The 72,089-nt window shown below is 37.6% G+C and overlaps 3 protein-coding genes across 3 annotated transcripts; all 3 read right to left on the reverse strand.

Moving 5' to 3' along the window:
• Positions 1–25,269: 25,269 nt before the first annotated feature.
• LOC122742701 (olfactory receptor 11H6-like) lies at positions 25,270–28,753 on the reverse strand. Its single transcript, XM_043987126.1, has 2 exons — positions 28,729–28,753; positions 25,270–26,222 (listed from the first exon to the last, which is right to left on the reverse strand). The coding sequence occupies exons 1-2, from the start codon at positions 28,751–28,753 to the stop codon at positions 25,270–25,272; spliced, it is 978 nt and encodes a 325-aa protein (XP_043843061.1).
• Positions 28,754–43,065: 14,312 nt separating this feature from the next.
• LOC122738502 (olfactory receptor 11H4-like) lies at positions 43,066–44,019 on the reverse strand. The gene has a single exon (XM_043980518.1). The coding sequence runs from the start codon at positions 43,996–43,998 to the stop codon at positions 43,066–43,068; it is 933 nt and encodes a 310-aa protein (XP_043836453.1). The 5' UTR covers positions 43,999–44,019.
• A 27,012-nt stretch (positions 44,020–71,031) lies between these two features.
• LOC122742686 (olfactory receptor 11G2-like) lies at positions 71,032–71,967 on the reverse strand. The gene has a single exon (XM_043987103.1). The coding sequence runs from the start codon at positions 71,962–71,964 to the stop codon at positions 71,032–71,034; it is 933 nt and encodes a 310-aa protein (XP_043843038.1). The 5' UTR covers positions 71,965–71,967.
• Positions 71,968–72,089: the final 122 nt, after the last annotated feature.

A 72,089-nucleotide genomic window follows, 5' to 3' on the forward strand; every position in this document is an offset into this window, starting at 1 on the left:
GGATTTATTTTTCTTGAAAAGTTAGAAAGCATTCTTTGAGAACTTTGAAAACTAGAAAAAGTATTTTATTTCATGGTAACTCTTTGTTATTACTAGAATTTATTAAGACACAATAGTGGAGGAGGGGGTTAGTATTTGTCACTCATTCTACCATTTTCACTGACTGTCCCCAAAACCTGGAATCCCCTTCTTCATCTATTACCGCTGATTTCCCTGCCTTCCTTTAGGTCTAAGCCAAACTCCCATCTTCTGCAAGAAGTCTTTCCCAGTCCTCTTCAATCTTAGTCGTTTCCCTCTGAAATGACAAATTTATCACATGCATACATACATATATATGTATATATATATAATACGCACATGCATATGTATATATGTAGGTGATAAATTGGTCATGCATATGCATGTACACATACAATCATCTGTGTGTTGTTTGCACTTATCTCCATACCACCCTCCCTCCCTCTCTTGCTTTCCTCCTCCATCCCTCTCTCCCTCTCTGTTTTTCTCTTGCTCCTCCTTTCTTCACCACCACCCTTGATCTGGACCTAGGATTTCATCAGTTTAGGAAACTCCCAAATGAGGAATCTGAGGAAAATCCTTCTACAAATAATTATTTTTATTGTTGTTTACTCATTGTTCAGCCATGTCTGACTCTTCCTGATCCCTTTTGGGGTCTTCTTAGGAGAGATATTATAAGGGTTTGCCATTTCCCTCTCCAGCTCATTTTACACATGAGGAACTAAGGCAAATACGGCTTTGTGATTTGACCAGAGTCACCTAGCTAGTAAGTGTCTGAGACCAGATTTAAACTCATGAAGATGAGTCTTCCTGACTACAGGCCTGACATTCTATCTACTGTGCCCTCCTAGCTAGCATTTATATAACCTTTTAAAGTTTGCAAAGCACTTAACAAATATGATCTAGTTTATCCTCACAACAACCCTGAGAGGTAAGTGCTATCATTCCCAATATTATAGATGAGGAAACTGAAGCAGACAGAGTACGAATGAATTGCCCAGGGTCACACCACTAGTGTGTCTGAGGTCTGATTTCAACTAAGGTCTTTCTAACTCCAGATTCAGTGCCCTATCCATTGGGTCACCTAGCTGTATGTAGTCTTAGAGAGTTGCCTGAGAGTAATGAAAAGTAAAGTGATATGCCTAGGGTAACAGAAAGAATGTGTCAGAGACAGAACTCAAACACTGGTCATCTTCACCCCAACACTATGCCAGTCTGCATGCATGGGCCAGTATTGCAATGGGTAGTGATTGACTATGGCTCAGAAGATATCTAAATAACAACAATGAAACAGGAAAAAAACCACAACTCATATTAACATTGTTTGACCAATTAATTCAGTCCAATAACCATTTTGTCCATTGCATTTGAAGTCCAGGGGGAGATCATCTGAAACTGAGGAGATAAGGGGAGGGATGGAAGAGAAGGGAATAAACATTTATATTACAATTACCATGTTCCAGGAACTGATATAAAAGCTTTTTATTTTTTACAAATATTCTCTCATTTCAACTTCATAAAAATACTTTGAGCTAGGTGTTATTATTATTCCCATTTTATTGATGAGGAAACTGAGAATGTTAAAAGGAAGATATTTAATTTAAGATTTTCATACCTACATTGCTCCCCATTTTGTGAGCTCCTTAAGGGCTGGCACTGTTTCTGCCTCCATTACTATCCCCAGGACTTAGCACAGTGGTAGGCACCTAGTAGTCACTTCATAAATGCTTGTTGATTTGTTCTTGACTAAACAAATAGCTTGCTACTTGGAAGGAAAGCTTTGGCAAATGTGTACAGCATACTAAAAGGCCTTGAGACATCACCTTGCTGACAAAGGTCCCTAAAATCAAAGCAATGGTTTTTCCAGTAGCAACATGTGGCTATAAGAGTGGACAATAAGGAAAGCTGAGAATGACAATGCTGCTTTTCAATTGTGGTACTGGAGAAGATTTTTGAGAGCCCCTTGGACATCAAGGAGACCAAATGAGTCAATACTTGAAGACATTAATTCAGACAATTCATTGGAAGGTCAAATACTAAAGCTGAAGTTTAAATACTTTGACCACATAATGAGAAGGCAGGATTCATTGGAAAAGACCCTGATGTTGGGAAAGATTGAAGGCAAAAGGAGAAGGGGATGGCAGAAGACTTTGGGAGATACTGGAGCATAGAAAGGCCTAGCATGTTATGGTGCATTGGGTCATGAAGAGTTAAAGAGTTGGACACAAATGAATGACTGAACAACTACAACTACAACAACTTTGCTTCTGTTTGCTTGAGTTTCTTCAACTACAAAATGGGGGTAATAAGAGCATCTACCTCCCAGAGTTGTTGTTAGAGGACAAAAAGGGAAATGGCATTTATAAAATAACAGCACAGTGCCTAGCACATAATAGGTATTATAAAAGAGCTATTATTTACTATTATTTATTAATTAATTATTAAATATAGATTAGAGAGATAGAGACAGAGATAGTAAATGTAGACAGTGATGGTGATATAAATAAAAGAGATACCAATACAGTGAGGGTGACTTCTAAGAAAAACACAATCACTTCATAGAGGGAAAGTCTCCTGAAATCTACCTGATATTTGCCCTGGCTTCTTTTCTCTTTTTCCATCATTCAAGCCAAACCCTAGGGGCCAATCTACACTAACTATGGGAAGACCCATGGGCATGAGAGAAGTCCTCTAGAGAAGGAAATGATAAAAATACTGAATCCACCAAGGAGAAGCCTGAGATTTCACAGTAATCACTGGAATTAAACATAGGTAGAGAGTTTTGCACAGTTCTAGAGACTAAAAAAACTCCTAGGAAGCAAGCCTTTTGGGCTATCCAAGTGTAGAGGGAATAAAATAAATTATGCACAAGGCTCTCCAACGGTGCTTTCTCTTTGGAGTCACCAAAGGTAGAGAACCTGTGACTGAGATTTCATTAAACACTCACTATCTCCATAGGCTGAATCTGTAACACCATCACTGTGTTTAAGAAAGGGATGCTAAGCTTCATTACTATGACTGATTCCATGTACCTGCTCCAATTGGTCACTATGAACTATCTGAAGAGAACTCAAAGAGGAACTGTAGTGATTTGGAAAGCCAGACAAACTGGAAGATAAAAGATCTGGTTTTAATTCTGGCTTTGCCACCAACTTTCTGTATGGTATTTTTTGCAAGTCATTTTCTTGTTTTCCTCATCTATGAAATAAGAAGTTAGATTGGATGATCTCTATAGTCTACTCTATCCCTAAAATGCTATGAGCTTATGAATATTGTACCCTATTCTCCTGAGAAATCAATCCACGTTTTGGCACTGATCATGAAGAATTCCCTCTCTTAAAGCCACATCATATACATCCAGTTCATGATATAATTGAAGAATATTGAAAGTTAGAATCAAACAATCACTCCTAGTTTATCTTGGCGTGAGATATTGTTCATTTGCTTGTAGTAAAAAGAAGGAATAGGTGGAGGACTTGGACTTTTCCCCTTACAGAAATGATTCATGGGCCATGAAAGCTTCAGAAATGATGTTGTTATGATCTTAAGGAGTGGGGAATACTACATTCTTAAACACCTAACCATATCCCCATAAAGTGTCAGCCCTTTCAACAATTCCTGCAGAATAGCAGACCTGGTCCCTCTTCTCTACAGCTGTGCATCATTTGTCCAGTTTATTGCCTCATTTTTACCTTCATTTGAAGTGGACAAGAGAGATGATAAAAGGGAAACTTAAACCAATCAACCTAAAGACTAACAAATATTTCACAGTGTTCAGTGGAGGAGGAGGAGGAGATTCATACTTGGTGATTTGAGATAGTAAGTACGGTTCATTTATGCTTCTTCTCCATGTTCCTATGGATAAGCAAATTTCTCCCATACTGGTATTCTTGTCAATAAAAAGCCCTTCATTGTTCACCCTTCAGGATTATGATTCCAGGTCAAAGTCATGAGACTAGACTCTTGGTCTCTGTTCCTGGAAGCATCCCTAGAAGTATCTTCTCTCTGTGTCACTGATTCTTACTCTGTAATCTACAAACTAATTTTTGCTTAGAAAACTAGATTATTGCTTAGACCTCAGATACTTGGAAATTCATTTCCTCTTCAATCACACTAACCACCAACATGGGACTAATAAAAGAGCCCCCATCTTCCCTTCTAAATGTCAGCATTCTCTTTTCAAATTCTTTCTTTTCTTCCTTGATTAACAAAGATTTAATTACTTGAACCACATGACACAAAGCAAGATCCATGTATCTGACAAACTCAACTTGACACCTTTTACATTTCAGCCTTAGTTTATAGGTTCTGAATTCTGATCTTTATAAATTGTATAACTTTTTTAAAATGACTAACTTTTTTTGTGAGAGTGTGAAGTATCTTGTCAGCCCAATCAACCCTTTAAATATCTAATGTCACTTTATTGTCAGGGAATAAACTTAGCCCTTCTGGTTTAAATTTTCATCCATCCGTTTTCTCAAAGCATATGTACCTGTAGACAAAGCTTGGGTTTATTTTTGTGTGTGTGTGGGGGTAATGAGGGTTAAGTGACTTGCCCAGGGTCATACAGTTAGTAAGTGTCAGACACTTGTCTGAGGCTGGATTTGAACTCAGGTCCTCCTGAATCCAGGGCTGGTGCTTTATCCACTGTGCCACCTAGCTGCCCCCACTTGGGTTTCTTTTCAATGCTCAAAAGGGGGCATTAAATGAATTATACTTTCTTATTGAAATTAACCTTATTGTGTGTTTCCTGTAGAGAAAATCTGAATCTGAAGAAACCTCCTTTCTGTAGATTTTGTAAACAACATAAAATTAATATGGCTAAGTAGCAGAACAGTGACACTTGAAACAATATTTCCAAATGCCCTCTTTTTATTTTTGGTTTTGTTTTTTCTGGAACATCAGTAAACATGCAGTAATTTTTCAAAATAGGAGGTTTAATTGAGCAAGTGAAATAGAGTAAGGTTTAAAAGGAAGCTTTCAAAAAAAAAGTCAATACTGTGTTAACTGTGGGTGGTTGACCAACTCAGTTGATTTGAGAGATTATGATACAGTGCAATTTGAGTACTAGATTTGCCAGAAGCCCTTTGCTCAAGTTTCATCCCTTTCATGAGCCTCAGTTTACTCATCTCTAAAATAGGACTAATAAGATCTGCTCAGCTTTTTTCACAAGGTTATATATAAAGTGTTATTATCATGACCCAAGGTCATGATATAGGTCCTATCTGAACAAGTTAATTAAATTCTATCTGTGACTATAAACTGATGCCTTATCCCATCAACTGTTCTCCAGAAACATTCACTTGCTTACTGAGAAGACTGGATAGGAGAGTAGATGGATCACCAAAATCCATCACCACTACTGATGAAAAAACTCAAAATATACCTTGTAGGGTGCTCTCTCTCTATCTAATCTATCTATCTGTCTATCTATCTATCTATCTACCAGCTCACACAGGATAAATTTTACACATATACATTATACAGAGTACACACACACATAATTATGTTAATATAGGACATATATATGTACATATAATTTATATCACAATATAATAGACTATATTCATATATCAGTATAGAGAATACATAATTATATTTGTATGTATGTATGTGTGTATATAGTATATTTATATATCACTATTAGTATATATGTATATGTATATATCAATAGATATGAGATAAATTTTATATACCAATGACATAGAGTATATATTTATACACATATATCAGTACAAACAAGATAAATTATATACAATATGTAAGCAAACCAGTACACAGATATGTTTATATAATCATCACACTCAAGATATAGAATAAATGACTTAACTATTCTCAGAAATACAATGATTCAGGATATTCCCAAAGGACTAATGATGAAGCAAACATACTATCAGTCTCCAAAGAAAGAATTGATATTGATTGAACACAGACGGAAGCATGCCATCTTTCACTTTCTTTCATTTTTGCTTTTATTCAAGTTTTCTTATACAAAATGAATAATATGGTAATGTTTTCATAATTGCACATGTAGAACCACTCTCTGATTGCTTACCATCTCAGGGAGGGGGAAAGGGAGGGAGGGAAGGAAGGATAGAATTTGTAACTCAAACCTTGCAATAAAAATGTTTATTATTAAAAAACAAACAAGATGAACCAATAAAAAAGATACAGAGTGAATGGAAGGTAGCTTGAGAGTCTGGTGGATCCTTCCTCAACAAATGCTATTCGTTGACTATATTCATAATTGAAGGTAATGGTAAATTTCAGTTGGAGGTTAATGAAGAGAAACATGAAATGGTTTTTCTCCATCTGAGTTTGTGGACTCCCTGAAATCTATCCATAGACTGCTTGGTCTATGGACACAGGATTAAAAACCCTTATCTTTAAGGGTAAAATACTATCAGCTTGGGGAGGGGGATATCCTGTGGGAGGGCCAGGAAAAGCCTCCAGGAGGAAGTGACTCTTGAGTAGAGTCTTAAAGGAAGGCATAGATTTTGAGAGATGGAAACTAGGAGGATGTGACTTCCAAGCACTGGGGATGGGGAAGGGGCGGGAGAAGACATGGAGTAGTGTGTCCAAGAAACAACAGTAAGTAGACCAGTATGGCTGGATGGTGCAGGGCCATAACACTCTGAGCTTCTGTTACCTCACATTCAATGGGGACGAGATACCTATAGTACCTATCTCACAAGCTTGTAGTGAGGCTGAAAAAGAGATAAGGTACTGAAGGCACTTAGCAAACTGTACACTAAGCATCAGTTATTATTTTGTTACTTAAGTGATAAAAGAGTGATTGGTCCATTGAGATGCTTTGCAGACACAAATGTGTAATTCCTAAGAAGCAGATTTACATATTATAGAATGGATACATGTATACAGTATTTGGCAGCTGAGATAAGTTGGCATATGTTTGGAAGAGAGAAAGTAAAAAATTAATTTAGTCTGAAAGAAGTGGGGCAGAGGCCAGGGATGAGTTTTTTGGTGAAGTTGTTTTGGGTAGATGGAGCCCAGGGGTTTGGGTTAAGTTGATGGATTTGATGTAGCTGCTGATATTTGGAGAGATTTTATTGGAAATAAAGTAGTGAGTGAATTCTGTAATTCACTAATTTCTTGTGAAAGTCTGAACAGGCAGATTTATAGGAGCATCTGACATAAGTTTCACGGTAGTTGTTTTTTTTCTGCTGGATGTAAGACTGAAATCTCTGTGGACAGAAAAATATGTATAGTAATACTCTAATAATTCTCTAGGCCCATGTCTACACTAGCATGTCAGGTTCCTAGAGCAAGTTTCTAATTTTTCTAATGCTATTAAATCATACCCCCACTCTATTTTCCCCCAACCTTAACTGCCAGTGATTTGTATCCTATTTTCATTTAACTAATTAACACTAATTAGCTTTTATAAAAGTAATTCAAAGAGAAGGTGAAGAAAAGAACAGAATTTACAATGCATTTCTGTACATTTTTTGATGGTACACTGTCCCCCATATCATTATTTATTTATTTTTTTTGCTGAGGCAATTGGGGTTAAGTGACTTGCCCAGGGTCACACAGCTAGTAAGTGTTAAGTGTCTGAGGCTGGATTTGAACTCAGGTCCTCCTGAATCCAGGGCCGGTGCTCTATCCACTGCGCCACCTAGCTCCCCCCCCCATATTATTTTAAACCTAGGGTGAGTTAGTTCAAACTTAAAGTAATTTCTACATTTAATTCACCCTACCCTAAGTTCCATTTTAAATTTGTCATGGTTCATGGATGAACTGCTGTAGCTCCTTCTTGCCTTCCTTTGATCTTTGTTGGGTCAAATTGATCTCTGGGACTTTAGCGAGAACAGTAATGGATTAGAAGTGCATGTAAAACATTTGTAGCACATGTTCTTTCCTTTTTTTTTTTTTGGTGAGGCAGTTGGGGTTAAGTGACTTGCCCAGGGTCACACAGCTAGTAAGTGTCAAGTTTCTGAGGCCGGATTTGAACTCAGGTCCTCCTGACTCCAGGGCCAGTGCTCTATCCACTACTCTACCTAGTTCAAATCTGGCCTCAGACACTTTACACTTACTAGCCGTGTGACCCTGGGCAAGTCACTTAACCCCTATGGCCCTGCCAAAAAAAAAATAGTCAAGAGGAAACTGAGAAGAAAAACCTTGAATTTGGACTTCCCCATTCAAACTATACAGTCTCTCATCTGTAATCTGAGCTCAGGAGTCTTTACATTGTGAGTCTTTCCTTTGATCCCAGGTCCACACTTAGTTTTTATCCAACATCTTACACAAAGCTCAATACTAACAATAGCACTAACCTTGCAATATTCCTTTTCCTTTATTCTCAGGCAGAGTACAAAATAGATTGTTTAGAAACAGAATATTCTGGATTATTTGTAGTAGTTACTGCATAGAGGAAAGCAGAACAGTGATGATCACCATTTGTGGCACTGTCTTTACTTGGAGGTAGGTATATCTAGCTCACATTGAACAAGAAGCCTCAAGGAAACCTGTGTCACCTTCCTGGATCATTTTCTTTACTAGTTGAGTAGATAAAGTTATTAGGTATATGGTATGGGAGTCTATTTACCAGTCAATAGCTAGAAACTCAGAATCTTATCCCTGATGAAGTGATTTTAAGAAAGATCAGGAAATGGTAAAGGGCATTAGATTATAATGGGACAGAATTTGTTTTTCACATAAATGATTTCCTTGATTTCCCAAGTATCTTTGCAAGAATCTTTGGTTGCTGCCTTTAGTATCTTTCTATTCCAGTACTGCCTCCCTTATTCATAGTAGATTGGCTCCTAGGCATAGCTGGGTACAATGAAGTAAATAAATGTTTGGGGATATGTCTAGATGGATCTCAGGAGATACCCATTAGTTTAAAAGGGTAGGAAACAGTCTTCTGGGAAATCATCTCTTAGAAATGAGGAAAAATTTCATGATTCATAGGTCTTTTTACCCCTGATGAAATATTTGCCTCACACACATCTTCCTTCCAGCAATCCTTGTCTGTAACAGAATTCTCTTATTTGGCTTATCAACTGAACATTTACATAATTAAATTCAAGCTATAAACATTTGATTTTTTAATGTTTTAATCCAATTTTATGATTTTCTTCATTTATGCTAAATCATGAAGAGCTTATACTTTATTAAAAACCTTTTCACGTGTATCGACATAAACCCAGTCTGTACCATGGTCATTACTTTAATTATATAGCCACTATCTCCTAACACACTCAGCATTTTTATTCTTATTCCATCCTTTTCTATTATTTTTTTGTTTTACTGTTTTTACAATTTAATTTCACAGATCTTATTAAGAGCATTCTGTAAAATGAAAGAGAGGAGGAATTATTAGGTAGCAATTTGTCTGGAAAACTTCCACAGGTTTCAAAATTTTGCAAAAGCTCTCTGTGAATCAGAACTGAGATTCAGCAGGAAAAGAAGGTAAAAGGGTCTTGGGCTGCATTAGGAAAGGCAAAGGTTCCTGGAATAAGGAAGTTCTGGTCATACTATATGATTCCATGGTCACTAGGGTTGTGAAAGATCTTGAGACCATGTTACATGGTGATGAAGAAATTGGGGATGTTTCACCCAGAAAATCATAGACTTAATAGATGTCTTCAAATACTTGAAAGGGGTGATGTGAATCCCTGGAGATTCAAGAAAAGTTTACTTCATTCTGAGTTGTTGATGAGTCATCTTTCCTACCTCTATAATCCCGGTACAATGATTCATGGCACAATCAAATGACTGCTCCATGTTTGCTCCTCATATCTTGGTTCTATGCCATGTTGTTCCTTGACTTTGTGTCCTCCAGTTGTTGTGATGACTCCTTTTTGGTATTCTGTTGTTGATTTTTACTTAGCCCTTTCCACCAGGGGCCATGCAGCATTAGCATTGGTGTTCCTCCACATTCATTATTTCTACCAAGTTTTGACAGTTCCCATACATTTCTCTTTCTCTGGCCTGCATTATCCTTCTCATGTTCAAATAATTGGGTAGGTGCCTTAGGAGCACACCATTTGTGAAAGGGGGAGAGTTAACCTAATTCCTTTTTGATGTATGCTTGCTCTATTACCAAAAATGGTGACAGAGTTGTTAACTCATATGCCTACTTTCTTATCTATATAAATTATGACACCATATTAAATGTGTCTTGAAGGCAGCTTTGATGAAAATGTAAAAAAAAGAATAATGAAGCATTTGAAAATATTTTTTCACAGAGATCACATTTTTAGCATAAAAAATTTGATGAAAATGTAGAATGAATACAATGAATGGTGCTAAAAGTTTTTGTTACTATTGTGATAAAATAATGGGATTTAGCAGATACTCAAAGGCCCACCTGGAGATTAATCTAAACTGATTGAATTAAGTGAGAGTGATTGAGTACTAATTAGCCTACTTCAAGTTAACTAGATTGTAATCACACCTGGCTAGCCCTTAAAAAGGTATTGTTCTCAGAAGCTAGACTTTGAACTTAACTCTAGGCCACTTTCAAGTTCAGTGACCAGTGGATTTGGATGACAGCTTGAAGCAGTGTGTAAGGACCGCCCATGCTCTGTACCTATAAAAAGCTTCCATCCACAATCAGTTTGCTGGAGAGTTTGTGATCGAAAGAGGCTCATGGTGGAGGACTTGAGGAAGAACGAGACCAGGCTGGAACTCTGGGCTAGAAAGGCCTTTTCTTAACTTTCTGAACTCTATGTGAATACCTGAATGCTCTAATAAATGTTTAATGCCCAAAGACTGGTGCTAAAGCCTCTAATTTAAGGCAATCACACAATTTAGATTTTAAACATCACACTGTCATGGAATATGTCTTTGCAGAGCTGAAATGGAAATCAGATCTTCTATGGATTATGAGGTCCTCCAAAATTCTTGTTTATAAATAATATTGTGCTGCTTATGTCAAGGCCCAGAATACTGGAGATTCATGGCCTCTTATGAAGAATAGAGCTAATAGTCCACAGTGTCTGAAACAGGTGGATTTAGAATGTATATTTCTCAGATTATGTTATGCAGTTCAATGGGTTGCTCATTTAATGTATCTCACTTTGTCTATCTGTCTCTCTGTCTGGCTTATATAAGCACTGAAGATGGACAATGATCTGGTCCACAAATTGAATAGGAGAATGGGTTGTATTTCTTCTTTTTTTTTTCTTTTTTTTTTTTAAGTGAGGCAATGGGGGTTAAGTGACTTGCCCAGGGTCACACAGCTAGTAAGTGTTAAGTGTCTGAGGTCAGATTTGAACTCAGGTCCTCCTGAATCCAGGGCCAATGCTTTAACCACTGCGCCATCTAGCTGCCCCATGGGTTGTATTTTACACGGACTATTATGTGCTGCTTTTAGCAATCGCAAGGTACTTCCTGACAGAAATACACATCCTTTTAAAATCAATAGCCTTCAAGAGATGGATACTTTCTCTCTGGAAATTAGGAAACTGTAGAACCTACAAGGATCACAATTGTGTGTGATCTAAAGGACAACACAGAGAGGCATGGTAAGTGCAAGTATACTGAAGAATATTACCAGGGATGAATCACCTACAAGAAGGGTCATAAAATACATCATCAAGAACATGTTTGATTAGAAAAGGAGGGCTCACCATTTAGTGAGAGAATAAGGGATAAGAGGGACTTGCACTCAGTTTTTGAGCTTGATGTTTCAGTTTTTGTTTATTATTTTTAAAAATTTCAGTTTTGGGGGCAGCTAGGTGGTACAGTGGATAAAGCGCTGGCCCTGGATTTAGGAGTACCTGAGTTCAAATCCAGCTTCAGACACTTGACACTAGCTGTGTGACCCTGGGCAAGTCACTTAACCCCCATTGCTCTGCAAAAAACCAAACAAATTCAGTTTTAAAAATTTCAGTTTTTTGAATTATGTACTCAGTAGCTTCAGTATTAATTTCTTGTATTTTTAATCTTTTAAAAATGAATGTTTATGACTTTTATTTTTCCATCAGAATAATTTCCAAAACTGTTATTTACCTCAATCCAATAAGCACTCATTTATCATGAAGAAGAAGGGGCAGCTAGGTGGCGCAGTGGATAGAGCATCGGCCCTCGAATCAGGAGTACCTGAGTTCAAATCTAGCCTCAGACACTTAATACTATATACTAGCTATGTGACCCTGGGCAAGTCACTTAACCCCAATTGCCTCACTAAAAAAACCCAAAAAACACAAAGAAGAGATGTGTCACCTATTAATATAGTAATTTTTTTTTTTTGGTGAGGCAATTGGGGTTAAGTGACTTGCCTAGGGTCACATAGTTAGTAAGTGTCAAGTGTCTGAGGCTGGATTTGAACTCAGGTCCTCCTGAATCCAGGGATAATGCTCTATCCACTGCGCCACCTAGCTTTCCCTAATATAGTAATTTTAAAACATTTTCCGGGGGCAGCTAGATGGCGCAGTGGATAGAGCACCGGCCCTGGAGTCAGGAGTACCTGAGTTCAAATCCGGCCTCAGACACTTAACACTTACTAGCTGTGTGACCCTGGGCAAGTCACTTAACCCCAATTGCCTCACTAAAAAAATACCAAACAAACAAACAAAAAAACATTTTCCATTTTCTATAGTCTCTCACTTCTCCATGGAAAGCAGGAAGGTTCATTTCCTCAATTATTCTATCTCATCTTTGTTATGGTGTGATTTCAGTTTATGCTATTGTTCCTATAGTATCGAGTACTTCATGTTACTGAAGTCTAACAGAATATATCCATTTAGAATTCAAAGGCAGAGAGGACAACCACCAGCATGTTCCATAGATTGTTTACGGAGAATTCATGGGATGACATGGACAAGAACTTCATAGAATGAGATGACATGAAAGGTCCTATGTGTTGGGATTCCTCATCAATGAAAATAAAAAGTCATTTCTTAGTTCCCAAAGCAGCTAAGGATAACTTTTATTTCCTAGGATTACTGTTGCTTAAATTCTGTGAATACAAGAATTATAAAAGAGAATGATTGGTATATTAGCAGGGATGTGCTGGTAAGTGTTTAGCCAAAAGACCTCTGAAGAAAAATTATTTAAGAAATACTTTTAAATTTAGCTTACATGATTCATATTTCTCCATTTCTTTTTAAAGTCTAGAAATTATCAAAACAACAAATCAATGCCTGAATTTATTTGTTGATTTTCTAAGGTATAAATGCTTACACTGAAAAAAATTTTTTTTTGGTGGGGCAATGAGGGTTAAGTGACTTGCCCAGGGTCACACAGCTAGTAAGTATCAAGTGTCTGAGGCTGTATTTGAACTCAGGTCTTCCTGAATACAGGTCTGGTGCTTTATTCATTGTGCTACCTAGCTGCCCCCTTACACTGAAAATTTAACAACCTCCAGCACACCCTGAAATGAAAAAGAGAGACTTAGCCTCTTACACCAAAATCTCTAGTGCCAGATGTACAGAGAGGGGCCACCAATGCAAAAGTGATCTTTTATATCTGGGACACACTATATTCTTATTTCTGCCTCCTGATAAGTCATAGCTTCAAGCCAGTGTTCTAGTGCCTTTTCTAATCCATCCAGTTGTTAAGGCTTTCTCTCTATTGAAATTACTTTGTGTAATTTTATGGATTATTTGTATTTAATTATCTGTTTACATGTTTGTTGCCTCAGTAGAATTTAAGGTCCTTGATGGAAGAGTCCATTTTATTTTTAATTTGCTTTCATAGCTAGGTGGCACAGTGAATATAGCTTTGGGTCTGAAGTCAGGAAGACTCATCTTCCTGAGTTCAAATCTGGTCTTAGACTCTTACTAGCTTTGTGACCCTGGGCAAGCCACTTAATCCTGTTTGCTTCAGTTTCCTCATGTGTAAAATAAGCTGGAGAAGGAAATAGCAAACTACTTCAGTGTTTTTGCCAAGAAAACCCCAACTATGTCACAGAAAAGTGGAACAGGACTGAAAGGACTTAACAACTCTTTTTTTTTTGCATTCAAATGAATTGTATGTATTGAAAATTTCCTTTCATGCTTCAGTTGAATCATATTCATTGAGAGTCACTGAAAAAAAACCCCAAACAAACCACTAAATTGTTCCCTAAAGAAATTCATAGTTTCCTAAACAATATCTTTGTTTTTTGTAAACTGAAATGTTCTCTTGTTGATGATGAAGTTTTTATTCACTAAGATAATATATAATAACACTTATAAATGAGTCAAAGGAGTTGACTTGTAGTTCTCTTACATCAAAGCCTTGATTTATCTATTTTTCTCAGTTACTTTTAAATTTTATTGTCTCAGTCACAAATAGAGTGAGTGAATTATCTAAAAATGTACCTATTTCCAGAAGCAAATAGCAAAACAGAATGGGGCCATCCCAATTGCACAGAAATAGCAACTCCTTTTTGAAACCTATATGATCATCAGTGTTTTCAGAGTAATGGTGTTATTTGATTCTTACTGTTATTTGAGGTTCCGCTGAATCCAGATAGTTAAGGGAATTCATAAAAAGGCAAGGGATCTTTCTTTCTTTTTTAAAATAACAATTATATATATACATATATATACATATATATTTAGATTTCAGCCTTCATTTTTGTAAGATTTTGAGTTCTAAATTTTTATCCCCTCCTCCCTTCCCTTTTCCATCTCCAAGAGAGCAAACAATCTGATATAGATTATATGTACAATTATGTTAAACATATTTCCACATTAGTCATGTTGTGAAAAAAGACTTAGAAGAAAAGTGAAAAACTACAAGAAAGGAAAAAAAAAACCCCAAATGACAAATAAAGCAAAAATAGTATGCTTCAATTTGCATTCAGACTCCATATTTCTTTTTTCTGCAGGTGGAGAACATTTTCCATCAAGAGTCTTTTGGAACTGTCTTGGATCATTGCATTGCTGAGAAGAGCATAGTGCATCACAATTGATCATCACATAATATTGCTGTTACCAATGTACAATGTTCTCCTTGTAGAAGCTGTGGAAAAATCGCAACACTAATGCATTGTTGGTGGAATTGTGAACTGATCCAACCATTCTGAAGAGCAATTTGGAACTATGCCCAAAGGGCCACAAAACTGTGCATACTCTTTGACCCAGAAATACTACTACTATGTTCCAAAGAGATCATAAAAAAGGGAAAAGGACCCACACGTACAAAAATATTTATAGCTGCTCTTTTTGTGGTGGCAAAGAATTGGAAATCGAGGGGATGCCCATAAATTGGGGAATGGCTAAACAAGTTGTGGTATATTATTGTAATGGAATATAATTGTGTTGTAAGAAAATAAGCAGGCAGATTTCAGAAAAACCTGGAAAGATTTACATGAAGTGATGCTGAGTGAAGTGAGAAGAACCAAGAGAATATTGTACACAGTATCAACAACCTTGTATGATGATCAACTGTGATAGACTTAACTCTTCTTGGAAATACAATGATTTGAAATAATTCCAGAGTACTCATAATGGAGAGTGCTCTCCACATCCAGAAAAAAGAACTGTGGAACCTGGATGCAGATTGGACCATGCTGTTTCCATTTTTTTTAGTTTTTTAAAATTTTTTGAGGTTTTTCCCTTTTGTTCTGATTCTTCTTTCATAACATGACTAATACAGTCATATGTTTAATGTGGGTACATATATAACCTATATTAGATTGCTTCCTGTCTTGGGGAGGGGGGAGTGAAGGGAGGGAGGGAGAAAAATTTGGAACTAGAAATCTTATAAAAAATGTTGAAAACTCTCTTTACATGTAACTGGAAAATAATAAAATACTTTTATGATGAAAAAATGTTCTGGTTCTGCTCACTTCACTCACCATCAGTTAATGTAAGTCTCTTCAGGTTTTCCTGAAATCAGCCTGCTCATCATTTTTTATAGCACAATAGTATTCCATTACATTCATATAGTGCAACTTGTTTAGCTATTCCACAATTGATGGGGAATCCCCTCAATTTCCACTCAGCCACCTACCTGCCTCCTGGTGCTATTATCCCCATTTAATATTGAGAGAACTGAGGCAAACAGAGGTTGTGACTTATCTAGGGTTACACAGCTAGTTAAATGTCTGAGGCTTGATTTGAGTTCATGTCTTTCTGACTCCAAGTCCAGCACTTTATCCTCTGTGCTATTCAATTGCCTCTGTTCAATGAAAGAAAGGAAGAATGAAAGGAAGAAAGAAAGAAGAAAAGGAAAAAAGCAAGCAAGCAAAGAAGAATATGTGAACTAGTATGGTCCCAAGAAATGAAGATTTGGACTCTGTCACTATTGGTTTTTATTGTAATGAAGAATCATGAAAAGAAAAGTAGTTTCTAAGCATCTCAGACCCAAATGCTATTATTCATCTTTCTTTCTTTCTTTTTTTTTTTGGTGAGACAGTTGGGGTTAAGTGACTTGCCCAGGGTCACACAGCTAGTGTTAAGTGTCTGAGGCTGGATTTGAACTCAGGTCATCCTGAATCCAGGGTCTGTGCTCTATCCACTGCGCCACCTAGCTACCCCTATTATTCATCTTTCTAAGCAAGAATTCCAGTTTGTACTTAGCAACAGTAGGAAAGGCAGGGAAACAGCCCATTCTCAGGGCTGTCAATTATGAAACCAGAAATAGAAACCAGGAGCCCAGACTCACCAACCTCAACTGGGAATCAGAATCCAGAAGCTTAGTATCCTCTTTCTTTTCCTTCTGGATAATGTACCACATTTAGTTGATATGATTAACGATTTTAGGAAATAATTATCCTTTGGGTAAAAGCAAAGGATAAAATGAAACCTCCTGTCATTTCTCTTTGTAAACCTTAAAAAGTTATTTAAATGTAAGCTATTGCTGTGAACATACAATGCAATGCCCTGGCTACAGGATATGTAGTAGTAGGAGGAAAGAGAGGTGACCTTAGGAAATCCAGTTGTTTGATATCAGTTTTGAAGGCTGAGGAGCATGTTTCATAACATTCTGTAGGAAACCTTGGCACCTCCATACACCTCTCCATTATTTAGCAGGTGATGAATCTGCATTTGGTGTGCTGAATGGCACCCAAGTATTCCGAGAGAGCTAATCCAGATTCCTCACTCCTCACAGGGAGTGTAATAGTTCCCAAATAAACAAGAACCCCAACATTGCTTTGGTTCTCTCTAAAGGAGCAAAGAATAAATATCTTTACAGAAGAACAGGTCCCTTTGAAATTCTGGCTAACAGCAGGTGTACAAAAGCAGTAATAATAATTAGCATGAGCTTCCTGTTCCCTCCTACTTCTCCCTCTTCCTTCCCTCCCTCCCCCACTAATGAGGAATTCCTTGACTGAGCCTGGAGAAAAAGTCAGGAGGCAAATGTCCACCACAAGATTCTCCCCTTTCATAGTTCCTGATAGGAAAATACCGTTGAAAAAATTTACATGTATGTAATTTCTCATACTCTGTTTTAAGGGCTTCTGGGTCCAGTTCTCTAGGAGTGTGTTACTTTGCATGAGATCCAATTTATGTTTCATATCAGTGAGTACTTTGAATTCCTATGTTTCTCTTCTGAAGGCTTAGTGGCTGTACTGTGTTTCCTCTGGCAGTGTTTTAGTTTTTTCTTTCTTTTTTTTATATTTTCAAATACTTAACTTATTTTAAGCATTCTTTCATTTAAAATTTTAGTTCCAAGTTTTCTCCTTCCCTCCCACTCCCCAACCTTTTGAGAAGGCTAGCAATATGATAACAATTATATATGTGAAATCATGCATAATTAGCTATATTACAAAAAAGCAAGAAAAACAAAGTGAGAAAATTATACTTCAATTTGTACTCAGAGTTCATCATCAGTTCATTCTCCAGAGGTGGATAGCATTTTTTGATCATGAGTCCTTTGGAGAACTGTCTTGGATCACTGTATTGATCAGAGTAGCCAAGTCTTTCACAGTTGATCATCATTAAACATTGCTGTTACAGTGCACAATGATCTCCTGGTTCTTCTCACTTCACTTTGGATCAGTTTAGATAGTTCCTTCCATGTTTTTCTGAAACCGGCCCCTCATAATTTTGTTTTTAGTTAACAGTGACATCATGAGAGGCAGCATGGTGCAGTGGATAGCAAGTCAACTTTTTGTAGCATTTAATTTTTAATCTTATTTTTATTGATTACATGTAAACAAAATTTTAACATTTAAAAAGTTTGAGTTCTATATTCTCTTCCTCCCTCTCCTCTACCCTCCTTGAGAAGGCAAGCAATTTGATATAGATAATACATGTACACTCAGGCAAAACATTTCCATATTGACTATGTTGCAAAAGAAAACACAGTCCCAAAATAGCGAGAGTAATAAAATAAAGCAAAAAAAAATTAGTGTGTATCAATCTGATTGCAGATCTCATCAGTTCTTTCTTTGGAGATGAATAACATTTTCCATCCTAAGTCCTTTGGAATTGTCTTGGATCTTTATATTGTTGAAAATAGCTAAGTCATTCACAGTTGATCATTGTACAATATTGCTGTTACTATACATGATGTTTTCTTGGTTCTATTCACTTCACTTTGTATCAGTCCATTTACATCTTCCCAGGTTTTTCTGAAAGCATCCAACTCATCATTTCTTATAACACAATTGTACTCCATTACAATTATATGTTACAACTTGTTCAGCCATCCCCCAATTAATGAGTATCCCCATAGTTTCTAACAATAAAAAGAATTGCTACAAATATTTTTGTTTCTCTAGGTCCTTTTTCTTTGATCTCTTTGTGATACAGACTTAGTAATGCCATTGCTAGATAACAGTTTTATAGCTCTTTGGGCCTTGTTCTTAACTGATCTCCAAAATGGTTGGATCAGTTCATTACTCCACCAACAATTTATTAGTGTACCCATTTTTTCCCTCATATCCTCCAGTATTTGTCATTTCTGATTGGTATGAAATGAGAAATCAGAGTTGTTTTAATTTTCATTTCTCTAATCAAAGTGATTTAGAGCATTTTTTCATATGACTACAGATAGTTTTGATTTCTTTATCTGAATTTCCGATTTATATAATTTATCCACTTACCAATAGGGAATGACTTATATTTTTAAAAAAATTTGACTTAGTTCAATATAGTATATATATATATATATATATATATATATTTTTTTTTTTGCGGGCAATGGGGATTAAGTGACTTGCCCAAGGTCACACAGCTAGTAAGTGTCTGAGGCCGGATTTGAACTCAGGTACTCCTGAATCCAAGGCCGGTGCTTTATCCACTGCGCCACCTAGCCGCCCCGATATAGTATATATTTGAAGAATGTGATCTTTATGAGAAAGACCTGTGGAAAAATTTTTTTGATATTACTTCATTGTCTATGGTACCTTTTAGTGAAATGTGGTCTCCCTGATTATCCCTTTTAAGCAGGCCTATTTTTGCTTTTGCTTTGTCTGAGATAATGATTGCTACCCCTGCCTTTTTCTTTTAGTTCAGCTGAAGCATATTAGTTTCTATTTCAGCTCTTTATCTTTGTGTATATTTCTGTTTCAAGTGGGTCTCTTGTAAACAACATATTGTTGGATTATGTTTTCTGCTATTTTCTTGGTTTGTCCCATTTACATTTACAGTTATGATTGCTGCATATTTCCTTTGACTCCATTTTCTTCTCTCTTTTTATTCTGTGCCCCCTCCAAAGTCTATTTTGCTTCTGACCACTGCCTGTCTTAATATGCCCTGCCTTTTATCATTTCCTTTGCTCCTTTCCTTTGTCCACTTCCCCTCCTATTTCCTTACTGGGCAGTTTACATTTCTATATGAAACTGAGTGTGTATATATTTTCTTTTTTTTTAGTGAGGCAATTGGGGTTAAGTGACTTGCCCAGGGTCACACAGCTAGTAAGTGTTAAGTGTCTGAGGCTGGATTTGAACTCAGGTACTCCTGACTCCAGGGCCGGTGCTCTATCCACTATGCCACCTAGCTGCCCCCACCTTTTTTTAAAGGAGTTTTTTCTTCAGTGAATTTTTGTGCCTCTTTTACTAAGCTGTTAATTCTCTTCAGTTTTTTTTTTTATCAGAGTATCATGAAAAAACAATAAACAGTTTGATAAGGAGAGCACAAAAAATGGAAAAAATGTATGAAAATTTACTGAAGAAAACAACTCCTTGGCCAAATGGAAAAGGAGGTATAAAAAGCTAACTGAGGAAAATAACTCCTTAAAAATTAGGATTGGGTAAATGCAAGCTGATGACTCCATGAGATATCAAGAAACAATGAAAGAAAATGAAAAGAATGAAAAAAATAGAAGAAAATGTTAAATATGTCATTTGAAAAACAACTGACCTGGAAAATATATCAAGGAGAGATAATTGAAGAATTATTGGACTATCTGAAAGCCATGATTGAAAAAGGACTTGGACATCATACTTCAAGAAATTATCAAAGAAAACTGCCCTAATATTTTAGAACCAGAAGGTAAAATAGACATTGAAAGAATCCACTGATCACTTCCTGAAAGAGATCACAAAATGAAAACTCCCAGAACATTTTAGCCAAATTCTAGAACTCCCAGGTCAAGGAGAAAATATTGTAAGCAGCCAGAAAGAAACAATTCGTATAGCATGGAATCACCATCAAGATTACACAAGATTTAGCAGCTTCTACATTAAAGGAGTGGAGGACTTGAAATATGATATTCTGAAAAGCAAAGAAGCTATGATTACAACTAAGATTCACCTACCCAGCGAAACTTAGTATAATCCTTTGGGGGGGGGGGAAACAGTTATCTCACATAACTCTCATTTCTTTTCCCCATTTCCCCTCTCTACCACTCTTAGCTCTTTCTTTAACTGTTCCAGGAATTCTTGGTGGGCTTGGGTCCAATTATAATTTTTTTCTTGAAGCTTTGTTTGTAGCTGTTTTCACATGTCTTCTGAGTTTGTGTCTTGGTCTTCCCTGCATCTGTAGTAGCTTTTTATGTTCAAAACTATCTTTTTGTTGCTGTTGTTTGCTTATTTTCCAGTATATTTCTTGGCTTTGAACTTTAAGGTAAATTGGGCTGTGCTCACATAGGGGTTGTGGAGATACTGTCCCAAGCTTCAGGCTTTTTTTTGCTGCTGTTTTCAGAGCTAGTTCTGGGGGTCTGTAAGTTTTTGGTTCTTTCATGGTGGTATGATTCTGTGAGAGGTATAGTCACTGCTCTCCTGGCCCACGTTCTGGTCTTTATCAAGGAAACACCCCAGTCCCATGCAGCCACAAATGCTACCATTCTGTTTTCCCTGTAACTACAATGAGGGCCCCTGCTCCATTGTGACTGCTTCCCAGTGCTCTTCTTGGGCTTGGAATTGTGACTCACAACTCTGTATGGGCAATATTGAGTTGCTACTCAGTACTACCTATATTCAGTTCCAGCAAAGGGCTCCTGTAATCTTTTTCTGACCAATTGTCTGACCCCTCACTCTCACCTTACCATTTCTGGGCTGAGAGCTCCCAAAGCTGCTGCTGCTGTTGGTGTGGCCACTTGGCTGTATTATTTCTTGTTCATTCATCTTATTCACTTTATGTAGATTGGTTTCTGAGGGCTACTTGAAATACAATAACATCAGATTCTGGGGGAAATCTTTGTATTAGGATCCTCCAGAGAGCCTTCTGCCACCTGGCACCAGGTCAGATTCCCTCCACACATTCCTCTGTTGTTTAGAGTATGTTCATAACCAAAAGCTAACTCCTCCATTTTGGATGTGCTGGCCTCATAGTGGATGACCTGACCTGCAAGTGTTAATTATTTAGCCCCAGTCTGCTTTTGGTATTTATACTTTGTATAATGTTCTCTGGAATTTCCCATTGACATACACCATAGAGGAGAAATTGCCTTTTTTGAGTAACAAATATGAAGGAAGCTAAATTTAATCCCTGAAACTACCCTACAGAAATAAATTCAAGGTCCTTGTTCATTTTAGAAAATTTAACCCAAATCAACCAAGATTTATTAAGGTGCATTATGTGCAAGGCATTGTGCTAGGTGTTGGGGGATATAAAGATATAAATGAAAGAGTCCCTGCCTTCAAGAAGCTAACATTGTATGGGAGTCATAATATTTGGTAATGGAACTGTCACCATTGAGGTAGCTAGGTTGTATAGTAGATAGAGCACTGGGCCTAGAGTAAGGAAGAAAATGCAAATTTTGCCTCAAACACTTACCAGCTGTGTGACCTTAGGAAAGCCACCAAGGTTTATGTGTCTCAGTTTCCTCAACTGTATAAGTGGGGATAATAATAATTTCTACCTCCCAGGGTTGTGGTAAAGATCAAAAGAGATAATATTGTTAAAATGCCTAGCACAGTGTCTGATTAGAAGTGTTATATAACATGTCAAGTGTTTCCTGGATTCTGGCAGCTAATGGTGACATTTGTTTGCAAATGGGAGCTTTGTTCTCAAAATACCCCTAATAATAAAGAAAGAAAGGCATATATAACATATGTTCAAGAATGATTCACAGTAATATATAGTTTTCAAATTTCCATGAGATATCAAACAGCTGCTGAAAACATTCAAATGGGCCAAAAGGAAACCCAGATAAAAGGCAAATTTCCAAGTAGTAAGTTTGGGGATCTGGGGTACCACCCTCCATCCATCTTGCCATTGGACCCATATTTTCTACTGGGGTCAATTCAGCTAATCTGCTTTGGCAACTTATGGACCTTGGAGATATTTTCACCTTCAGCTTTAGTTCTGTAAATTGCTAAGTACTTCTGTGTCGTTTGTTTCCATGTTAATAAATGGGTTTTCTTTAGCTATCTGCTTTAGGCCAGATTCAAGGAAAAGGCTGATAATCTTCTGTCCCCACATTCATGTTAAGTCTGACTTAGTGATGGATTTGGAACACACCCGTCAGGGCCAGGGGCTCAGCCTCCATCTGAATGGCATTAGTGAATATGCTGGAGAGGAATTTCCATGCCAGATTAGAACTCACTATTGCAAAGCTTGGAAGACCAGTGTATTTAGGACTTACCTGGGCTAAACTAGAGAGGCCCTCTATCAGCCGGTGGAAGGTCAAATACATAAAACCCAATTCACCAACCTTATGTCTCATTCTTTATACATGTTACATGCTACTAGAGCAGTAAAATCAATAAAGTAAGCCCTTGTTTTAAACAAAAAAAAAAAGAAAAGAAGTGTTATATGAATTCTAACTAATATTATTACTATTATTATTATTATTGAGTTTTTAGGGACTGAATCTCTCTCAGAGCTTATAGAAAAAGGCAATTTAGGCTCTCCTCAACAGTTTCTACAGGGGGAAAATTCTTGGAAATGAGTATAATACTTGTAAATAGGATGTCTTTCTTTTATTTGAAGAATGTATAATTGAGGTTTTTGTAAGAATACTTGGTTTCTCAGCATCTCTTTTGAATCCATCCTAAGAAACTGCTCTGGGACTTCGGGAAAATCACTTCCCCAAAAGACTGTCTGTTATACCTCAGTTAAATTAGGTGACAGGCACACTTCTTTTCTAATCAGATACATCCTAAATGATATTTCTTTGCCACTTCTTCCACTTAAATAATTCTTGATAATATTCAGTAGCTTGTTATCATTATTATTGCTTATGTGCATTATATTTCTGTTATTTTTTTCTCTAGGACATTCAAAATTTTGATTCTTTGGAGTCTGTGTATTTTAGAATTCATAGTCTTACAGCATCACTGGAAGACTATTGCTGTGAAATAGTGGTTTGGTTTTTTTTTTTTTTCCGGGGCAATGGGGGTTAAGTGTGACTTGCCCAGGGTCACACAGCTAGTAAGTGTTAAGTGTCTGAGGTCGGATTTGAACTCAGGTACGCCTGAATCCAGGGCCGGTGCTTTAACCACTGCGCCATCTAGCTGCCCCATGAAATAGTTTTTAAAAAATGAATGTTTCTGGGAACAGCTTGGCATTATGGAATTTTATCAGGGAGGGAAGGGAGGATAAATTTATATGGCTCCTGCTTTGTGCCTGGTACTGCACTAAGGGTTTTATAAATATTGTCTAATTTGATACCCACAAGAACTCTGTGAAAGTAGGTGCTGTTATTATCTCCATTTTACAGTTGAGGAGATTGATGGAGACAGGTGTTAAATGATTTACACAGGGTCACCCAACTAGGAGTATAAGAGGCTGGATTTGAACTCAAATCTTCTTGATTTCAGGCCCTGACCTCCATCTACAATGCCACCTAGCTGTAGAGCATAATATTCCATGTAATGTGAGTAGACTGGCTGATGGGGATTCAGTCCTACTACCATGTATGAAGTTTAAAATCTAATTTGTGTGTCCTTACCTGCTCCCCCCACCCCAGTGTTGGGGAAGAATTAGCTAAGGTTTACTTATAAATTCAGCAACAGTTTAGGCTTTTGAGCATTTTTTAAAATTTATTTTTTTGTGTGTGAGGCAATTGGGGTTAAGTGACTTGCCCAGGGTCACACAGCTACTAAGTGTCAAGTGTCTGAGGCCAGATTTGAACTCAGGTACTCCTGACTCCAGGGCTGGTGCTCTATCCACTGTGCCATCTAGCTGCCCCTTAAGCATTTATTAAAGTATATTAGGGGTTAGCAAAGAGAGAGAGAAAGCTGCCTTCACCTAGCTATCCAAGAGAGTGAATTTCCAAAAGTTAGGAAACCTGGCTATCTTCCTCTTTCTTCTTCCACCACGAGCTCCTTTCCAAACCAAAAAGAGACAGTTTCTCAGTTCATTCAAGTGGAAGCTTCCTGTGGGGCCAGAAGAGGGGCGGTCCCCCCACACAGTTTCAAGCTAATTGGCTTGTAGCATTGATTGACAGGGCTTACAGGTGGTTCTATGAATAGAGGCAACTTCTGGGACACTAGTCACATGCTTCTCATTAGGGGGCAGTGTCCTTGTTCTCACAATCCCTTTCTCAGCAGGGGGTAGCACCCTGGTTCTCACACATGCATAGAAGATGCTGCCCATTCTCTCCTCCCCAGTGTGGGGGGTTTCACTTAGCAGAGTAAATCATTGTTTTATAGTCTTTTTTTCTTTTTCCTCTCCTCTCCTCTCTTCTCCCTTTCCTTTCTTTCTAGAAGTTAATTCCCACCCATATTTAAAGTTATTGAAAATTATTAATGGACTTGAACTCAGGTCTCTCTGACTCTGTTCATCCCTCTACTTGGTTGTCAGAAAGATCCAAAAGAAAGCCTTTGGTGTACTTACTAGTTCCTCTAGTGAGACTTTAGGGAAGCCTGAGATTAAAAAAAAATCACAGGATGAAAAGGCATGTTAGGTTGTGGTCAGCAGTGGTTGAGGAATTATGAGATCTCAGATCCTTCAAAGTATTGAAGCAGATCCAAAGAGTAATCTCATGGTCATCTTCCCCTTCAAATAATTCTCATGAACTTTGGCTAATTTTCAATTGTTCTAGGACTTTCCTCAGGGCATTTTTCATGTCCTTGTTGCGTAGACTGTAAATTAGAGGGTTTAAGAGAGGAGTTACTACTGCGTACACCAGTGTGACAATCTTTTGCATCCCAGATGGATTCCGAGATGTCGGGCTTACATACATCACAACGAGGGTGCCATAGAATAGAGACACAACCACCAGATGGGATCCACATGTGGAGAAGGCTTTACGCCGGCCAGCACCAGAGGGAACACGCAAAACAGCTCTGAGGACCAGGGTGTAGGATCCAAGGATGGAGAGGAAGTTTCCAAAGATAATCATGGAGTTGAAAGTGTAGCAGATGACTTTAAGAACAGGAGCAGGTACACAGATGAGTGCAAATAATGGGCCTTGGTCACAGACAAAGTGATCAATGATGTTAGGGCCACAGAAGGGCAGCTGGGATATAAGAGCAATGGGAACTGGGTAACAAAGGAATCCACTCACCCAACAGGCAGATATCAGGGTGGCACAGAACCTCCCTGTCATGATGGTGGGGTAGTGTAGTGGTCGGCAGATGGCTAGGTACCGATCATATGCCATGACTGATAGGAAGAAACACTCTGTAGTACCCAGGGAGAAAAAGAAGTAGAACTGGAAGAAGCAGCCAGAGAAGGAGATGGTTTTAGTCTCAGATAGGAAGTTGGTCAACATGTTGGGAACAGTAGTAGACACATACCATATTTCAAGGAAAGCAAAGTTCCCCAAGAGGATGTACATGGGTGTGTGGAGCTGCCTGTCCCACTTCACTGCACAGACAATGGCTCCATTCCCCAACAAAGTCAGGATGTATACCACTAAGATCAAGGAGAAGAGGAGATTCTGCATTTCCCTGTGACCAGGAAAACCCAGGAGGACAAACTCAGTCACAGTGTGTGTGATTGACTGATTAGGCTCCAAAACTGTGGAAAAGACAGGCAAAAATGACACAAACTATTTTGTTTCCAAGTAAGCATCCTAAGAGGAAAGTTTAAATTTCATGGGGAAGCTCACTGGCCCATTCTGAAACTAGATGTCCTGTCCTTAGCTTCTATGGGACATGCACACCCCAGTGGAAGGATTAGTATCAGGATTAAGCAGATTTCTGCTAAATTTGAAGGCAAACTGGTGTCATAGATTTACTCCAGAATAGTGCCAGCCGTACCTGGATTCTGAAGGAAAGCATATCATTCTCACACTCCTGGCTGCCTTTCCACAAGAATAGGTACACCAGCAGAACACATTTAGTCTATACATAGGACATGAACTCAGTAACCTAAGACCATCAGAGTTCATAGAATAATACATTTACAGGTACAAGGGATCTTTGAAGCTATCTAGTGCAATGAACTAATTTTTCAGCTAAGGAAACTGAGGCACAAGGGTGTTAAGTGACTTGTCCAAGGAAAGATGGGTAGTAAGTAGCATAGCCAGTATTCAAACCATGTCTTCTGATTTCAAATCCAACAATCTTTCCATAGTCATGCTGCCTCAAGAATCTTAACTGCCTTTTTATTTTGCATGGAAATAATCTATTCTCACATAATGATAGGAGCTATTCTCCGCAACATGGGTCCTTTTATTGCTGCTTTTGCTGCTTAAATATTCTGGCTGAATGAAGCTTCAGTGAGGATGGAAATACTTGTGCCCTCATCTAGTGAAACAGTTCTCCTTGCTTGCCTTTGTCTTGGAAGACTTGCTACCCTGCCTATTCTACTGTGCTGACATTAGTTTGAAACAAAGACTATTCCATTCTGAATGACCTGTTTGTCTAAATTTTTTTGTGCGTGTGTTTTTCTAAATCTTAATAATATTTATTCTTTACTGTCAATATCCCTCAAAAATGAATAAAATTTGTCAAATCTCTTAGTTTGAAGCAAGGCAGATCTTGAAGTTAAAATCCCAATGACTTTCCCTCCCCCAGGTGTTTGTAGGCAGTTACCTACATAGATCCCTTCCACTAGCACCATCTTTAAATGTGAAGGAAGAACATATATGTTATTACCTTCACATTAACTGATATTTTGTTTAAATTAGAGATGATCATATTGCTATTCATGTTTCAGCCATTAAAGCTAAACACATATCTTTTGGTGTTTCTTCCCAATACTAATTAACTCCTATTTTGTTGTTCACCCTTCATTTTCGAAGAGGCCCATTGACATCATGGGGTGATTTTTTGACTTAAGTGTGAATTGGATTTACGTGTAGCAGAATTGTGAGAAGTTGTGAGCCTCACTCTTTCTTCAAGAGTTATTGAAGTCCACTGGCAGAACAAAGGTCAAGATGACTGGTGATGGTCCAGGATGCAGTGAATGACCTTGGCATTTTTGATGTCTGAACAAGTTCTAAGCCTTACATAGTGCCTGCCTGCTTCAGCCCTCAATGTGGCCATTGGAACAAATTGATCTCATCCTTCCCATTTTGCCAGGAAAAGTCTCCACATGCTTGAGGTAGCCATCCCTCTAACTCACTGACAAGTTTGAGGCCTGTCACTTACCCTCAACTTGGTTTATCCCATCTGACCAGATGGTTTACCTGAGTGTGGATGCTGCACATGTTATAGTTTCTTGGATCTACAGGTGAGATTTGGGTGAAGGTAGACACTCTGAAAAGGGTTCAGCTAGCTCTCACAAAAGAAGTGCTAGTCCTCCCTGAACACCCCATACATCCCCCCCCTCCTATTTTACTTGAATAAGGAAACTAGAGAAATAAGATTTTTTTTTTTTGTTGTGCCCAAATCAGTAGGTCACATTTGTCTATGTTGGAAACTTGGACATCTCAGAGTCTACATGAATACACTCAACATCCAGTCATCAAACATTTAACAAGCACCTTCAGTGTGCAAAGCACTCTAGTATTGAGGGAAATATATAGGTTAGCTAAGATTTGGTCCCTGCTTCCATGAAAGTTAGAAAAATAGAAATAACCATATATGTAAGTGTGAGGAATACAATATAAAAATATCTGAAAAGATTTTCATTAAAGAACACAAAGAAAGAAATCAGAACCCATGGAACAAAGTACATGGTAAAAACAAACATGCAAAATAAGAAGCGTACAGTAATGAATACATCACAGAATCAGAAATTTGAGAATTGGAAGAGACCTCAGTTTCCATTTAGTATAATCTATACATAAAAGGAATATCCACTATAACATACCCAGCAAGTGATCATCCAGACTATGCTTGAAAGATGTCCAAGGAGAGGGAAAGAAAAACTGTTGAAATCTTAGAGGGAATGACTGCTAAGTTATTTCAGACATTTTCTATATTGAAATTCATTTATTGCAATGTTGTCATAAAAACAAGTTTAGCTGTTTTTGGAATTTTATATTGCTTATAACAAACCAAGAAAACATATTGGCTAATCTTATATTAAACATGAGGCAAAAGAATAGCTTGTTTTGGATAGTAGGGTCACTTACCAAAATTTATTCTTCTGTCTTCCATAAAGTCTGTAGAGTGGAAGGGTTATATTCTGTACATGTTCTAATCTGGAGCAAACACAGAAGAATAATATTTTCAAGAGAAGAATGTATTTTGAAAATAATGTTGAATATTAGAGTTTTTTGAGATGAAAAGAATATTTGACTCAGTTGACATGATTTTCATGGAAGTGGAAAATTTTTCCAATAGATTTAATTCAAATCTGTGTAACATACAATGGAGACACTATGTTTAAATGGGCAGTGTATTGTTAGCAGAAGGAGCATTGTACTTAAAGTTAGACAACGTGGGTTCAAGTCAGTTTTCTCATCTGTAAAATGGGGATAAATATCGTTATGCTACAGAGTACTTCATAGGATTGTGAGGAAAATGGTTTGCAAACCATAAATTCTTATGTAAATGTGGTCTTATTTAAATAATGGGGCTTCACTGGCAAATTCTCACTTATAAAAATGTCATTCATTTGTTAGAAATAAGACAAATGCATTTATTACAGTACAGAATTAAAAATGCAGAAAAAGAACGTTTGATACTTTTCAAGATAGGAATCAGATATTTGGAAGGAACACTATGTTTGGAGTCAAAAGACCCAGTTACAAGTCAGCTCCAACAGTAAGTAGTTTTTGTGACTCTGGGCAAGTCATTTAATCTCTGAGTCAGTTTCTTTAACTGTATAATGGGGATAATAGTACCTTTCTTATTTGTCTTACAAGATCCCTCAGAGAATCGTATAAGATGGGAAATCATATTGTAAAGGAATTTCACTTTTCTATGCCTCACCTTCCCCACCTCCTTTGTCCAGGGAACTGAGACAGTTCTTCAAAGACCACAACTAGCTTCTAGGAGCTCTGTTATCTTCCCCAGCTATGTCAATCTGGTTGGGAACACGTTTTTCCCCCAGTATCAGTCAATACAGGGTAGGTTGTTTTCAAAATGAACTTTATGAGGAACCTAGTAAAACAAGCTGTCCCAGGAAGATGTAAGATTTTTGAAAATAGGAATGACTTAATTTTTGTCATTTGTAGTGGAGTTTGTAATCAAGAAGTCAACTAGCATTTATTAAGAGCCTCCTATATTTTGGACACTGTGCTAAGGATGGGGGATACAAAGCAATACAAAAAAACCCAATAGCCCCTGCTCTGAAGGAGCTCAGTTTACCAGAGGAGACAGCACACAAATAGCTTTGTAGAATGAGATATATACAGGAAAAGTGGAGTTATTCTCAGAGGGAATGCACTAAGATTAAGGAAGACTGGGAAAGGCTTCTCGGAGAAAGCAGGACTTTAACTGAGATTTGAAGTCAGGGAATCCAGGAAGTAGTTATGAGTTGGTTTATAGGGACCTTTCTGAGGAGAAGGAGCAGCAGCCCAGAGCTGTTCTGGGTGTGTGTGTGTGTGTGTGTGTGTGTGTGTGTGTGTGTGTGTGTGTAGTCACTAAAGGTCAATTCAAAATCCAGTATAGGTTTATAAGCAAGGGCCTTTCATATGGTGGGCACTTAACAGTCTGTTGAATTAAATGGAATCTAGTTATGTAAGCAAGCATGGAAGCACATGAGTTTACAGAACAAAGATTTCATTTTGTCGGCTCATCTTATGGGACTCCCAGGTCTTGTTCATAGTCTGGGGAAACTGTCCCAAATGTCCCCTTTTTAATCTTTGGCAGTTAACCTCTCTGATTCCCTCCTTTGACTCCTCTCTATTAGGTCAGGATTAGAAATGAGAAGCACAGTTAAATGGTAGAGAATTTTTAAAAGGAAAACTTTATTAATGTGTTTTGTTTCTATAACATTTACATTTCCTAATCTATCCCCATCTCCCTGCCAGAGGGGTACCTGTCATGATAAATAAGAAAGAGGAAAAAACCCTAGTTCAGCAAGATTACTTACATATCAAACAAGTTTGACATTATATATGATTTTCCATACTTCTCCCCGATATTGGCAAAGAAGTACATATGAATGTGTGTGTTTGTTTACTAATGAAGATAATTAATGGACTAATAGATTATTTGCAGGTAGAGAAATAAACCTTTTCTAGGAATCTATTAACATAAGATCATTCTCAGAACGTATTGGGGCACCCTGGCTCCTTGCCTAGTGAAGGGTCAAAAATCTTTCCTCCCAAGAGCACTTTGTGGTGTAAACATTGTTATTACTTGCTACAATGGCAGGACTGTCTGTCATTTGTGGAACCAGGAAGAAAAACTGAATCTTCTTGCCCAGAAACAGGAGCTTGTAAGTCTGAGCATCTTGTCCTCTGACCTGTTTACTATGATAGAATCACAGAAAATTAGAGTTGGGAATGACCTTAGCTATCTGAACTAAATGTAACATTGACAATCTCAAGCCTAAAACTTAACCCTATTAGTTCGCAAATGTCATTATCTCTGACCCACCTGTGGCGAAGCTATGAAGAAGCAGAGGGAAGTAGAGACAAGGAGCCTAGGCAATTCATTTTCTGGATTCTGGTAGCTGGCATCCCAGTATTTGGTAGGAATAATCAAAAGGTTCCAACCTTTCCCATCTCTTTGATAAAAATAGTGAAGAGCTTAGAGAGATATGCAGGCTTTTAAAACCCTTGAGAGGAGGGATTCTTTTAGTTCTTGGGTCAGTGGATGTCTACCGTAGGTGAGATTAGTGGAAAATTCCTCTGACCTCTCCAGATGAGCCTGCTTGCCCCTGGAAAAATTGAAATGAGAGCAGTAAGGAAGTGAGATGGTAAGGATGTTCTTGAAGAGGTGCTGAAGAAGGTTACTCTCTGCAAATTATTATTTGATGATGTTTCTGGGAGAGAAACATGAGTGCTCCTGCACGCATCCCATGAACCACTTGTTGAATCCATGAAGGTGAATCTTTGAGATCTAATTTTGAACATTTAGATATTATCACCTAGCAGCTAGGAGTGTCTCTCTTCCTCAGCACTCATACACATCAAGAACAGATTCACTGTCCTGGGTCTTTCTACGGTGTCTCTATTCATAGACAGAAGAGAACCCCTGGATTCTTTTCATTCTCTCTAGAAGAATAAAGAATGGACAACTTAAAACAAAGAATGGATGTTCTCACTGTACAACAGTAGCACATATATAAAAGCAATCATTGTGGGGCAGCCAGGTGGTGCAGTGGATAAAGCACCAACCCTGGATTCAGGAGGACCTGAGTTCAAATCCGGCCTCAGACACTTGACACTTACTAGCTGTGTGACCCTGGGCAAGTCACTTAACCCTTATTGCCCTGCCCCCTCCCCCCAAAAGCAATCACTGTGCTGGTTATAACACAAACCCTTCTTATAGCTATAATAGCATTAACAATAACAGCTAGTATTTCTGTGGCACTTTAAGGCTTTCAAAGCACTTTACACAGTTATCTCCTTTTATCCTCCCAACAACAATGGGAGGTAGGTGCTATTATTATTCTCCCAGCTTATGGATGGGGGTAAATGGGAAGAAAAAGAGAAGTTAGGTAACTTGCCTCTAGGTCACAGTGCTAGGCAGGGGTCTGAGGCTGGATCTGAAGTCACAGACTTTCTTACCCCCAATCCAAAACTTTATCCTCTGCACTACCAATCTGCTTGCTCACATTGGTGAAAAAATAATAGGATCATCAATTTAGAATGGAAAGGGACATCAGAGACCATCTAGTCCAACTCTCTTATTTTACAGATGAGGAACCGAAGTCCAGGAAATTGAGCTGACTTGTTCCACTGATGGTAAGTGACAGCGCTAGGAATTTGGGCAAGGAGAGAGAAAATCCACGGAGCTTTTTCTCAAGTTTCCTGATCTGGACATGGTTTGCTGGATGGAGGGCCAATGGGGTATAGAATCTGAAAAAAGTTACTTGTATTTCATTTCACTTTTTCCATACCTGACAATTCTAGGAACCTGTTCTCTTGTGATTTGAACTGTATGTATCTAATCCAATTTATGTTTCCTATCAGCAATGATCATTAATTCCCAGGTTCCTAACCTCCACAGCTCCCCCATTTCCCCCATCTCCCCGTCCCTGCATTTCACAACATTTTGGCTGTTTGCCTCTGGGGTCTGACTAATGAGACACCAGGGTCAAAGGAAATATCTGGGAAATCACAGAAACTCTGTCCTCTGTGTGAGGATAAGTTTTCACTGAGGAAATGCCTCCTCTCTGCAGGGAAATGAGTATGTAAACTTCATTTTTGGTACATACTTGCTTTTTCTTTCATCCTAATAATAGACTGACCTTACATAACATGCTATCATTCACTTGACCTTTTTAATTTGTTTTTTTTTTCCCCAAAGTATAATGGATACCAGCCATATCGTTGATTTCATTTAATTTTAATTTTGGTAAATAATTGTCCTACCCAATTAGTAGTGGCGTAGTAGTTAGAGCACTTGACCTGGAGCAAGGAAGATCTATTTTTCAATCTTGCCACTAACATTTGGCTTTATACATGATGATGGGAAAGTCCCTAAAATCAACAAGTAAACACTTAATGAGCATTTAACGTGTGTTGAGCATAATGGAGAATTAGGCAATGGGAGTCCATTCTCAGAGGAGGCATGGGCAGTGTGCTCTTCCTGATGGCAAAACACATGGTGAGGTTTGCTGAACCTACCTCTGGAATTGCAAGATAATGTTTAATGAAAAGGCTCTCCTCCCCAATTCAGAGAAGGCTTCTAGGTCACTTACTGGGTGCCTTCTGACTGGCAGTTGAGCCAACACAAGGAATACATACAAAAGACCCTTCAGATATCATTGAGGCTCACTTTTTCCTTTTCTCTTGTCCAGTGAGGAGGACAAGCTGTTATTGGGTCTCATATTGGGGGACTTGAAGCCAGCATGAAACCCTCAGGTTGCTGAAAGAGGTAGGATCAGTGTCAGCAACCTCTCTGATCTCACCCAGAAGCTTGCTAAGTGCTGGTTATATAATAGGCAAAAACATTCTCAAGATTCTTTTCTAATAGAGTAATGTTCTCTCTCTCTCTCTCTCTCCCTCTGTCTCTCCCTCTCCATCAATATATGTATATATCTTTAAAAATTAAATTTTTTTTTGACAGGGCAATGGGGGTTAAGTGACTTGCCCAGGGTCACACAGCTAGTAAGTGTCAAGTGTCTGAGGCTGGATTTGAACTCAGGTCCTCCTGAATCCAGGGCCGGTGCTTTATCCACTGTGCCACTTAGCTGCCCCCCAATTTAAAAAATATGTATATATCTTGTAAATATATTCCTTATGTATGCATATTTTTATACGGGGTCCCAAAGTCTTACTCCATTATAAAGTTTAATAATGATTTATTAAATAAAGTTTAAATGGTAACACATGTTCTAATCATATATCCTATTAAGGATACTTAATGGCTTAATAGTAATATATGTTCCAGTCTTTCTAATGCTATGTAGCACCACTATATAGTAACATATGTTACTATATAGTACATCATATATTAAAAATATACATATATGATATTTAAAATATTAAATATATACATATATAATGTATCATTTAGCAAGCACATAATTTATCACACATAGCATCATTTAGCTATATATAGTATATCATACATATGAAATTCAAATAATATATAGTATATTATATTTCATATATTATTTATACATATTACTATATATTTGTATATACTGATATATCAGTATACACAAGATACATTTTACACACACATTATGTTAAGTACACATGTTTATAATTACATAAATCAATATAGGACATATATATATAGGCATATACATTATATACCACAATGTGATATACTATAGACATATATCAGTATGGAGAATATATACTAATATTAGTGTGTATATGTGTATATAGCATATGGTATACATATAACTATTAGTATATATGTATAAGTATACATATGTATATGTATACATATATCAGTAAATGTAAGAGAAATTTTATACACATATGATATAAACTATATATTTATATACATATCAGTACAAACAAGATAAATTATATACATCTATGTATACTCATATATACTGTGATGAGTAAAATCTAATGTGTAGTCACCTTGTTCTTGTCCCAAGCATAGGGACAACTAGCTAGGGTTTACTTATAAATTAGAAGCTTTAGCACCAAGTTTGGCATTAAGCATTTATTAGTGAAAAAAGAGAACACCTGGGTCTGAGAGCCAGGAAAAGACCAATTTAACGTAGTGTCCTCAGCTTCACCCACCAACATCCTGAAGTGGTTCTTCTCTCTAATCTCTTGCCACCAAATCTGTTAGAGAGACCAGAACTGAGAGAGGCAACCGCCCTTCCTGCCTCCCCCTGGAAGAGGCCATCCTTACACACTGCTTCAAGTTGATTGGTCAGTGTCACCCAAATCTATTGGTTCACTGGTCTTGAGGGTGGTCTCGTTGTTGAGCTCAAAGCCCTCAGCTTTTGAGAACAATACTCCTCCCCCCCCCCCAGTGTGGTTTCAATTTAATCAACTTTAAGTGGGTTAATCAGCTAAGTCAATCACTCTCAGTCAGTCTCACTTAATTCAATTAATCTAAATCAATTTCCTCTGGTTGGGGCCTTTAGGCATTGACAAAAGCCCATTATTTCTTACGATACATATGTGTATATAAATCAGTACATAATCATCAAACTCAAGATACAGAGTGAATGGAAGGTAACTTTAAAACAAAGGTTCTTAACCTTTTTTATGTCATGGACCAGTTTGAGAGTCTGGTGGATCCTTCCTCAACAAATGCTATTTGTTGCCTATATTCATAATTGAAGGTAATGGTAAATTTCAGTTAGAGGTTAATGAAGAGAAACATGAAATGGTTTTTCTCCATCTGAGTTTGTGGACCCCTGAAATCTATCCACAGACTGCTTGGTCTATGGACACAGGATTAAAAACCCTTATCTTTAAGGGTAAAATACTATCAGCTTGGGGAGGGGGATATCCTGTGGGAGGGCCAGGAAAAGCCTCCAGGAGGAAGTGACTCTTGAGCAGAATCTTAAAGAAAGGCATAGATTTTTGAGAGATGGAAACTAGGAGGATGTGACTTCCAAGCACTGGGGATGGGGAAGGTGTGGGAGAAGACATGGAGTAGTGTGTCCAAGAAACAACAGTAAGTAGACCAGTATGGCTGGATGGTGCAGGGCCATAACACTCTGAGCTTCTGTTACCTCACATTCAATGGGGATGAGATACCTATAGTATCTATCTCACATGCTTGTAGTGAGGCTGAAAAAGAGATAAGATACTGAAGGTATTTAGCAAACTGTATACTAAGCATCAGTTATTATTTTGTTACTTAAGTGATAAAAGAGCGATTGGTCCATTGAGATGCTTTGCAGACACAAAGGAGTAATTCCTAAGAAGCAGATTTACATGTTATAGAATGGATACATGTATACGGTATTTAGCAGCTGACATAAGTTGGCAGATGTTTGGAAGAGAGAAAGTAAAAAATTAATTTAGTCTGAAAGAAGTGGGGTAGAGGCCAGGGATGAGTTTTTTGGTGAAGTTGTTTTGGGTAGATGGAGCCTAGGAGTTTGGGTTAAGTTGATGGATTTGATGTAGCTGTTGATATTTGGAGGGATTTTACTGGAAATAAAGTAGTGAAGTCTGAACAGACAGAGTTAGAGGAGCATCTGATACATAAGTTTCAGGGTAGTTGTTTTTTTTCTGCTGGATGTAAGACTGAAATCTCTGTAGACAGAAAAATATGTATAGTAATACTCTTATAATTCTTTAGGCCCATGTCTACACTAGTATGTCAGGTTCATAGAGCAAGGTTCTATGTCTCCCTCAGTATTCTAGAGTACTCCTTAGGGGTTGGAGGTATATCTTTCTTTTTATTTATTTATTTAATTTGTTTGTTTGTTTGTTTTTTTTAGTGAGGCAATTGGGGTTAAGTGACTTGCCCAGGGTCACACAGCTAGTAAGTGCTAAGTGTCTGAGGCTGGATTTGAACTCAGGTACTCCTGAATGCAGGGCTGGTGCTTTATCCACTGCACCACCTAGCTGCCCCTGTTTTTTTTGAGATCTCTTTCTAATGCTATTAAATTGTACCCCCACTCCATTTCCCCCCAACCTTAACTGCCAGTGATTTGTATCCCATTTTCATTTAACTAATTAACACTAATTAGCTCTTATAGAAGTAATTCAAAGAGAAGGTGAAGATAAGAACATAATTTACAATACATTTCTGTACATTTTTTGATGGTACACTGTCCCCTATATTATTTTAAACCTAGGGAGAGTTGGCTCAAACTTAAAGTAATTTCTACATTGAATTCACCTCACCCCTAGTTCAATTTTGAATTTTACATGGTTTATGGATGAACTGCTGTAGCTCCCTCTTGCCTTCCTTTGATCTTTGTTGGGTCAAAATTGATCTCTGGAACTTTAGCAAGAACAGCAATGGATTAGAAAAATATTTGTAGCACATGTTGTGCAGCTACTCTCAAGTCCTACTTCCCCTGGCAGGTTAGGGCCCCAAGAGGCAGCTATAATGTCCCCTCAAGGCTCACAGGAGTACTCATGAGGGGTTGTGAGAGTATCTTTTTAGTGCTATATCTCATGACCCCATCTTGGTCTACTTCTTACCATGATTATCAGTTGACATCAATTAGTCAGTTTATCTACTATGGTATCCTCATCAAATAGTCAAGAGGAAACTAAGAAGAAAAATCTTGAATTTGGACTTCCCTATTCAAACTATACAATCTCTTAACAGTAATCTGAGCTCAGGAGTCTTTCCTCTGTGAGTCTTTCCTCTGATTTCTGGTCCACACTTAGTTTTTACCCAACATTTTACAAATCTCTATACCAACAATGGCATAAACCCTGCAATATCCTTTCTTTTTGCTCTGGGAGAGTAAAGAATCGATTGCATAGAAACAGAGTATTCTGGATTATTTGTAGTTGTTAGTACATAGAGGGAAGCAGAACAGTGATGATCACCATTTGTGGTACTGTCTTTACTTGGAGGTTGCTATATTTAGCTTGAATTGAAGAAGACACCTCAAGAAAACTTGAGCCACTTTCCTGGATCATTTTCCTTACCAGTTGAGTAGATAAAGTTATTAGGTGTATGATATGAGAGATTTCTATTTACCAGTCAATGACTAGAAACGCTTAGAATCTGATCCCTGATGAAGGAACATTGAAAGGGGTGGGGAATTGGCAAAGTGCATTAGATTCCCATGGGACGGAATTTGTTTTTCACATAAATGATTTCCCTGATGTCCCAGGTATCTTTGCAAGAATTCTTGGTTTCCACCTTAAGTGTCTTTTCTACATCACTACTGCCTCGCTTAATCATAGTAGATTGGTTCCTAGACATAGCTGGGTACAATGAAGTAAATAAATGTTTGGGGATTTATCTAGATGGATCTCAGGAGATACCCATTATTTTAAAGGGGGAGGAACTAGTCTACTGGGCAATCATCTTCTCTTGAGAATGAGGAAAAATTTCATGGTTCATGGGTCTTTTCATCCCTTGTTGAAATATTTGCCACACTCATATCTTCCTCCTAATGATCTTTATCTGTAACAGAATCCTCTTATTAGGCTTATCAACTGCACATTTACAGAATTGAATTCAAGCTATAAACATTTTGTTTATTTTATTTACATTTTCTCTATTTTTCTGATTTTCTTCATTTCCACTAAACCATTATTTGCATATAACTTATTCAACACCTTTTCAAATGTATTGACATTAACTTAGTGTGTGCCATGGTCATTCTTCTAATTATATAGCTAGTATCTCTTAATATGCACTCAGCATTTCTATTCTTCCTTCCTTCCTTCCTTCCTTCCTTCCTTCCTTCCTTCCTTCCTTCCTTCCTTCCTTCCTTCCTTCCTTCCTTCCTTCCTTCCTTCCTTCCTTCCTTCCTTCCTTCCTTCCTTCCTTCCTTCCTTCCTTCCTTCCTTCCTCTCTCCCTCCCTCCCTCCCTTCCTTTCTTCCTTCCTTCCTTCCATTTTTTCTTTTTTTTTTTTAAATTTAATTTTATTTTTGAGGCAATTGGGGTTAAGTGACTTGCCCAGGGTCACACAGCTAGTTAAGTGTTAAGTGTCTGAGGCCATATTTGAACTCAGGTCCTCCTCAATCCAGGGCCGGTGCTCTATCCACTGTGCCACCTAGCTGCCCCCATTCTTTCTTTTTCTTGGTTTTACTGTTTTAAAATTTAATTCTTCTGATCTTATTAGGAGCAGACAGTACATTGAAAAAGAGGAGGAATTATTAGGTAGCAATTTGTCTGGAAAATTTCTGTAGGTTTATTTATGAGTCAGAACTGAGATTCAGTAGGAATTTGCATTAGGAAAGGCAAAGCTTCCTGGAATAAGGAAGTTCTAGTTATACTGTATGATGTTGTGGTCACTAGGGTTCTGAAAGGTCTTGAGACCATCTTACATGATAATGAAGAAATTGGGGATATTTCACCCAGAAAATCATAGGCTTAGTAGCTGTCTTCAAATACTTGAAAGAGCTGATAGGTGAATCCCTAGAGATTCAATAAAAGTTTCCTTCATGATGAGTCATCTTTCCTACATGGAACCTGTATAATTCCAGTGATTCATAGCATAATCAAATGACAACTCCATCTTTGCTCCTCATATCATGGTTCTTGTCATGTTGTTCCTTGGCTTTGTGTTCCCCAGTTGTTCTGATGACTCCTTTTTGGTATTCTGTGGTTGATTTTACTTGCCCATCTGGCAGTGGCCCCTTTCCACCAGGGGCCATGCAGCATTAGCATTGGTGTTTCTCTACATTCATGTGAGGCTAGATATTTCTATGTAGTTTTGACAATTCCTATACATTCTCCTTCTCTGGCCTGCATAATTATTCTCATGTTGAAACAGTTTTGTAGGTGCCTTGGGTGCACCCCATTTATGAAAGAGGAGGAGTTAGCCTATATCCTTTTTGTGAATGCCTGCTACATTACCAAAAATGGTGACAGAGCTGTTTACTCATATGCCTACTTTCTTATCTATATACATTTCGACAATTGTCAAATATGTCTTGAAGGTAGCTTTGATGAAAATGTAAGAAAAGAACAATGAAGCATTTGAAAATGATTTTCCCCCCACTGAGATCACATTTTCAGAGTCAAAAATTGATGAAAATGTAGAATGGATGCAATGAATATGTTAAAAGGTTTTTTGTTTTGGTTTTTGGACACTACCATGGAGTATTCCTTTAAAGAGATGAAAAGGAAATAAGCTCTATGGATTTTGAAGTCCTTCAGAAGTAAATTTGTAAACAATGTGCTGCTTGGGTTAAGGCCCAAAATAATGGAGATTCACGGCCTCTTAGGAAGAATAGAGCTAACAGTGCCTAAAACAGGTGGATTTAGAATGTACATTTCTTAGATCACATTATGCTCATTGATTTAGCCCATCTCTCTCTGTTTCTCTCTGTCTGTCATATAAGCATTGAAGATGGACAATGATCTGGTCCACAAATTGAATAGAATGGGTTGTATTTTATGTGAACTATTATGTGATGCTTTGAAAAACTCCAAGCTGTTCCCTGACACAAATACCTATCCTTTTAACACCAATGATCTTCAAAAGATGGATATTTTCTGTCTGGAAATTAGGAAACAGTATAACCTAAAATGAATCACAATGGTGTGTGACCTAAAGGATAACAGAGAGAGGTGTGCAAGTAAACTGGAGTATATTAACAATGATAAATTACTTATAAAAAGTGTCATAAAATACATTATCAAGAGAATGTCTGGTTGGAAAAGGAGAGCTCACCATTTAGTGAAAATAAAGGATAAGAGACAGTTTCACTCAGTTTTTGAGCATGATGTTTGAGTTTTTATTTATTATTCTTTAAAAAATTTCAGAGTTTTTTGAAATCATAACTATGTCCTTAGTAGCTTCAATCTAAATTTCTTGTATTTTTAATCTTTTAAAAATGAATGCTTAATGACTCTTTTCTGTCACAATCTTTCCCAAAATTTCTATTCCCCACCAATCCAATAAGTATTAATTTATTTGTTTTGTTTTTTGTTTTTTTTCCTTTTTGGTGAGGCAATTGGGGTTAAGTGACTTGCCCAGGGTCACACAGCTAGTAAGTGTCAAGTGTCTGAGGCTGGATTTGAACTCAGGTCCTCCTGAATCCAGGGTCAGTGCTTTATCCACTGCTCCATCTAGCTGCCCCCAAGCATTCATTTATTGCAAAGAAGAGATAAGTGTAAACTATTAACACAGTAATTATTTAATGTTTTCCATTTTCCATAATCTCCCACCTCTCCAAAGAAAGGAAGAAGGTATATTTCCTCAATTATTCTACAGATTTGGTTTCATCTTTGTTGTAGTATGATTTTAGTTTATGTATTATAGCTATAGTATTGAATAATTCATCTTACTGAAACCTTAAAAAATGTCACCATTCAGAATTCAAAGGCAGAGAGGAAGACCACCAGCATGTTTCATAGCTTGTTTACAGAAGATTCATGGGATGACATGGACAAGAGCTGCATAGAATGAGGTGACAGGAAAGGTCCTCTCTATGTGTTGGAATTCCTCATCAATGAAAATAAAGTCACTTTTTGATTCCCCAAACAGCTGAGGGCTATCTTTTATTTCCTAGGCTTACTATTGCTTACATTCTGTGAATCCAAGAATAATAAAAGAAAACAGTTGGTTTGCTAGCAGGGGTATTCTGGTAAATGTTTAACCAAAGGACCTCTGAAGAAAAACTTATTTATGAAACACTTTCACATTTAATTTGCATTATTCACATTTTCCCATCTTTCCAAAGTCTATAAATGAACAAAACAATAAATCTATCACTGAATTTATTTGGTGATTCTCTAAGGTATAAATACATAAATGGAAAATTTAACAATCTCCTGCACGCCATGAGTATTGACCCAGTGCAGAAGAGAGACTTAGCCTTCTACACTAAAATCTCTAGTGCTAGATGTACAGAGCAGGGCCACCAGGACTCAGTGAGCATGTGGCCTTCTACATCTGGGACATAATGCATTCTCATTTCTGGCCCCTGATCATCATAGCTTCAAGACAGAGTTCTTGTGCCTTTTCTAATCTGCCCAGTTGTTAAGACTCTCTCTCTTGAAATTACTTTTTATAATTTTATGGATTCTTTGTATTTAATTATCTGTTTACATGTTTGTTGCCTCAATAGAATGTAAGGTCCTTGATGGAGGGACCACTTTGTGTTTACTTTATTTTCACAGCTAGGTGGCACAATGGATAGAGCTGTGGATCTGAAGTCAGGAAGGCTCATCTTCCTGAGTTCAAATCTCCCCTCAGACACTTACTAGTTGTGTGACCCTGGGCAAGTTACTTAACCCAGTTTGCCTCCGGTTCCTCATCTGTAAAATGAGTTGGAGGAGAAAATGGCAAACCATTCCAGTATCTTTGACAAGAAAATCCCAAATGCAGTCACAGAAAAGTGGGATAGAACTGAAAGGACTCAACAATTGTTTTTTGCATTCAAATGAATAGTATGTTTGTGAAAACTTCTTTTTATCTCTAAGTTGAATCATGCTCACTGAGAGTCACTGAAAAGACAAGCAAACTACTAAATTGTTCCCTAAAGAAATTCATGATTTCCTAAACAATCTTTTTGTTCTTTGTACACTGAAATCTTCTCTTGTTGATGATGAACTTTGTATTCATCAAGACAATTTGTAACATTTCTAAACAAATCAAAGTAGTCAACTTGTAGTTCTGTTAGATGAAAGCCTTAATTTATATATTTTTCCTAGTTAATTTTTAATTTTAGTTTCCAAAATTCTATTGTCTCAGTCACAAATAGAGTGAATGAATTATATAAAAATGTGTCTATTTCCAGCAGTAAATAACAAAACAGAATGGGACAATCCCAACAGCACAGAATTAGCAACACCTTTTTGAAACCTATATGATCAGTATTTTCAGAGTAAAGATTTCATTTGATTGTTACTGTCAGCTGAGGGAAGTTCAGCTGAACGAGGACAGTCAAGGCAAGGCATAAAAAGATGTGGGATCTTTCTCAAAATATGCCTTAGCTCTTTTTTTTTTTTTTTAGTGAGGCAATTGGGGTTAAGTGACTTGCCCAGGGTCACACAGCTAGTAAGTGTTAAGTGTCTGAGGCTGGATTTGAACTCAGGTACTCCTGACTCCAGGGCCAGTGCTTTATCCACTGCATCACCTAGCTGCCCCTATGCCTTAGCTCTTAACCTTCAGGAGTAGTAGAAGAATATGCCTTTTCCAATGGCCTTTAATTCATCTTTATGTTTCTTCCATTGTTTTGCTCAAGGCATGCACTTAATCATTTGCTGAATTGAATTATCTGTCATTAGAGAATAGAACCACAAGTAAAATTCTTACATCTTGCTTTGTTTATTCTGAAGCTATCCCCATGACTTTTCTCAGGGCAGCCTTCATCTCCTTGTTTCGGAGACTGTAGATCAGAGGGTTTAAGAATGGTGTCACCACTAAATAGAATATGCTTATGACCTTTTGTACTTCACCTGAGTTCTCAGATGTTGGGCTCACATACATAATCATAAGGCTCCCAAAGAAGAGACAGACAACGGCCAGATGGGATCCACATGTGGAGAAGGCTTTACGGCGGCCAGCAGCTGAAGGAACTTGTAGCACGGTTTTTAGTAGGAGGATATAAGAGCCAAGGATGTAGAGTATTGGGAGGAAGAGGATGAGAGAGCTTAGGATATAGAATAGAATTTCAGTGGCAGGAGCAGGGGCACACGATAGAGCCATCAGAGGATCTATGTCACAAATAATGTGGTCAATGATGTTGGGACCACAGAATGACAACTGAGAGAGCTGGATAGTAGATGGAAAATAGCTTAAAATGCCAAGGACCCAGCACACAGACATCAAGATATAACAGTGCTTTAGGGTCATGATGGTTGGGTAGTGTAGTGGGTGGCAGATAGCAAGATAACGATCATAAGCCATAATACACAAGAAATAGATTTCAGTTGTACCCAGGGAGGAGAAGAAATAGAACTGGAGGAAGCAGCCAGCAAAAGAGATGGTTTTGGTCTCTGAGAGGAAGTTTTCCAACATGCTGGGCACAGTGGAGTTTATATACCAAAACTCCAGAAAGGCAAAATTCCCTAAAAGGATATACATGGGTGTATGGAGCCTCTGGTCCCACTTCACTGCACACATGATGGCCCCATTCCCTACCATGGTCAGAATATAGACTATGAAGAAAAGAGAAAAGAGTAAGATCTGTGTCTCCCAGCGACCAGGGAAACCCAAGAGGACAAATTCAGTCACAGTGTGTGTTCCTGACTTGTTCATTGAACTCCAAACTGTGAAAAAGACAAAAGATCATCTTGTCAATGTCTTTGTATTTTAGACTTTATAAGGACAAGGGTTTTAATAAAGACTTTGTAGGATTTGTAGAATAAATAGCTTGTCATATGCAAATCAATTTATAATAATCCCATCTTCCTTTCAGCACACAACCTCTCTATTTTCTAAGTAAACTCAGTCCTCTGCTTTTTTGGTGACCCCTTTGAGGAAGAGGAGAAGGAAATGAGTATTTATTAAATGGCTACTTTGTGGCAGACCTGGGGTAAGCATATCTCATGTGAACCTCAAATTCAGATTTCAATTTGCCATCACTTCTTGATTAGCATGGTACCCAAGACTCAGGTACCTGCAGAGAAAAGACTGCAGGATTTTCTCCTCACTCATCCAATAAAATCACAGCAAATTCTCAGATATTTAAGGAATATTTATAGTTTAAGGGACCTGTTGATGAAGTTCTACTCTTTTTTTTTATCATTTTATATAGAAATATAAAAGGTATCTTTCCAACTGGCTGCCCACTTAATTGTTTTCTTTATAGTTGCATATATCACATGGTCTCTCATAGGAAAACTGAATGGGCTGCCTAGATTCTCCTTCTGGAGTTTATATGATATAGGAACAAATTAATCTGGGGTGAAGGCAGGAGCAAACATAGACACCTAGCAAAAGCAAGAAATCAGTATGGAGATGTAAGTGGACAAAGGGGAAGATCACCTGCACTTGAAACTATCAAATAGGACAGGAAGTCAAAATGGAGGGAATGTTACTGAAACATAAGTTTAAGGCATCATAGGATCCTGCAAAACCAATTACTGGGTATCTCAAATCAACACAGTTTCTTAATGGTAAATTCTGTACTAGTAAGTTTCTGTGCATCTTGTTTATATATCATGGAATATACCTTATGACTTCATGTAGGAAGAAGAGGAAATTCCAAAGCTTAGGATCACTCATGGATTATAGCTGTGATTTAATTAAATTTTCCTAGGAAGAATTTTGTAATGTATAGGTATGGAAAGAGAAAATAGCTACCCACTATGGTTTCCTCATCAAATAGTCATGGCAAGAGTTGAAAAGAGAAACTTTAAGTTTGTGCTTTCCATTCAAGTAATTCATTCACTCACCTGGAACTAAGCCCTCCAGATTTTGCACTCTGTAGGTTTTTCTTCTGACCTCTGATCCATACTTAATTGCCACCCAACATCTTAGAAAGCTCTGCACTAATCATGACATTAACTCTGGAACTTTCCTTTTGTCAGTTCTGGTGGAGTACAGAATAGATAGTATAGAAACAGAATATTCTGGGTTCTTTCCAGTAATTAGTACATAGAAGAAAGCAGAAAAATGATTATCAGATGATCAGCTTAGATGCTGTCTTTACTTGGCATTTCTAGTCTGAGTTGAAGAAGAAACCTTTGGAAAGCCTGTGTGATCTTCTTGGACCACTTCCCTAATTGGTCAAATAGATGAAGTTGTTAGGTGAGTAGTATTTGGTGTTTCTTTTTAATGAATTAATAGATAGAAACTCTTGGAATCTGATCCCTGATGAAGGTGATTTAAAAGGGGGTGTGGAGACAGTGGAGAGTCAGTCAGTCTCCCACAGGATATGATTTATGTTTCATATAAATTATTTTTTAGAAGTCCCAGATTTCTTCTCAGGCATCATTAGTCACTTGAGTCCCTCCTGCATTAGCACTTCCCTCCTTATCAGTTTGGGTGTACATTGGCTCCTTGGGTATAACTAAATACATTGAAGTAGATAAAAGTTTGGGGAACTATCTTAGTTGATCTCAGGAGAATTTCCATTTGTTTTCAAAGGATGGGGCAGTCTACTGAGGAACTACCTTCTCTTGGGAGTGAGGAAGATGTTAATGATCTAAAGGTACCTTCACTGACTGATGAAATGTTTGTCTCACACACTTCTTCCTTCTAATGACCTAAATCTGTTACAGAATTCTCTTTTGTGGCAATTTTCAAGTGCAAATTTATATCATTAATTGTATCCCACAAAATTCAAGTTATAAACCCTATGTACATAATTTCTTCACTTCTTACTCCATTTCTGTGATTTTCTTCATTTCTGTCAAACCATGATGAGCATATAATTGGGCAAGGAATATGATATTCCAGAAGGCAAAGGAATTGGGATTACAACCAAAAATCACCTACCCAGCAACACTGAATAAAATCTTTCAGGTGAAAAAATGGGACTTCAATGAAAAATTGAGTTAATCTTAACTTATGCCATAGTCATTACCCTAATTAAATAGCTAGTGCCATCTTACAGAGAGGAAGCTGGGTAGCTCAGTGGATAAAATGCTGGGCTTGGAGTCAGGCAACATCTTCCTGAGTTCATTTCTGGTCTTGGAGATTTATTAGCTGTGTGACCCTAGGGAAGTCACTTAATCCTGCTTGCCTCAATTTCTTGATCCAGAGATGAAAATGGCAAACTACTCCAATGTCTTTTGCCACAAAAACTTTAAATGGGGTTACAAAGAGCCAGACATGACTGAAGAATGACTGAAAACTATTGCCTCACAGCACACTGCTTAACTCAACATTTCTATTCTCATTCCAGCAATTAAAAAAAAAATTGAGTCCATTGCTGATCTTACTAGGACCAGAGAGTACATTGAAATAGATGAGGAATGATTAAGCAACAGTTTGTTTGAAAAAAATTCTTGGGTTTCAAGATCTTCAAGGTCTTTATGAATCAGACTTGAGATTCAGCAGGAAAAGAAGGTAATAGGATCTTTGGCAGCATTAGGAGAGGTGCAACTGCCAGGAATAAAGAAGTGGTGATCCTTCTTTACTCTGCTAAAAGGCCTTGAGACCATGTGATAGGATGGATGGTTGAAGAAACTGGGGATGATTCACCTGGAAAAGAGAAGTCTTGATACCTGTCTTTAAATACGTGAAGGGATGTTGGGTGGGACATTGCTGCCTTGGCAGGTAGCAATTTCTCTGACATCGGAAGTCTGGAGCTTGATGAACACTTATCAGGAATTGCATTCAGTGGTTTTAAGGTTAATTTCAAATCTAAACTTTTGTGTTTCTGTGAAGTCAAGCTGATCCCAATATCATGCTACCTTGTGATTGTATTGATTCCTTTATTGCCAAGGCTTATTGTTCTTTGCTTTTCTCCTGCCACACATATATCATTCTCCCTCCCCCCCCCCTCCCCACCCTCTCTCTCTCTCTCTCTCTCTCTCTCTCTCTCTCTTTCAGTGGGGCAATGAGGGTTAAGTGACTTGCTCAGGGTCACACAGCTAGTAAGTGTCAAGCATCTGAGGTTGGATTTGAACTCAAGTCCTCCTGAATCCGAGGCCAGTGCTTTATCTACTCTGCCACCTAGCTGCCTCCTCCTACCACACATCATTGTGATGAATTAAGAGCTACTAATGAAGAAAGTAACATTATCAAGTGATTAGCTCCAGAATGGAATTGTAAGTCAATATACTAATTTGCTTATGATTGATAATGGTAGCTATGACATATCTAAATAATTGTGTTGATGAGTAGGTGATACAGCACTCTAATTATCATCACTTCCTTTGCATTTTAGATGATGGCTAGGATGTTTGGAAAGCTTAATTCTGATGTTTTTTTTCTGGACCACTTAAAAACTTGCTACCAGACTGGGCTCTCCTTATATGTATAAACTCTCAGTTAATATGCCTCTTTTTGCCTACAGAGAGAAATGTCCTGTCCCATTGTCATTTTATTAGCCTGTCATCTTACAACTTTGCATTTGGGCAATTCCAAAATATGATGTAATATTTATAACCATAATTACTAAGAGTTTATACCCAGGCCTATAACCTTTCTTAGAATTATACAATTTGGATAACTAATATGGTAATATTTTACATAATTGCACTTGCTTACCACCTCAGGGAGGGGGAAGGGCATGGAGAGAAGGAGGGATAGAATTTAGAAATCAAAACTTTAAATAAAAATGATTATTTAAAAAAACCCAAAGGTGATCTTTCCCAATCAAAAATTATTGTGAGGCTTAAAACCGATCATGAATGTGAAAATGATATAAAAACTACAAAGCACTGTCTCAATAAAAACAAATAAATGAATGGATGAAATACCCCATGGGAAAAAAGAATTATACAATTTGGAGCTGAAAGGCACCATAGGAATTCTTTAGTCCAGAGGTATCAAACTCATAGTCTGCTAAATTCTGGAGTGCCACCCAAATCAGGTTTAAGCATAATTGTGAAATGTTTAACAAAATCAATAAAATGCAACACAGATAATGTTAATTTGTGATTTTCTAAGTCTGTAAGTGACCTGCAGTGATAATTCTATTTGAGTTTGATACTACTATTCTAGTATATGTCCAAACATGAAATCATTATAATTTGAGCTGGAAATGACCTCAGATATCAACTAATCTGACCTTTCATTTTAGAGAGGCTGAGAGATTTTAAATGACTTGCCAAGACCAAATAAGTAGTGACAGAACTAGGACTGGTGTCTAGGTCTCCAGTGTTTCCCTAACCTAGGGTCTTTTCCATTATGTTACTATATCTCATTTCTATCTGTTAATAGATTATGCCCTTAGTGGGATTTAGGATAATCTCATACTCTTACAGATTCATTAGACCCCTAACCTGAGTTATAGCTAGTAATAGTTATCATAGTAATATTTGTTTATTGGTAGTGATAATAGTTGTTTCTTGATTGGCAGCGAGGTAGCCCAGTGAAACTGGGTCTAAAGTCGGAAAGACCTGAGTTCAAATTCAGTCTCAGACACCAGCTAAGGGCAAGCCACTTAAGCTCTTTCTGTCTCAGTTTCCTTAACTGTCCAAAGGAGATACTAGTAGTAGCTACCTCACAGGATGGTTGTGATGATCAAATGAGATGATATTTGTAAAGTACTTAGCACAGTGTCTGGCACATAGTAGGCACATGACTAGTGCTTCTTCTCTTTCCTCTTCCTCTCTAGTGTGAAAAGTTAGTAGGGTTATGGAAAACACACCCAGATTCTATGCAGTCATGGTCTGATTACTTCTTTGTGTCTATCATGGAAATCTTTAAAAATTTTTAAAAATCTAATTTTCTGGTTAGATTTTAAGTTCTGAACTGTCTCCTTTTCTACTCTTCACTAGAGAGGACCACCATTTGACACAGATTTAGAAATATATGTAAAACCATACCATTCATACTTCTATATGTTAGTTCTTTCTCTGGGGATGTATAGAACCTTCATAAATCCTTTGTAGTTGATTTAATTATTTGTAACAGAATGACTTTGTTGTTTACAATGATGTTTTGAACAATGTTGCTGTTAATGTACACAATATCTTGGTTCTGTTCATTCTGCTTTTCATTATTATGCAAATCTTTCCATGTTTTTCTAAAATCAACCAGCTTATCATTTCTTATAGTACAGTAATATTCTATCACAATTCCATACCACAACTTGTTCAGCCATTCCCCAATTGGACACCCCCCAAATTTCCAGTTCTTTGTCACTACAAAGAGATCTGCTATAAACATTTTAGAACATAGAGGCAATCAAATATAATTCCCCTTCCAACTTCTGTGGCAGAAGGTTGTCAAAGGAGAAGGAGAAAGACATAGAGAATAGCTTGAGCTTAAGAAAGAGAAAGAGAAGAAAGAGAAGGTATTGTGAATATGATTTGAATGGCTATGGATTTGTGAAAAAGGCCATAGATTGAATCTGAGGAAGACAATTTTGGGAAGACTTAAGGAGCAGTTAATAAGGAGAAAGATTTGTGCTAAAGAAGATGGAAGGCTAGAGCTTCAACAAAAGGAATTGACTTGAAACTTTAGGAAGGAAGAAAAATGTGAAGGACTAAAGAAAAAGATGAAGCAGAAGGAGGAGAATCACTTAAAGATAAAGAAGGAAAGAAGGAAGAGATGGAAAAGAAAAAGAACTCAAAGAGAATGAAGAGGTAGTTGGCAAGACAAAATAAGTACTATAAGTAAAGGCATTAGTGAGGGAAGGGAAACTAATTAGACTCTAGAGAGACAAGGAGAGTGAAAACTCTAGACTTGAAGCCACCCACAAATAATTTGCCACAATATTTGTTTAGGGGAGATAATAACTTCTGCATGCACTTCAACTTCAGGAGAGGAGCATTCTCTTGCTGTGGTAGCTAGAAGATATGGATCCAGAATACACTTGCCCCAAAGATTGTGGTCGTCTGGATGGTGGATTTAGAATATATATATTTCTCAGATTGGTAATTTTATTGATTTAGCCTATCCATATTAATATCTATATATATTTTTCCTTTTTCTTTTTTCATATATCTATATATATTAGACAAATACTAAAGATGGACTTACCTTTTAATGAGAATAAGGGATAAGAGTGGGTTCTACTCAGTTTTTTGAGTATAATGTTTGGATTTTCATTTATTGCTTATAGAGAATTTCAGAGTAAATCTTTTTCTTTTTGCGGGACAATGAGGGTTAAGTGACTTGCATAGGGTCACACAGCTAGTAAGTGTCAAGTGTCTTAGGACAGATTCAGGTCCTCCTGAATCCAGGGCTGGTCCTTTATCCACTGAGCCACCTAGCTGCCCCTAGAGTAAATTATATTCATCCAGTAGCTTCAATGTGAACCTTTTGTATAGTTAATAATTTAAATTAACGTTTTATTGATACCTTTTGTTTTTACATTAGAGATATCTAAAAACCACTATCCCAAACCAATCTCATAAATACTCCATCACAATAAAAAAGAGTTAAGTATAACCTATTAACATAGTGACCATATAACATTTTTCATTTTTCATAGTCCCTTGACTCTCCAAGGAAAGGAAGGTGCATTTCCTCATTTTTTTCCTCCAAGTCCATCTTTGTTTTATTGCTTTTTTATATTGTTATTATAGTTGCTTCATTGTATATTTCAGATTACTAAAAAGTTACAAAATGCACCCATTCAGAATTCAAAGAGAGATGAAGGCCACCAACATGTTCTATACATTGTATATGAAAGGTGCATGGAATGACATGGATACGAAATGAATAGGAATAGAGGACCAAAAAGGTTGCAATATGTATTACTGGGGGGAGTGTCCATGTTGGTGGGATCTATCAAATCTATTAAGGTAAAAAAAATAATTTCTCAAAGCAGCCAAAGGTTATCTTTCAATTCTTTCAATCTCAAGACAAAAAACTTCTGACAGGCCTGAAGATCTTGGAGCAGAGAGCAGAATGCCCAACAGACAGACTGACTCTTGCTTACATTCTATGAGTCCAAGAATAAGAAAACAGAACAGATAGCGTGTCAGCAGAGGTATGCTGGAAAATGTTTAAAAACTGATTCGGAATAAAACATGTCTGACACACTTTAAAATTTAGCCTGCATTATTAACATTTCTCCCTATCTTTTTGAAGTCTAGACAATCAATAGAACGGTAAAACAATCCCTGATTTGTAGCTTTTGCCAATTTTGAAGGTGTAAATGCTCACACTAAAAATTTAACAAGCTCCAGCATAGCCCTGGCTGTTTCCTAATGAGGAAAAGAGGTTTAGTATCCTACACTAAAATCTCTAGTGTCAGATGTATAGAGAAAGGCCACCAGGACCCAGTGCACAAGTAGTCCTTCATATCTAAAAAATACTGCCTCCTCACTTCTGCTTCCTGAAAGTCAAAACTTCCTTTAATCCAGAGTTCTCTTATCTTTTTTGATTCTCCCAGTTGTTAAGGCTTTCTCCTGCTTAAGATTATTTTGTATACTTTTATAGATTCTTTATATTTAATTACTGCTAATATGTATGTAGCCAAAGCAGAATGTAACGTCCTTGATGGCAGGGACCATTCAGTGTTACTTAAAACAAAATACCACTGATTGTGATGAATTGTGTAGTGTACATATTTTCAGTTCCATAAACAATTTTTCCTTTTTATACTGAAATGTTTATTTAATGATGATTGAATTCATATTCAAGAAGAAAATTTATAATAAAAATTATTTTCAAAATGGAAGTGATCTATGACAACTCTGAATGACTAATGATGAAAAATTCTGTCCACCACCAGAGAAAAAACTGCTGGAGTCTGAATGCAGATCAAAGCATACTTTTTTTCTTGAACTTTCTTTTTGGTCTGTGTTTTTCTTCATAACATGACTAATATGGAAATATGTTCTGCATGAATTCACGTACATGACCTATATCAAATTGCTTGCCATCTCAGGGAGTGATGAGGGAGGGTGAGAATTTAGAACTTAAAAATTAAAAAAAATGAATGTTGAAATTTTTTACATGTAATTAAAAAAATATTAAAAAATGGAGGGGGTAGCTAGGTGGCGCAGTGGATAAAGCACCGGCCCTGGGTTCAGGAGGACCTGAGTTTAAATTCGGCCTCAGACACTTGATACTTACTAGCTGTGTGACCCTGGGCAAGTCACTTAACCCCCATTGCCCTGCAAAAAAAAAAATGGAGGCAAGGGAGTCAGTAGTTATACGAAATTGAGACCACAATCTGTTTTGTTCCTGCCTCCACCCAGTAGATCCTGCTTCTAAAATCACATTGCCTTAATAAATGGCCTCAGGCACAAATAAAGTGAGTAGATTATATAAAAATGTTACCAATTCCCTGAATCCTATAGCAAAAAAATTGGGATAATCCAAACAGCATAGAATCAGTGATACCATAATGATACCTATAATATAAGGTATGTTTGCAATGTAATAGTTCTACCTGGTTCTTTTTTTTAATGCTTAAAAAATGTTTTATTGATGCCTTTGATTTTTACATCACAATTATTTCTATATTTATACAATTATTTCACCACTCTCACTGAACCCTCCTTTGTAACAAAGGAAAACAATTATCAAAAGTCATCAGAGGGGCAGCTAGGTGGCGCAGTGGATAAAGCACCGGCCCTGGATTCAGGAGAACCTGAGTTCAAATACAGCCTCAGACACTTGACACTTACTAGCTGTGTGACCCTGGGAAAGTCACTTAACACCCATGGCCCCGCAAAAAAAAAAGTCATCAGAGTCACCATATTTAATAATACATGCAACATTCTTCTTTACCATGTCCCTCCCTCCACTTCTATTACAAGGAGACAGGTATGTCTCCTTATCTGTTCTCTAGGATAATTTTTTTTTCTTTCTCATTCAGAGTTTGAGTTCCTTCTTTTTTTAAAAATAAAAGTATTTTATTATTTTCCAGTTACATTTAAGAATAATTTTCAACATTTGTTTTCATAGGATTTTTAGTTCTAAATTTTTCTCCCACCCTCTCTTCTCTTCCTCCTCCACAAGATGGAAAGCAATCTGATATAGGTTACACATGTACAACCACATTAAACATATTTTGGCATTAGTCATATTGTGAAAGAAGAATCAGAGCACAAGGGAAAAACCTCAAAAAGGAAGGAAAAGAAAAACAGCCCAAAAGTAGAAACAGTATGGTTCAATCTGAATTCAGAATCCACAGTTCTTTTTTCTGAATGTTGAGAAAATTCTTTATCATGAGTTCTTTGAAATTGTTTTGGATCATTGCACTGCTGAGAAGAGCCAAGTCTATCACAGTTGATCAATACACAATGTTGATGTTACTGTGTACATTGTTCTCCTGATTCTGCTTTTCTCATTCAGCATCTGTTCATGTAAGTCCTTCCAGGTTTCTCTGAACTCCTCTTGCTCATCGTTTCTTATAGCACGATAGTATTCCATTACATTAATATACTACAACTTGTTTAACCATTCCCCAATTGATGGGCATTCCTTCGATTTCCAATTCTTTGTCACCACAAAGAGAGCTGCTACAAATATTTTTGTTTGAGTTCCTTCTTTTTTTGTTGTTTTTTGCAGGGCAATGAGGGTTAAGTGACTTGTTCAGGGTCACATAGCTAGTAAGTGTCAAGTGTCCGAGGTCATATTTGAACTCAGGTCTTCCTGAATTCAGGGCTGGCACTTTATCCACTGAACCACCCAGCTGCCCCCTGAATTCCTTCTCGATATAATTTCCTTTCTATTTTAGTTGTCATTACACATATTGTGCTGGTTTTGCTTATTTTAATCCACATCAGTTGATATAAATCTTCTTATTTTCTCTGAATTCCTCTTATCATACTGCAAAATAATATGTTACATTCATATATAACAGTTTACTCAGTTATTTCCTCATCTGATGGGCATCCACATTGTTTCCAATATTTTGCTACCTCAGAGAGTCCTGCTGTGGTTCTTGTTTCTATCTTTGGACTCCTTGGGGTGTATATCTAGTAAAAGGATTTATGGGGTCAAAAACATGATCAGTTAAGTCACATTTTAAAAAATAATTTTAAATGATTAGCTAGAGTAGTTGGACCTATTCATAGCTCAACCAGCAATATGTTAGTGTTCCTTTTTTCTCACAACTCCTCCAACATTAACTATTCCCATTTTCATTATTTTGGTCAGAGTAAAAGGCAAAGCCTCAGAGATCTTTTAATTTGCATTTCTTGTATTATAATTGATTTGGAGCATATTTCTAAATAGCAATTAATGCCATTTATAATTTGCTAATCTTTAAAAAAGTGTTCATATTGTTAATCACTTATCTATCGAGGGATGACTCTTGGTAATACTTTTTTGTGTACTCAAGTGGCAACATAGTGCTATGATCACAACCGGTATTCTATAAATTCTTCAGCAAATATTTATTGAAATAATTTTGATATTAATGAATAGTGACAAGGAAAAACTATCAGGGCCAAACAATAATGCTTTAAAATTAATTATAAGAGTACTATTATACTTGTTGAAATTAGACATTTCTCCCTTCACCTCCACATTACAAAGCAAATTGAATCTTATTCCAAAATGGTGTCCTTTCTTTCCTTTAGGAAACTTGTGGAGTTTGACAGTCTTGCCTCTGGAGTCCCACATTCATGCTTACATGTATTTGGATTCAGGTTGGGTTATCTTTCTGAATTTACCTCCATGCTAAGGATTAGTAAAAATCCAGCAGTTCACCAGCTAAAGAAGTGAGTCCAGAGACAACCAGAGTCCAGACCAAGAGTCCAGTTTTCTGGAGTTTTCTGATGAGTCCAGACCAGAGTCTAGTTTTTTCCTGATGACCACTCCAAGAAGACAAGATCTCAAAGACTTTAAATGAACAGTTTTGTTGTTTTTCTTTTTTCCTTCTGTTATTATATACACCATTTGCAGCATGTATTCTCTGCAGAGGCCTCCCTCTGCAGGCCAGTGTCAAAGGGCTAGTTCATGAGGGACCACCCCGCTGGACAAAACTTTCCTTTCTCCCTTTTCTATATTGTTATTAACATATTGTTTGCTAGCATAGGGTATTATATTCTGTTATTTTTGGCTGTTTCATGGAGCAAACCATATGTGTTTTTTGAAGAAACAAAGGAGGGGAATGTGGTAAAAATTATTCATGGTAAAAAATTATTGGAGTTTTAGCTGACTCAGTTGGGGGGGGTCACACCTGGCCCACCCTGAAGTTACATATGCTACTGAGGTCAGAAGGAGAACTCTCCATAGGCAGTTTTTGAAGGACCTCCCCTTTTGGGGGAGGAAGATTGAATGCTCCCTGAGGGGAGGCTGAGGCGCTTGCAGAATGCTAGCTCTCTCTCTCTCTCTTCTGCCTTTCCGGTGGTGCCAGCAACTGCAGACATCCCAAGTGTCGTGAGTGAACACAAATTCCTTTGAATTAGCTTAATTGGAAATGATCTGGGGATTGCATAGACTTACTTTAGAGTTAAGAAAGTTTATCTGTATTTCTTTTTCCTACTTCCTTATCTTTGATTTTTTATTAATTTCACCTTTGTTGTTTAATTAATTCCCAAGTAATAAAATCTGATCCTTTTGTGGAAAAGAAGCTGTAAGACTCCTTTCTTATTGGCCTGTGAGAAATATCTAAAAGGACAGTTCAGAGCAGAGGGAGCTTTGAACCTAAAGGTCCCTCATTATTTCCGGGACCCCAATATTTTGGCAAGTCACCCAATTAACACTCTATATATTACATTTCTGCCTCCACAGAGGAAAATAATTGTGAAAAACCAGGGACTCCTGTTTCTACTTACTGCAATTTATCTTCATTCATTTCAGACTTGTAGCATTGGGCATCTTGAGAACAAAAATCTGATTCAGGTTTCTGTTCTGAGAATGCCAAATTTGAGTTAAAAATAGAAGAGTTGAGGGGGCAACTAGGCGGTGCAGTGGATAGAGCACTGGCCCTGGAGTTAGGAATACCTGAGTTCAAATCCAGCCTCAGACACTGAACACCTACTAGCTGTGTGACCCTGGGCAAGTCACTTAACCCCAATTGCCTCACTAAAAAAAAAATAAAAATAGAAGAGTTGGGAAGTTGTTGCATGACTCTGCTAGGCAAATTGTGTAGAAGGAGGCAGAGAAGAGGATGATGGTGATGGGAGTGCTGATTAGAGAGGTAAGTGTGTGTATATATATATATATATATATATATATATATACACACACATCTATCTATCTATCTATCTAGTATCTATATAGTATAGATGGGAGGCACGTGATCAGATGACCCTTGTGCCTCCTGTCCTCTGGAAACCTTGAAATGGACTGTGGCAGATTATGGGGGAACCTGCTATGATTCCACAAGTAAAAAGAGGAGCTCAGCAGACACAAGCTTAGCTAGTCCAGTATGCCATGACCCAGAAACATGAAATTCTTTCAATACACACCATAGAATTTGGAGTGGAGGCAGACTCAGTAGATTAAGAGTAAATGTTTTTGTTTTTGTTGTTGTTTTTTTGTGGGGCAATGAGGGTAAAGTGACTTGCCCAGGGTCAGGTGTCTGAGGCCAGACTTGAACTCAGGTCTTCCTGAATCCAGGGCCGGTGCTTTATCCACTGCTCTACAAGTTGCCCCAAGAGTAAATGTTTACCTGATTCTTACCATTATTGAGTTGAGGTTCAGATGGACATGTAGTACATGAAAGGATGAGGAATCATCCTGAGATATACTCAGCTCTCTCCTAAAGTATGACCTTCAGCAGAAGTAAGAGATTGTGCCTTTCCCAATTGTTTTTTATTCATCTTTGTATTTCATCCAGTGTTTTGCCCACAGCAAGTATATAATCAATGTTTGTTGAATTGAATTATCTGGAACTACATGTAAAATTCATACATGTGGCTTTTTTTATTCTGGAGCTATCTCCATGACTTTTCTCAGGGCAGTCTTCATCTCTTTGTTTTGGAGGCTATAGATAGGAGGGTTTTAAATGGTGTCATAACTGAATAGAACTAGGTTATTATCTTCTGTACTTCTCCTGAGTTCTCAGATGCTGGGCTCACATACATGATCATAAGGCTCCCAAAGAAGAGGCAGACTACAGCCAGATGGGATCCACATGTGGAGAATGCCTTAAACTGACCAGTGGCTGAGGGGACTTGTAGCACAGCTCTTAGTAGAAGAATATAAGAGCCAAGGATGTAGAGTATGGGGTGGAAGATAATGAGAGAGCTTAGTATATAGAACTCAGGTACTCCTGACTTCAGGGCCAGTGCTCTATCCACTGCACCACCTACCTGCCACTTTTTTTTTTTTGAAACCAGTCTTAATAATCTCAGCTTCCTTCCAGTCTATAATCTCCCTATTTCTTTTGTCCCAGCTGGCCCATATCTCAACTTTTTTGTACCACCCTTCAGACTTCAAACTGCCATAATTTCTTGCTTACTAGGATACTTAAGACTCAGGCCCCTGTTCTGTGGCAACTCATAACACCAACTACTCTTGTCATTTTCTGAAATAGTAGCAATATGTTATTCTGAAGTGTTTGGTCTAATCTGAATAAAATATCTTTCTTCAATTATCCATGCCAAGAAAACACTGTTCTATTCTGAAGTCCTTGATTTCATTCTTATTAAAGATCTAGATTTAATCAAGGTTAGGAAGAAATACTCAAATAGATTTGGTTGTTTATTTGAAGAAATGCAGGAACTTTGTTTTTTGAATACTTAAATTTAAAGAAATATTTCTTGAGCTTACTTTGATCAGGCTGTAAGACACATGGTTATAGGATATGTTTAAAGAGGAAATGTCCCTTTGTTAATCAAAAGAACTCGGACTAAATCAAGGGATGTGACCTTTCATTACACCCTGGACGTGACCTTAGTTTTCTAAGAAGACATCATCTTCAAGGGTTTATTTCTCTTTATTTAAAAGAGACATGTAAGGATGATTTTTTACAGTGGAGGGAGAAATGGGGTGATGGTGGCAGGCAATCCTTGAATCTTGCTCTCATCAAAATATATTCATATTCAGTTGGGTATAGAAATCTTTCTTACTCTACAGGGAAGGAGGAGAAGGAGATAAAATAAAGTGGAAGGTTATAAAAGGGAAGATGAATTAAGTAAAGCAGTGGTCAGAAGTGAAACAATTTTGAGAAGGGGACAGAATAAAAAGAGAGAGAGAAGGATAAACAGAAGAAAATAGGAGGAGGGAAATATACAGCTAGTAATTGTAACTGTGATGGGATAGATTCATCCATAAAATGGAAGCAGATAGCATAATGGATTAGAAATCACAATCCAGCAATATAATTTTTACAAGAGACGCACTTGAAAGTCAAAGACACACACATACATAGAGTTAAAATAATTGGATGGAACAGGATCTATAATGGTTCAGCTGAAGTAAAAATGGCAGGAGTAGCAATCAATATCAGATAAAACAAAGTAAAAAGTAGACCTAATTAAAAGACATAATTAGGGAAACTACATTTTGCTAAAAGGTAACAAAGACAATGAAGTAATATAAAATATTAAGTTTTTCTGATAAAGGCCCCATTTCTTAAATATATGGGGAACTGAATCAAATTTATTAATTCCCCAATTGATGAATTACCAGAGAAAATGAAGTTTTCACAAAAAAATCAAAGCTAACAGTAGTTATAAGAAAAATTCTCTAAATAACTAATAATTAGAGAAATGCAAAGTAAAACAACTCTGAGGGACCACCTCTCACCTATCAAATCAGTTAACATGACAGAAAAGGAAAATCTCCCCTCCAAATGATAGAGGGGATGTGGAAAAAAGGACACTAATGCATTGTAGGTAGAGTTGTGAACTTGTCCAACAATTCTGGAGAATAATCTGGAACTATGCTGAAAGGGCTAAAAAACTGTGCATACCCCTTTACCTAGCAATACTACTACTAGTTCTGTATTCCAAAGGGATCAAAGGAAAAGGAAAAGGACCTAACAGAATTATTCATAATAGCTCTTTTTGTGGTGGCAAAGAATTAGAAACTGAGTGGATGCCCAACAATTAAGCAAAGACTGAACAAGTTGTGATATGTGATTGTGATGGAATATTATTATGCTATAAGAAATGACAAGCAGGATGGTTTCAGAAAAACCCAGGAAATTTATATGAACTAATGCAAAGTAAAGTGAGCAGAACCAGGGTAACCTTGTACACAGTGAAAAGAATATTGTAATGATGATCAGATGTGAAAGACTTAGCTACTCTGATCAATACAATGATCCAAAGACAATTCCGAAGGACTCATGATAAAAAATGCCATCTACCTCCAAAGAGAAAACTGATGAAGCAGAATTTTAAAAAAATTCTTTATTTTTCTTCCATTTCTTACAACATCATCAGTATGGAAATATATTTTGCATGACTTTACATGTATAATTGATACATTGCTTGCCTTCTCAGTGGGTGGGGGAGAGGTTGGAGGGAAAGAGAAAATTTACAAGTCAAAATTTTAAAAAAGTGTTAAAAATAAATAAATATTTTAAAAAGTGTTCATTCTCAAAATAGATTTTTAAAAATGTTCTTTTGGAGCCACTAAAATAACCTTAAATGTGAACTTTATGTCCTTTATGTCCAGCTCTCCTCTTACCCCTCCCCCAGTGCATTCCTCCTACCCCTCGACCCTATTTTAAAGATGTCATTATGGGTTAGCTAGGTGGCACAGTGGACAAGCACCAGTCCTGAACCCAGGAAGCCCTGAGCCTAAAACCAGCCCCAGACATAAGACACCCCACCCTGCCTGCCTCACAAAAAACAAGGATAAACAAAAATAAATGCTTTACAGATATCATCCCTTCATATTCAATTCATACCTGTGTCCTCTGTCTGAGTGTATTCCTTTCAGCTGCCCTAACACTGAGAAAGTTCTTATGAGTTCAAAGTATTACCTTCCCATGTAGGAGTGTAAACAGTTTAATCATCTCCCTCATGATTTCTTTTTCCAGTTTACCTTTTAATGCTTCTCTAGGGTCTTGTATTTGAAAGTCAAATTTTCTATTCGTTTCAGGTCTTTTCATCACAAATGCCTGAAAGTCCTCTTTTTCATTGAAGTCCCATTTCCCCCCCCTGAAAGATTACAATTAGTTTTGCTGGGTACGTAATTCTTGGCTGTAGTCCTAGTTCCTTTGCCCTCTGGAATATCATATTCCATGCCCCCTGGTCCTTTAATGTAGATGCTGATAGATCTTGTTTTATCCTTATTGTCACTCCACAGTATTTGGATTATTTTTTTCTAGCTGCTTGCAATATTTTCTGCTTGACTTGGGAGCTCTGGAATTTGACTATAATATTCCTGGAGGTTTTCCTTTTGTGATCTCTTTCAGGAAATGATCAGTGGATTCTTTCAAGTTCTATTTTACCTTCTGTTTCTAGAATATCAGGGCAATTTTCCCTGACAATCTCTTGGAAGATGTTGTCTAAACTCTTATTTTGTTCATGGTTTTCAGGTAGTCCAGTGATTTTCAAATCATCTCTCCTGGATCTATTTTCCAGGTCAGCTGTTTTTCCAAGGCGATATTTCATATTGCTCTCTATTTTTTTTAGTCATTTGGATTTGCTTTACTGTGTCTTGGTTTCTTATAAAGTCACTAGCTTCCATTTGTTCAATCCTAATTCTTAGGCAATTATTTTTTTCAGAGAGCTTTTTCATCTCCTTTTCCATTTGGCTTTTCAAGCTGTTGACTTTTTCCCCATGAGTCTCCTGAATCATTCTCATCTCTCTTTCCATTCTTTCCTCCACCTCTCTAAATCTTCCTTCTATCACCTACTTTCTCTTCAAAGTCCCTTTTGAGTCCTTCCACGGCCTGAGACCAATTCATATTTTTCTTGGAAGCTTTGGATGTAGGGGCCCTGAGGTTTTTATCCTCTTCTGAAGGTGCACCTAGATCTTCCTTATGGCTAAAGAAACTTTCTCTAGTTCTCAGATTTCTTTGCTTGCTCATCTTGCTTTTAACTTCCTCTTACAGTGGGGCCCTACTTCCAAGCTACCCTGTCCCAAGCTTCAGAGGGTCCCAGGTGTTTTGGTTTGAGGGAAGCAGGTTTTTCTCTTGCTTGGCCTGTTCTCTGGTCCAAAGATAACCTCAATCCTACTTTCTAATTAACCAGCCAGCAGAACTTTGTGTGCTGTGGTGGTTCTTAGCTCTGATGAACCTAAGCCCCTTCCTCACCTGGGCCTCCTGCATTTCAAGATTTCTTCCTGGTTCCCTGCTGGAAAGGGATTGCCAAATTTTTCTTAGGTCCAGCAGACACCCCTGTATTTTTTCCCCTAGCCAGCCATTCAGCCCTCTCATCTGACTGTAAGCTTAGTTCCAGAAGATTCTGGTGCTGCAGCTGATTCAGGGGTAAGTTCCTCTGGTGCAGTTTGCCTGGGGTCCGTGTTGGTGTGATTGTGGGTTTGGACTCTTCTTGAAGCCCAGCATGGCCCCCTCTAATCTGTCTTTGGAAAAATAATCTCAGCCTGTCTTTTTGTGGGTTTTGCTGCTCCAGGGGTTGTTTTATTGCTGCTTTTGGGGGTAATTGTGTCAGGAGCTCTGTGTTTTTAATGTCTTTCCTCTGACATCTTGGCTTCACCCCCAGAAGTATCCCTTTGTGTCCTTTTAAAGAATCTTCATTGTGGAATTCTTTTTTTTCTGATTAATATAAAATACAAGAAGACATTTGTTGTAGCAGAAACAATGCCAACAAGGATGAGGAAACTAATCTTTTGTCTTCTTTCTTTTTCTTTTTTCTTTTTTTCTTTTTAGCAACAAACATTTATTTTATTTTCCAGTTACATGTAAGGGTAGTTTTCAACATTCATTTTCATAAGATTTAGAGTTCCAAACTTTTCTCCCTCCCTCCTTCCCTTTCCTCCCCCCTCCACAAGATTGCATCCAGTTTATATATGTACAATCCACAAGTGTTCTTTATATCAGTTCTTTCTATAGGGGTGCATAGTAAGCTTCCTCATTAGTTCCTTGGGATCATCTTGGATCATTGCATTGCTGAGAGTAGTTAAGTCATTCACAATTGCTCATTGAACAATACTGCTGTCACTACCCACAATGTCTTCCCAGCTCTGCTCACTTCACTATACATTGATGTTCATTAGTCTTTCCAGGTTTTTCAGGGATCATCCTGTTTGTCATTTCCTGTAGCACAAGACCATTCCACTACAATCATATAACACAGCTTTTCCCATCATTCCTCAATTGATGGACATTCCCTTGATTCTCAATTCTTAGCCTCCACCAAGAGTTTCTATAAATATTTTTTGTACAATTTCCCCCCCCCCTTTTCTCTTTTTCATGATTACTATTGTTAACTGTTTCCCTTCCATCCTATTCCCTTCCCCATGATATTTATTCTATTATATATCTTATTTCATCCTATCAGTCTTCCAAAGGGATTTGCTTCTGTCTGTCCCCTCCCCCACCTCTGCCCTCCCTTCTTTTGCCCCTCTCTCTTTATCCCCTTCCCCTCCTATTTTTCTGCAGGGTTAGAGAGATTACTCCACTCAATTGAGTGTGTACATTATTCCCTCCCTGAGCCAATTCTAATGAGATTGAGGTCTTTGAGCCAATTCTGATGAGTGTTAGGCTCATTTATTGCCCAGATTAAACAGATTACTCCACCCAGTTGGGTGTGTCTGTTAGTCCCTCCTTGAGGCAGCTCTGATGAGTTTAAGGTCTTTGAGCCTTTTCTGATGAGTGTAAAATTAATTTACTTCCCTGCTCCTCTCCCATCTCTTCCCCCACTCCATAAGCCTTTTCCTGTTTCTTTCATGTAGGACTGTGCTTCTGCCCTTCCCCCTCCCCCAGTGAATTTTCTTCACCCCTCAGTTTAACCCTAATGATGTCATCATCTATCTAAGTGACACAGTGGACAAAGCATCATCCCTGGACCCAGGGGGATGCCTGCCAAAACCCAGCCTTGGACAAGACAGTCGCCCACTGTATGACCCCAGGTGTGTCTCCCAGCTCCAATTTTTTAATGGTTCTCTAGGGTATTGTATTTGAAAATCAAATTTGCCATTCAGTTCAGGTCTTTTCATCACAAATATCTGAAAGTCTTCTTTTTCATTAAAGTCCCATTTTTTCTGCTGAAAGATTGTGCTGACTTTTGTTGGGTAGGTGATTCTTGGTTGTAATCCCATTTCCTTTGCCCTTTGGAATATCATATTCCATGCCCTCTGGTCCTTTAATGTAGAAGCTGCTAGATCTTGTCCTATGCTGACTGGGGCTCCATAGTACTTGAATTCTTTCTTTTTGGCAGCTTGCAATATTTTCCCCTTGACCTGACAGCTCTGGAATTTGGCTATAATATTCCTAGGAGTTTTCTTCTTGGGATCTCTTTCTGGAGGTGATCAGTGGATTCTTTCAATTTCTATTTTAGCTTCTTCTTCTAGAATTTCAGGGCAATTTTCCCTGAGAATATCTTGGAAGATGGTGTCTAAGCTCTTTCCTTGATCATGGTTTTCAGGTAGACCAATAATTTTAAAATTATCTCTCCTGGACCTATTTTCCAGGTCAGCAGTTTTTCCCAGAAGATATTTCACATTACCCTCTATTTTTTTATTCATTTGGATTTGCTTTATTGTGTCTTGGTTTCTCATAAAGTCACTGGCTTTCGTTTGTTCAATCCTAATTCTTAGGCAATTATTTTTATCAGAGAGCTTTTGTACCTCCTTTTCCAATTGGCCAATTTGACTTTTTTCTCATGTCTTTCCTACATCACCCTCATTTCTCTTTCCATTTTTTCCTCTACCTCTCTAACTTTATCTTCAAAGTCCTTTTTGAGCACCTCTATGGCCTGAGATCAATTCATATTTTTCTTGGAAGCTTTAGATATAGGGGCCCTGATGTTGACATCTTCCGCTGAGGGTGTACCTTGGTCTTCCTTGTTACTGAAGAAACTTTCTATGGCCCAAGCTTATTTTTCCAGTTATTTGGAATTTTCTTTCATTGCTCTTCCTATTAGAGTCTGGGTTTTAGGTAGGACTTAAATCTAAGTAACCCCTAGTTTGGGCCTCTTGGGATCTAGCTCTCTGAGTCAGTGGCCTTGGATAAGAAAAGCCTATCCTGGCCCTCCTACAAATTTCTGGAAAGAAATTAGTCTTCCTCCTCTGGTTCCTAATTGGCTAATTGCCCCAAACCTTGGCTGTTAACATTTGTGTGTGTGTGTGTGTGTGTGTGTGTGTGTGTGTGTGTGAGGCAGTTAGGGTTAGGTGACTTGCCCAGGGTCATAGAGCTAGTAAGTGTCAAGTGTCTGAGGCTGGATTTGAACTCAGGTCCTCCTGAATCCAGGGCTGTTGCTCTATCCACTGTGCCACCTAGCTGCCCAAGTGTTAACTTTTAATAATCCTAATGATATTGGATATAAGTTGGAATTAGTTAACCAAGGGAAGAGTCCCCAAACTGAAACCTCCTGTACTTCACCAATGAATCATTTCCTTCTTTGACAGGATAAAAGCCTCTCACAACTGGCTCTTCTAAAGCAGAAAAGTAGTCCCTAATTTACATTTCTTCTCATGTCAGATAGGCTGTTCTGTATTTGTTGATGAACCTATTTATTGTCTTTTGCAGAAATTGACTAAGAGATCTTAGCTGAGAAATGGAATGAAAGTTAATAGCTTGATGACTCTTTCTAGGTTGGTTTGTTCCCTTGAGCTGTTTTTTTTTTTAACCAATATAATTCCCCTCCTATGGTTTAATGATTATGTCTTTTCTCAGACAAGAGATAGAATCAATAGGACATGTTAGTTATTTTTTTTTTGATGTTAGAAATGACTTTGCATAAGATTGCAATTCATTTTCTTTTTCAACTATTTCTATAAATAGCATCTTATCTGCTTTTAACACAGCATTTTCTAGTAGAATTTTTTTTCAAAGAATCATTTTTAATCATATGCTTGGAAATATGAGACTAAAGACTGAACTATACTATGTTTCTCAACAACTTACCAGGAAGCATTGTTTTGCTGTCCAGAATTTATGGATAGTCAAATCCCTACATTTCTGACTGATAACCTAACCTGCCAGGAACTCAGAATGATGAGGAACTGATAATGATGCATAGCCAATATTTTAAAAACATGATTCTTCCTTTTCTGGTGATGGCAGCCAAATATTACAGGTGAGAAGTCCCCATGGTGCACCTCACCTTGGTGATGCACAAAACATACTTTTAAATAACAAACCTTTCCAAATTCTTTTGCAAATGTTAGTACTAATCAAAGAACCAACCAACATTTATTGATTTCCAGTTATATGCATGCACTGTGATAGTTTCTAGAGATGCAAAGACAAAAATGAACCAATCTTCATCCTAAAGGAATTTTTATGTTGTGTAATGATTAGAGTGATGCCACCTACTGTAGGAAAGCTCTGCCATGAGGAGAAGGAGTCTGAAGGCAAGCCATGCAGTTTTCCTTGGCATCAGGAAGTGACGTTTGCTCGTGGGTACTGTCTATAAAAGAGGTGAGGCTTGCTCTCTCCCTCTCTTTTCTGGAGAACCTCAGCGGGGGAGAGGAGCTGGAGACATTGGCTCCCTGAGATACACAACTGAATCTAGGCCTTTCTCTCTTTCTTCACCAAATTCTTATTCTTCTTAATAAATGCTTAAAAGTCTAACTCTTGTTAAAGCTTATAATTTAGACAGACTAGCTAGAATTTTAGCCCTTACAGATGGTGACCATGAAGACTGTAACAATTGGAGTGATGCCACCTAATGTAGGAAAGCTCCAGTCATTACAGTTGTCAGGATCTCCATTTACTGTAATTAAAATAGCTGAATTGCTTATGGCAATTTAAACATAAACATATCTCCTAATTTAGCAAATGAGGAAACATAGGCTCAGAGAAGTTAAATGACATATCCATAGTTGGTGGGATTTGAATCTAGGTCTCTTGACCCTGAATCCACTTTTCTTTCTATCATAACATACTACTGACTATAGCTAATGCATATAAAAAATTGTGTAGATCAACACATTTTTATTACCAACCCCAACAACTATCTTTCTAACATCTAGGATTAAATATTTAAGTTATAAAGCCTCAGAGAGATTTTTTCTAATAATAAATCAAGAGACAATAATTCATAAAAGTTAGTATAGGGGCAGCTAGGTGGCGCAGTGGATAGAGCACTGGCCCTGGAGTCAGGAGTACCTGAGTTCAAATCCGGCCTCAGACACTTAACACTTACTAGCTGTGTGACCTTCCAGATCAGTAAGCTGATGTGAAACATGGCAAACACAGTTTTATCTGATTATAATTATGTACATTGACCTTCTGTTATGTCCTGGTATAGGCCACTTTACAGAACAGTTTCTATATGGATCAGCTCAGTGGCACAGTGGCACACTAGGCCTGAAGTCAGGGAAACTTGTCTCTCTGAGTTCAAATCTGACCTCAAACACTTACTAGCTGTGTGATCTGGGCAAGTCACTTAACCCTGTTTACCTCAGTTTGCTCATTTGTAAAATGAGCTGGAGATGGAAATAGCAAACCACTCCAGTATCTTTGCCGAGAAAACCCAAAATCGGGTCATGAAGACTAGGACATGACTAAAATGACCAAACAACCACAACAAATTTCTGCATATCAAGTTTCTCTATCATGAAGCATATCTTATGGCTTCATGCAGGAAGAAGAGTGGATTCTAAAGTTGAGGATCACTCATGGAATTTTGGGAATAGTCAATATTAGCAGTTTCTTGGAATTCAGTGCTGGGAAGAGTTGTACTAAGAAAGCTGATTTCTAATTGGAGTAAAACCTTTTGTTCACATAGTCTACTATTTCATAAATTCGTATCTTATTTGAATTATTGTTCCCTGAAACATAAAAATGATATGCCTCAAAACATGTCAACATAAAAAGGGGATGTAGCATACCTGTGTTTCAAATCAGATTTCCTAGGAAGAAATATATAATGCACTACACTGAGAGAGAAAAAGCATATTTATTATGCATCCCTAAATCATATAGTCATGGACTGAGAAGAGAAACCCTGAATTTGGCCTTCCCCATCCATAGCACTCATTCTCCCACCTGTAATCTTAGCCCAAGGAGTATGAACTAGGTCTTTCTTCTAATCTCTGGTCCACAGTTGTCACCCAACATCTTCCACAGCTCTGTACCAATGGTGGCATTAACTTTGGAGCCTTCCTGGATAACTCTTATGCATTCAGTAAATGATGTAATTAGAAAGGTAAGCATTCTAATAATGTGCCCCCTTATTGTGCCTTCATGTTCTTTTCTTTCCCCAACAAATAGCTGGAAATTCTTGGGGAAAAGAACTTCTCTTGGGGTTCTGATTCCTGTTGGAGACATTTTGAAATGGGTAGGGAGAAGCTAAAGGGAGTGTTGGTGAGACTCCCATAGGAAACAATAGGCTTTTAATGTAAATGATTGTTCTGAGGTATGAGTTCTCCTCTCAGACATCTTTGCTATCTTATTGGCATGTCTTATTCACCACTCCTCATTCCATCATCCATATTCCTCATCAACTTGGGGTATATTTCTCTTGATGGTATAAATAGGGAGAGTAAAGTAGAAAAATATTTGGGGAAGCATCTAGGATGATTTCAGGAAAACTATTGTTTGTTTAAATGGGGCCATTGAGAAATCATCTTCTTTTGGAAATGAGGAAGAGGTTTGTAATACATTGGATTTTTTGCCTTGTGACACAATGTTTGCTTCACACACTTTGACCTTCTAGTGACCTAATTTTGGCATTGAATTGTTTTTTGTGGTCTATCAGGTGTCAATTTGCATGATTAATTTTATTTAATACAATTCAAGCTATATAATTTTGAATTTTCTTTAGTTTTTACCTTATTCTTCTGTTATTTTTATTTCCCAACAAAATATGATTCACTGAATGGTTTTTGTTGTTGTTGTTGTTGAGACTGGATCTTATCTCGCTCAAATTGAGAGGAAATTGGCTAAGATCCCACTGTTGTTTGACATAGAAACTTTGACTTGTTTCATTTTTGACCTGGTCTGATTTACTTCTTCTTCTTTTTTTTTTTTTGTATTTTTTTTCCTGGGTCAATGGGGGTTAAATGACTTGCCCAGGGTCACACATCTACTGTCAAGTGTCTGAGGCTGGACTTGAACTCAGGTCCTCCTGGATCCAGGGCTGGTGCTTTATCTACTCTGCCACCTAGCTGTCCCCGATTCACTTCTTAAGCAGCTGACTGGCCTCTTGTTTCCCAGGGGTTCAGCATATTGATATCAGACTAGACATGTATATCAGATCAACTCTAGCCCCTCAGTTCCTTAGAATTCTTAAACTTAAGTGATTCACTGGACTTAGCTGCCCCTAGTAGCAGAGATTATAGGTGTAGGCCACCATACCTGACTTGGATACTCTATTAAATATTCACATAAATTGAGTTAAATATAATCTATGTAATAGTTATTCTAATTAAATAGTTATCACCTAACAGCACAGTGTCTGATTTAGTGTTCCTTTTCTCAATCCAATAGTTTTTTTCCTTAACTGATTATCTACTGATTTGATTGGAACCAGATAGCATATTGAATTGAGCTGGGGGTGGGGAAGGAAGGAATTGTTAGACAGTAGTTTGTCTGAATAAAAGATCAGGTATTTTAGGGGGAACGTAAACTTAACATGAGGCAGCAGTGTGATCTGACAATAAAAAAAAAAGGTAACAGGATCTTGGGTTGAATTTTGTTCTTTAGTTGTTTTAGTCATGTCTTTGTGACCACATTTGAGTTTTCTTGAGCAAAGATACTAGAATGTTTTGTCATTTCCTTCTCCAGCTCATTTTACAGATGAGGAAACTGAGGCAAAGAGGGTTAAGTGACTTGCCAAGGGTCACACAGCTATCAAGTGTCTGAGGGTGGATTTGAACTCAGGAAGATGAGCAGTCTATTCCACCGTGTTAGCTTCCAGGACTAAGGAAGCAATGGGGCACCTGCATTCTGTTTTGGTTAGACCATATCTGGAATATAGTATTTATTTCTAAATGCCAGATTTAGGAAAGATTGGCTAATATGACAAAAAAGGAAAATGATAAATGTTGGAGAACATGTTGGAAAATTGGAACACTAATGTATTCTTGGTGGAGTTGTGAACTAATTCAACCTTTCTGGAGAGCAATTTGGAACTATGTTCAAAGGGCTATAAAACTGTATATCCTTTGACCCAACAATACCACTGCTAGGTCTGAATCCCAAAGAGATAAAAAAAGGAAGGCAAACTCCACATATACAAGAATATTTATAGCAGCTATTTTTGTGGTGACAAAGAATTGGAAATTTAGGGGATCCCCCACCAATTGGAGAATGGCCAAACAAGTTGTGATATATGAATGTAATGAAATACTATTGTGCTATAAGAAATGATAAGCAGGAAGATTTCAGAAAAACCTGGAAAGACGTGAACTCATGTTGAGTGAAGCGAACAGAACCAGGAGAACATTACCCACAATAACAACATTGTATAATCATTAACTGAAATAGACTTAGCTTTTCTCAGCAATAAAATGATCCAAGACAATTCCAAAAGAAATCGTAGAGGAAGATGTCACTTAAAGTTGGAAGGATTAAGAAAAACTGTAGGAAAAAGGAAGTTTCTGATATTGACTTTTTTTTTTTGTGGGGTAATGAGGATTAAGTGACTTGAACAGGGTCACACAGCAACTTCATTTGATTTTTTTTTTTTAGTGAGGTGATTGGGGTTAAGTGACTTGCCCAGGGTCACACAGCTAGTAAGTGTTAAGTGTCTGAGGCCAGATTTGAACTCAGGTACTCCTTACTCCAGGGCCAGTGCTCTATCCATTGTGCTACCTAGCTGCCCCCTGATATTGACTTTTAAAGAAGGGAAGAGTGACAAAATGTGGAGATATAGATGATATATGTTATAGGCATAAGGGATTATATCTAAACTTGGCAAGATAAATTGGGAAAATGATAGTAACTTTGGGTATAACACAGTATGTGGAAAGGGAAAAAGAGAAAAAGTTTGGAAGGGAAGGTTGGAGTAAGACTCTTGAGGACCATAACATCTCAGATGAAAATATTTATTTTATCTGATTAAGCAATTCAGAGCCACTGAAACATTTGGAGGAGGGGAGTAAATGACATGATTCTATTTGTTCATTTGGAAGATTATTTTGAAAAGTAGATAGGATGGATTGGAGAAAGGGAAGACTGGTTTCAGGAAGATGAATTAGGAGCCTGTTACATTATTATAGTTGAGGTAATGAGGATAATGGAAGTATGAAAGGAAATCAAGGAAATAATGGGAGTGATATTGCCAGTGAAGATCTATAAAGGTTTGAGAACAGTTTGGATGTAAAGGCTAAGGGAGGCAGATGTATAATATATGATTCCAGTATTTTGGACCTCATTATTTGGCAAATTACTATTCTCCTATTATTGAGTAGCAAAATATGGAAGTTGCATAGAGGGGCATATTTTTAGGGAGAGATGACGAGTTCACATTTGGCTATGCTGGATTTGAAATGCAAGTGGCATATTGTGGTAGAGATGTCCAATACACCATTGTATTGAATATATTTCTTATATATTGATCTTCTCAGGGCCCAAGGATAACTTTTGGGTTTTTTTGTTTTTGTTTTTGTTTTTTGCAGGGCAATGAGGGTTAAGCAACTTGCCCAGGGTCACATAGCTAGTAAGTGTCAAGGGTCTGAGGTTGGATTTGAACTCAGGTCCTCCTGAATTCAGGGCTGGTGCTTTATCCACTGTACCACCTAGCTGCCCCCCAAGGATATCTTTTGTAAAGATTATAATGTTCAGGTACTCAGGATTTTCCTTAGGGCATCCTTCATGTCCTTGTTCCTAAGGCTGTAGATCAAAGGATTTAAGAATGGGGTCACCACAGAATAAAAGAGGGTCACAATCTTCTGTGCTCCTGCTTCATGTCCTGATGTTGGTTTTACATACATCACCATCACAGAGCCATAGAACAGTGACACCACAGCCAAATGGGATCCGCAAGTGGAGAAGGCTTTACGCCGACCTGCTGCTGATGGAACTCTCAACACAGCTCTCAGGACCATGGCATAGGTCCCCATGATGAAGAGGAAAGGAATAAACAGTGGCAAAGAATTCACAATGGAGCAGGTGAATTCTATCAAAGGGGCTCGGGTACAAGTGAGAGCTAGCAGGGGACCTGGGTCACAAAGAAAGTGGTCAATGATCTTTGAGCCACAGAAGGACAACTGAGAGATGAGAATGATGGGGACCAGGAACCAGAGAAATCCAGACACCCAGCAGATGACCACCAGGTTGATGCAGAGACATCCTGTCATGATAGTAGGATAATGCAGAGGTCTGCAGATGGCCAGATACCGATCAAATGCCATAATGGCCAGAAAAAAACATTCTGTACCACCTAAGGAGAAGAAGAAGTAGAATTGGATGAAGCATCCAGAGAAGGAGATAGTCTTGGTATTAGAAAGAAAGTTGGCCAACATGTTGGGTACGGTAGAAGTGACGTACCAGATCTCTAGAAAGGAGAAGTTGGCCAACAGGATGTACATGGGGGTGTGAAGTCGCTTGTTCCTATGCACAACACAGATAATAGAACCATTTCCTAGGAGGGTCAGGATGTAGATGATCAGGAAAAATATGAAGAGGAGGATCTGAATCTCTCTGCTACAGGGAAATCCAAGGAGGATGAAATCAGAATTATTGGAGCTGTGGTTGGTGTTGGAAATTTTCATTTGCCTGTAAGCTAAAACAATCAGAGATAATTGATTGAAAATCGATCACTTTTATACTCTTTGAAGATCTTTAAAATAAATAAAAATTCAATATATATTTGTTAATCAATAATGAGTACCGAATA

Source organism: Dromiciops gliroides, chromosome 2 (assembly GCF_019393635.1).
Source record: "Dromiciops gliroides isolate mDroGli1 chromosome 2, mDroGli1.pri, whole genome shotgun sequence".
Classification (NCBI taxonomy): domain Eukaryota; kingdom Metazoa; phylum Chordata; class Mammalia; order Microbiotheria; family Microbiotheriidae; genus Dromiciops; species Dromiciops gliroides.

Bases quoted from the DNA above. Each gene is read 5' to 3' on its own strand.
- LOC122742686 (XM_043987103.1), bottom strand. From the start codon at position 71,964: ATGAAAATTTCCAACACCAACCACAGCTCCAATAATTCTGATTTCATC.
- LOC122738502 (XM_043980518.1), bottom strand. From the start codon at position 43,998: ATGAACAAGTCAGGAACACACACTGTGACTGAATTTGTCCTCTTGGGT.
- LOC122742701 (XM_043987126.1), bottom strand. From the start codon at position 28,753: ATGGAAGACAGAAGAATAAATTTTG. The intron at 26,223-28,728 runs GTAAGTGACCCT...TCTTTTCCACAG, and splicing joins AGACAGAAGAATAAATTTTG to TTTTGGAGCCTAATCAGTCA.